The 71,223-nt window shown below is 41.3% G+C and overlaps 3 protein-coding genes across 8 annotated transcripts in view; 1 reads left to right on the top strand and 2 right to left on the bottom strand.

Moving 5' to 3' along the window:
- Batf3 (basic leucine zipper ATF-like transcription factor 3) overlaps positions 1-7,494 on the bottom strand; it is a 13,241-nt gene extending 5,747 nt beyond the window's left edge. Inside the window, exons 1-2 of the mRNA XM_070041536.1 lie at positions 7,203-7,494; positions 4,162-4,266 (exon numbers count right to left, since the gene is read on the bottom strand). Of these exons, the coding sequence (XP_069897637.1) occupies positions 4,162-4,266; positions 7,203-7,280 (183 nt within the window). The 5' untranslated portion in view covers positions 7,281-7,494. The remainder of the gene's footprint in view (positions 1-4,161; positions 4,267-7,202) is intronic.
- Positions 7,495-28,755: 21,261 nt separating this feature from the next.
- Positions 28,756-53,163, bottom strand: Nsl1 (NSL1 component of MIS12 kinetochore complex). The gene is made up of 6 exons (XM_070041535.1): positions 52,921-53,163; positions 47,403-47,481; positions 45,242-45,372; positions 42,822-42,876; positions 32,114-32,181; positions 28,756-30,319 (listed from the first exon to the last, which is right to left on the bottom strand). The coding sequence occupies exons 1-6, from the start codon at positions 53,152-53,154 to the stop codon at positions 30,041-30,043; spliced, it is 846 nt and encodes a 281-aa protein (XP_069897636.1). The 5' UTR covers positions 53,155-53,163; the 3' UTR covers positions 28,756-30,040.
- A 135-nt stretch (positions 53,164-53,298) lies between these two features.
- Positions 53,299-68,552, top strand: Tatdn3 (TatD DNase domain containing 3). Of its 6 annotated transcripts, none has more exons than XM_070041528.1 (10): positions 53,299-53,407; positions 55,287-55,319; positions 56,289-56,362; positions 57,224-57,308; positions 58,536-58,598; positions 59,907-60,016; positions 60,605-60,660; positions 62,382-62,494; positions 64,940-65,074; positions 67,795-68,552. In XM_070041528.1, exons 1-10 carry the CDS (start codon positions 53,342-53,344, stop codon positions 67,936-67,938), a joined length of 879 nt encoding a protein of 292 aa, XP_069897629.1. In that variant the 5' UTR covers positions 53,299-53,341; the 3' UTR covers positions 67,939-68,552. The 6 variants fall into 6 exon arrangements, with proteins under 6 accessions (XP_069897629.1, XP_069897631.1, XP_069897630.1 ...); XM_070041530.1 differs by having other exon boundaries at positions 64,997-65,074; positions 67,795-68,551; XM_070041529.1 differs by having other exon boundaries at positions 64,994-65,074; positions 67,795-68,551.
- Positions 68,553-71,223: the final 2,671 nt, after the last annotated feature.

Genomic DNA, 71,223 nt, shown 5'->3' with positions numbered 1-71,223 from the left:
AGCCCTCCAGGTCCCACTGGTTTTCGGTGAGAACCCACAGTGGTGTGCTAAATGCTCTACACTCAAGTCACAGAAGCAGAGTGAAAGTATTCTTTACCCCATTTCTTTGACCAGTCACTCCACTTCCAGTACAGAGTGTTAGTCATTCTGTCTTTCCACCACACCACTGCCCATGCAGAATAGAGATTTGCCCTAACTATAATGTCCTCCTGAACAAGGCCAGGAAGTAACAGAGAGGGGTTATTCTTGTGGTGCTTTTTGGTTCACAGATGACATTCATCCTCTTCTGCAGAAAGTGTGGGATGCAAGTCCATCTTCCAAAGCTAGTTGCTCCCTCCCATCTTCCTCCACTCTTTCTAACCAGTGATGCTTGTATGCAGTGAGTGAGAGAATGGTGAGGGCTACAGCTCTGGGGTCTGGAAAGAGATGTAGCCAGGGTCCTGACTTCCTTGGAACTGTGTTTTTCAACAAAGCTAGCTTTGCTGAGGTGATCTTCCAGTGGTGCATATCCTGACCCCGCTCTCCAGCCCCACAGAGAAGGAGAAAGGCTTGGATTTCAGATTTATCTGCCCCAGCTCTGGAATGGGCAACTGGTATAATTGTCTAGCAACCCAGCCACTGAACAGGATAGCCCAGGGGCTCTATGGTTCTAGGAGAGGCTAAGCAGAAACAAACACAACACCACTCCTCAATTCTATTGGTTATGCAATCTGCTCTACACCTGTATGTCCTTTGGGGACTTGGTAGTAAAGTTACATGGATACTTACATTATCATCTCTGAAAGGTAGAATCACAACCGCTCAAAGATGCCTATACCCTAGTCTCTGGAACCTGGGAAGGTGATGCCTATTTAGCAAGAGGGACTCTGCAGGTAATATTAAGAGGCATAAAATGGGGGAGATTATCCTGGATTGTCCAGGCACAATGTGATCATGACAGTGCTTGTAAGTGAGAGAAGAATCTGGTGATGATGCAGCCACTGCCAGAGTAACACAGCATGAGAAAGACTCAACTGGCCCTTGCTTCTTGACAAGATGGAAGGGGCCACAAGCCAAGGAATGTGGAGGCCTCCAGAAATGGAAAAACAACAACAAACAAACAAGGAAACAGTGCTGGCACTTTGATGATTGCTTAGTGAGAAACATTTCAGATATCTGAATCCCTAAACTGTAAGATGGTAAATTCGTTAGTTTAAAGCATCAGATTTGTAGGAATTTGTTACAGCAGCAGTAGGAAGCTAGTATACTTTCTGTGAGAAATCCTATGCCTCCCGAGGACATGAATGAGGTTGTCTCTTCTATTTGTGTCCCAACAACAAAACTCTGCCCTTAAGCAGTCTTAATGCTCATGGAACATATCTATCATATCTTATTCTAGAAATGATCTTGTCCAACACAGTCACCTCTGTACATATAATCACTCAGCATTTATAACCCTTAATGCACCTGACCTGGACTGGAAACTCCTGAGATGAAGAATCTGGGCAGCTAGCTACACCTGAAAACAGGGCCATGCACAAACCCCTCTGGGGGTTGCTGGGTGACATGAAGCTAGAATCGTAATTGCTTCAAGAGCAAGAGGGAAAGAACCAAAGAGGCAAAGGGCACAGCCAGAGACTTCTGTGGAAATTTTACAGAACTCATGAGGAAAATGGAAGGTTTTCCCTGACTCTAGAGACCCAACTATTTCTAAGCCCCAGCCCATCTACTTTCAGGAAAGAATCTGACAGTTATAAATTAAGCCATGTTGTGAATTTATACCAGAGGTTCATATCTTCCTGGACTATGTGAATTCTAAATTTTTTTGTGTGTTTTTGTCGGTCATGGGGCTTGAATTCTGGGCTTAGGCACTATCCCTGCACTCTTCAGCTCAAGGTGAGCGCTCTACCGCTTGAGCCACAGCTCTACTTCCAGTTTTCTGGTGGTTAGTTGGAGATAAGAGTCTCATGGACTTTTCTGCCCAGGCTGTCTTTGAACCATGATCCTCAGATCTCAACTTCCTCAGTAGCTAGGATTACAGGTGTGAGCCACCGGCGCCCAGCTTCTAAATGTGTTTTATGTTTGTTGTTAAAAGTTTTCAGAAAACAACTATGTCCTGCATCAAACTGCTGACTAATTTTGCTGAGATCATCTATGGCAAGAAAGCATGGCAGAGTCAGGTGCCATGCGCCTATAATCATAGGTGTTCAGGAGAATGAGATTTGAGGATCACAATTCAAATCCAGCCCAGATAGGAAGGTTGGTAAGACTCTTTCTCTACAATTAACCAGCAAAAAGCCAGAAGTGGCTTAAGTAGTAGAGTGCTAGCCTTGAGCACAAAAGCCTAGGAACAGTGCCTAGACCCTGAGTTCAAGCCCTAGGATTGTATCAAAAAAGAAAAGAAAAGAAAGGAAGAAAAGAAGGCAGGAAGGCAAGCAGACAGGAAGGGATAGAGGAAGGGAGGGAGGGAAAGAAAGTATGGCAGGAAGCTTGGCATGGTAATTTACACCTGCAATTCCAGTTTCCTGAGAGGTGAAGACAGGAGGATCATGGTCCAAGGCTGGGGAGGAAGAAAGGGAGGAAGGAAGGGAGGGAGGAAGCGAGGGAGGGAAGGCTGGTTATACAGAGATGGCAACATGGAGGTATGACTAGTACCTTAGATAGAACCTTCAATGCTTTCAAGGCCAACTGCTAACGTGGAGCAGTTCCCATATCCTTGGAGATTATGTGGATTAAGGAAAAGGGAATCACTGAGGATAAATCCCAGTGTGGTTTGAATATGTCCTTTAAAGGTCGATATACTGTAGACTTGATCCCTAATGCAGCAGTGTTGGGAAGAGGTTGTTAGATCATGAGGGCTCTACCCCTATGGTATATTAGTTTATTCATGGATTACTAATTTGTCATGGGAGTGGCTTTTCTTCTCTGCTACTGGGGTTTGAATTCAGGGCCTCTCACTAGCTCAGTGGGTACTCTCTGCCACTTGAACCATGCCTCCAGTTGTTTCTGCTGGTTAACTGGAGATGGAATCTAAACAACTTTTCTGCCAAGGCCTTAAACTGTGATCCTCCAGATCTCAGCTTCCTGAATAGCATGCATTTCAGGCATGAGCCAGGTGCCCAGCTTTCTGTTTGCTTTCTGCCTGTGTGATGTCTTCCACTACACTATGGTCCAGAGGTAGCCCTTCTCATGCTGAGCAGATGGTAGCATCATGCTCTTGGATTTTCCAGCCTCCAGAAACGTGAGCCCAATTATTCTTCATAAATGGCCCATCCTATGGTGTTTAGCGGTGGAAGCAACAAACAGATCTCATATCAAGCTCCTGATCCAGCTAGGTCCATCCACTACATTGTGAATACAGGGAGAAGAGAAATCTCAGAGCAAACAGACTTCTCATTCTCTTATGAGCCTGCAGTAGACCCATCTGGAGATATATAAGCAGCAGGTGAAGCTACAGGCCTAGGACATAGGGCCTACCTAGTAATCAATGTGGAAAGATCACATTAGAACAGATGAACAGAAAAATCAACAAGGGGGCTGGGAAGGTGGCTCAGTGGTAGAGCGCTTGCCTCACATGCATGAGGCCTTGGGTTCGATTCCTCAGCACCACATAAGCAGAAAAAAGCCAGAAGTAGTGCTATGGCTCAAGTGGTAGAGCGCTAGCCTTGAGCTGAAGAGCTGAGGGACAGCACCCAGGCCCAGAGTTCAGGCCCCACGACCAACAAAAAATAAATATAAAAAGTAAGAAGAAAAAGAAAAAGAAAAATCTTCAAGGATGAGATTTAAAAAAAATAAGCCTGGTGCCGGTGGCTCACGCTTATAATCCTGGCTACTCAGGAGGCCAAGATCTGAGGATCTCCCATCAAAGCCAGCCCAGGCAGGAAAGACCGTGAGACTCCTATCTCCAATAAACCACTAGAAAACCAGAAGTGGCGCTGTGGCTCAAGTGATAGAGCACTGCCCTTGAGGTGAAGAGCTTGGGGACAGCGCCCAGGCCCAGAGTTCAAGCCCCATGACCGGGATGGGGGGTGGGGTGGCAGTGGGAGATATGCGTAGAACTGAGAATGATAAAGACAGTGAAGTCATCACCCAGCGCCCCCACCCCATTTCACCCTCCTGTAAGAACAGACAGTGGCTTCTTCCCAAGGTGCTCACATGACTCAGCCCCAACCATACACTCACCTCATGGAGTTTGTCAGCCTTCTGGGTCTGTTTCTTTCGACTTCTTTGAGCAGCAACTCGGTTTTTTTCTCTCCTTCGAACCTTCCTGTCATCATCCTCGGGGCTCTGGGGGAATAATATTTGAGAGGTGTGATGCAGAGGCCCTTCACCTTACCCGGCTCTGACGCTCACTGTTGCTACTCCAGCTCCATTTCACTTCATTCAACAGCACCTCTTCCTTCTACACCAGCAGACTAGCACCAGCAGACAGATACCTTTTTTTTTTTTTTTTGCCAGTCCTGGGTCTTGAACTCAGGACCTGGGCACTGTCCCTGAGCTTCTTTTGCTCAAAGCCAGCACTCTACCATTTGAGCCATAGTGCCACTACTGGCTTTTTCTGTTTATGTGGTACTAAGGAACTGAAGCACTCTACCACTAAGCTACACTCCTAGCCTGCCTGCTACCTTTTAAGGGGTGCTCACTGTCTGCTGAGGAGTTAATCTTCCACCATCCTGAGGAATGTGTACTGTGACTACCATTTTAAAAATGAGAAATAAGAGTCAGGCTTGGTAGCTCAGGCCTAGAATACCATCTACTCAGGAGGCTGAAATCTGAGGGTTGCAATTCAAAGCCAACCCCAGCAGGAAAGTCCATGAGACTCCTCTCCAATTAAGCACCAAAACAGCCAGAAGTGGAAGTGTGGTTCAAGTAGTAGAGCACTAGCCTTGAGTGGAAAAAGCAGAACTCAGGGACAGAGCCCAGGCCCTGAGTTCAAGCCCCAGGACAGGCATACATACAGAGAGAGGGAGGGAGGGGAGAGAGAAAATAAGAGGGCTTGGGACTTGCTCAGTGGTGGGGCACTTGTGTTGAGACCTAAATTTGATGATCCCTAGCACCAAAAAATTAAAAATATAAATATGAGGAATAAGAAACTCAGACAGGTTAAGGAACTGACGGTAGGTATCAAATCTATAAGGGGGTGAGTGGGAAGTGGAACTCAGGTCTGTTGGCCTCCAAACCAGAGTTTTTAAACCTCCACCCCACAGGGCGTGTGCCTGGAAGAGTTGTGGTGGCAAAGTCAGGGGCATCTGCTACCTGGAACTTGTCATGTGCCAGCAGTAAACCACCATGCCCTAGGAGATGCTTCTGATACTGTGTGGAATCATGATTCTACGTTTATAACTAATTTTAACCACATAACTCTACAAGCCCACGGAATGATCTGGGACACCACTGAAGATGTGCTCGTTTGGACGTGTGGGACAACATGTCGCGGACATTTTGTTTCAGAGGTCAGCATAAATCCAAAAGCAAAGTTATGATGTGTCTGGAGAGTGCTCAGTGATATGTGAGATTTAACCAAATGTGTCAAATTCTTCAACAGGTGTAACAGGCAGGCAGGAAAAAAAGAATGTGTCTACCATAGTAAAAATGACTCACTATAGAAAACATGGGAAAGGATAGTAGTATTTGCTTTCCTGAACTTCAAGAGAAGATCTGGTGAGTGGGTACTTCTTAAAATACTTTAAAAGAAGAGGTTCGGGGCTGGCAATATAGCTCAATGGTAAAGTGCTTATCTTACATGCACAAGGCCCTGGGTTTGATCAGCAGCACCAAACAAAAAAACAAAAAACAAAAACAAACAAACAAAAAACCCAGAGGTTTGTTCAAGTATTAACTTTAATGGAAAGCAAATCTTGATACCAGAAAAAAAGTGGCAATTTCATTAATCATTTTAGGTGGTCTTATATTCCAAATAAAAAAGACACATCATCTTCCCAAGCTACTGCTAGTAAGAATTTTCAGCATATGCAACAACAAAATGGCATAAAAAGAGAACAAATAACAGCATAGCACATAGAAATGAAGACAACATTTGAGAAAAGAGGTAAGCCAGACTTTAGATGTTTGTGTATCATGTGTATCTCATTTAGTCCTTACAAAAATCCAGAGAGAGAGGTGCTGATGGCTCACGCCTGTAATCCTAGCTACTCCAGAGGCTGAGACCTGAAGATCGCAGTTCGAAGCCAGCCTAGGCAGAAAAAGTCTGAGAGACTCTTATCTCCAATAAACTACTCAGAAAAAGCCAGAAGTGGTGCTGTGGCTCAAGTGGTAGAATTCTAGCTTTGAACACAAAGAAGCTCAGAGACAGCACCTAGGCCCTGAGTTCAAGCCCCAGGACTGGCCAAAAAGAAAAGAAAAGAAAAATCCAGAGATGTGTGTTCATTTCACACATATGAAAACTGAAGGTCAGAGAGGTTGAACACATTGCTCAAGGTTATTCAACCTGTGTGGTTAAGCCAAGACTCAAACTCAGACCAGTGCTCCCATTTCTACAGCTACCATATGACATTCTGTGCTGGACACCAAATTGGGGGTGGGGATGGGAAGAAGAAGAAGAACCAAAAGATCCCCTTCTTGGTCTTAAACCAACTGGGTGAGAAGTTTCCAACAGGCCTGGTCTCTTCAGACAACCCAGTCTCAGTCTGCTATGAGTATAGTAAATGCTGTTGGGGGCAGCTCAGGGGGCTGACTCGGTGGGGGTGCACTGCGGATGACTCACCCCCCCCCCCACATCCCAGACAGACGTCCGACCTTCCCCACTCGGTTGGCAGCAAGGGGGGATGAAAGGGGGGACAGAAAGCTCTTCGGGCTGAATTTTTCCTCTCCTTCCTCCGGGTGCTCCAGCCTCGCTCGGGGTGGGGAGAGGGGGGGGGGGCGGTAGGAAAGGCCATGCACAGGGCGGCCTTCCACAGCCTAGGGATGGAGCGCCCATCCCCGCAGCTCAGGCCCACGTGCCGGGGTGCACCGCGGCGCCTGGTCCGGGTCAGCTCTGTGCGCCCCGGAGTCGGCCCCGCGGGCGCAGGGCCCACGGCGAGCCGGGGCTGCGCTGGCACCGCACGCGCGCGCTCGCGGGGCGGACCTGCCGGGGCGCACGTCCAGGCCTCCGCCCCCGCCCGGCGGGTCCCCGGATCCTCCACCCCCGCACCCGCCTCCGAGCGCGCCGGGGCGCCCACCGAGCCCGCACGTCCGCTCCCCTCCCTGCACTCGGGTCCCACTACCTGCGGCTGCGGCTGGCTCCGGGGCGCCGCGGCGCCCCTCAGCAGGACGCTGCTGGCGGCGGGGAGCCCTTGCGACATGCCGGGCGCTGGTCCAGCCGCCCCGCCCCGTGGCGCAGCCTCGGGAGGAGCGTCCGCCCGCCGGCTGCGGCGCCCTGCGCGCGGGGGGGACTCGGCCTACGGCACCCGCATCGCGGCGCCCGGCACCTGCGGGCCCCGCGGCCCTGCGCCCCGCCCCTCACGCTTCCCGCACGCTCTCCAGGCTCCCGGGGTGCGGCGTGACCGCCCCGTCTCTCACCCCGGTACTCCGCCCCCTTACACACACGCACACACACACGCGCGCACCCAGCTCCCGTCCCCAGCGCGCCGCCCCGCCTCGTTTCCTCCTCTTCCCCGCCCTCTTGCTGCACCTCGGGGTCGCAAATCCCACCCCCGGGGCGGCTTTCCGGGGCGCTGCGTGGAAGTCACGTGGTGGCGCTGAAACCCCGGCGGGAACGTGAAGCCCACCCCCAAGAGACGACGCTGCGGCGCGGGGCGCGGGGCGCGGGAGGCGCCGCCACGCTCGCCGAGCGCTCGGCCGCTCCGGGCCGCTCCCGTCCCCCGGCTCGCAGCCGCGTCACGGGCCGTGGGCGCTTCCTCCGCGCCCTCTGTCCCCTGGGTGCCCCTCGCCCTCCTTCCGCCGCCGGGGCAGCGCGCGCGGCCTGCGCCCCCGAGGACAGCCCCGGGACTTTCTGCCCCGTCCCGCTGGGCTGTGGGAGGGCGGAGGCCGCTCCGGCCCCGAGCGTGAATTCCCTGAGCTGGAGGTGGGCAGAGGTGGTTGTCCCGGGCCGGGGAGCCGAAAGCGTGGTGCCCAGGCCTCCTTGAGATCGAATCTGCCGCGTGGAGCTTCCTTCGGGGCGGATTCGGGGATTAGGTCCGCCCGCCTAGACCAGATCCTTTGCTTTTTCCCAAGAGGAAGGTGACGGGTGTGCGTGTGGGGACCACGCTCACGCTGCGGTGTGAGGTCAAGATGATGGTGCCCAGGAAAGGAAACTCAAACGAGCGGTTAGCGGTGCGCGGGGTGCGGGCTGCGGGCGTGCGGAGAGAGAGCCGCACCTCGGCGGGAGCGCTGGGACCCGGGACGGAGGTGCTCCGGGAGTTCCCGGGCCGCCGTGGAGACCGGGGACTGGCTCTTCTGATTCCCCGTCCAGCACCGACGAATCTAAACCGGCATTTAGGACCAACCCTTAGAACCGTCTCCAGAGGCGCTTTCCTGAACTCGGTCACCCGGCTGCCAGCTGGAAAGAGAGGCGATCCCGGCACTGCTGCTGCGGAGGGAAGGGGGCTGGAGACGGCCTTGGGGCAGGTTGGATGCCGGCGGGCGTGGTCACGATGCCACGGACCCTACACCCGCCAGGCTGTCAGCAGAGCCGTTCTGCAGTGGGTTTTCTGCCTACATTTCTCTTCTCATCTCTCTTAATCTCATCAGTCCGCTGCCCCACGGCTGGAACTTTTCTAATCTCACTCAGTCAACAAAATACTCATTACAGGTTGGGCGCCGGTGGCTCACGCCTGTAATCCTAGCTACTCGGAGGCTGAGATCTGAGGATCCCGGTTTGAAGCTAGTTCAGGCAGGAAAGTCCATGAGATTCTTATCTACAATTAATCACCAGAAAACCGTTAGTGGCGCTGTGGCTGTAGTGGTAGAGCTCTAGCCTTGAGCTAAAGAGCTGAGAGACAGTGCCCAGGCCCAGAGTTCAAATCCCACAACCGACCAAAAAAAAAAGTAGATGAATGGATCAAGAAAATGTGGTATGTATATACAATGGAATTCTATGCCTCCATCAGAAAGAATGACATCGCCTCATTTGTTAGGAAATGGAAAGACTTAGGAAAAAATTAAGTGAAGTAAGCCAGGCCTAAAGAAACTTAGGTCCCATGGTTTCCCTTATTTGCAATAACTAGTACATGTGTAGAACAAGTAGAAAAGGTCAAAAGCTATGTACATATGACCATATAAGATGATATTAAGCGAAATGAACCCCAAGATAGGGACACAAATATTTTTTTCTTTCTTGCTATTGTTTCTAACATATATATAATGTGCCATGTGATTTTTTGGCTGTTGTTTTGTTTGTTCCTCCCCCACGGTATTACTACTGTTTTCACTGTATTTGATGTTGGTGCCCTGCATCTTGTCTATACACTTCTCTAATTTGGGGAGGGAAAGGGGAAAAGCAAAATGCTTAAATAGGGATAAAGGTTGACCCATTGTAACAATGAGATGTACAAGACACTATGTGGAAAACGAACTTTACAACTTTGTGGGGGGGTAGTTGTGGAGGTGGGAGGGAAGGGATGGTAGGGGACAAACAAAGGAGGAGGCAACAATGCTGGATAACTTGCTCATGTAACTGTAACCCCTCTGTACAGTATTTTTACAATAAAAACATAGAAAAATTTAAAAAGAATAAAATCTGCATTTTTCACAAAAAATGCTCAATACATTTATTGCAGGACATTAGCTGAGGATCTGCATTCTTGAAAATGTTAACAGGATTCAACAAAATAAAACATCTGGAGCAAATGGTCATAATATTGAGAAGTTGTTTCCTTCCCACTGTTATTTATGAACAGAGAGGACAAGGTAAAATATCATGAGCCATTTGTCATGGGGACTCCCATGCCTCAGCCTGGGCATCACCACATTTCTGTTTTCCATGAGCCACTGGAGCTGTGCCTTCTGTGTCTTTCCCTTGCTTGCACAGAACTTTTCGTTATTAGTTAAGTCTAGTTGCTATATAAGGGGTTCTTCCAATATATTTAAAGGAATCAGTTTACTAGTTAGTTCGCATTCAGGGAAGAGATCAGTTTCACAACAAAATGAATAGATGACTAAAGTCAGAAATAAAAATCAGGGAGACTGGTGTAATAAAAATCCTTATTACAGTCTTGGGGATATGACAAAGAGAGGATTGTCTAAAAATATCTGTGATAAAATTTCTTTGGTAAGATCTGAAGTAAAGGAAGGTGTTATGTTGTTTTAAATAGTAGTGTAACTAGAAATTTAAACAGATAGGGAAAACGAAGTGCATACAAGAAAGTGAATATTCCTATTATATAGATTCCACGGCAATAAATAAGAAAAATATCGAGACAGCCTTCTCTTACCACCTCCCCAGAAAGATAAATTGCATGTGACAATAAATTGTCATTTTCCAGTAGAAGAAAGAATCAGGAAAAAAAGGATAGATAGGTAGGTAGGTAGGTAGGTAGGTAGATAGATGATAGATAGATAGATCGATAGAAACTTGAATGAAAAATCCTTTTAAAATAATAGAAAAATACCTTCTGCAAATTGGTGCTCACTGGCCTGGTGTAAATTGGTACAAATCTATTGGAAAGCAATTTTATTGTGACTCTCAAAATTTACCAGTTTCGACTTTGCTTTCCAATGCCTAGAAATTCATTCCACGAAGATAATCAAATAGATTCAGGAAGGAAAAGAATACCATATTCACTAGAAGTGTTTAATGTTTGCAAATGAAAAAAATTGAAAAAACAAACAACATAAGTATCCAATTATAGTTACTTGGCTTACCAAACTGTTATTGCTCTGGTGTAGAATATTGTATATCGTGTCACCTGGATGATTTACTTGATAAGAAGTAAAGTGAGAAAAAAATGAAGATTAAAAGGTATAAATGCATATATAAAAATGTATATTTTTAACAATTGGAAAAAGATACCATCAAGCTGGTAGGTTTTCTCTTGTATTGGAAGAATTATAGTTTCTTTGTCTTTTTAATTTTGGGGGAACCTTTGTGTCTTCAAATGTTTCATACTTATAAGTAATACACTCACATTTATATTATCCCCTCCCTAATGGTAAGCTCCTTTGAAGCACAAGGACACCAGCTCCTCTGAGTAAGAGAAGCTCTCCTCCCAGCCTACTTTCTTGCCTATTGTAACATGTTTCAGCTCATTTTATCTGAAGGGGGGAAAAGAAAATAATGGCACTTTAAATAAGAACAAACACTTCAAATGTTTCCTTTTGCTCTGTGTCTTTTTAATTTGTATTTTTTCCCTTGAACTGACACGAAAAATGGTATGATTTGGCAATTTCCTATCAATACCACAATGACCCTGGATTACATGTTTGGGGACAAGAAGAGGAGGTAGAGGGGAGGTTTATGGCTCAGTCACCCAATATTCTGGTGATTTACTTCACAAGAAGATAATGTTTTATCCAAACAAGTTGCTCACAAGCTGAAAAATATGCTGTGCCTCGTTCACTTCTGCTGTTCTCCCTTAGAGAACTTGGCCTTCCAGTAATCGCATTCTCAGGACTTTCCCAGAAAGTGGTCCTGCAGGTTTCTGATTGGGTTGGGGAACAGAAAGCTGAAGGCAGAGATCACTGGGTTTACTGGAAGCTGCTACTGTTCTAGGCACTGGGATTCAACAGGACCCAGGAGCCACACCTCAGGGAGCTCACCTTCTAGAAGACGGAGACAGAGTACAAGCAGAATGTACCATGTTAAATGGTAGTAGGTCTTATGGGGAATATAAAGAAGGGAGGAGAAATAGGGACTAATGGGAGGTAAAGCTTTAACTAGACCAAGGAAGTCCTCTCTGTGGGAGGTGAAGGAAGAAGGCCATGTGAACAACTGGAAGTGATCCAGGCTACACCAGCTGCAAATGCAAAAGCTATTGCACACTATGGAAGCAACCTGATCATTCCAGAAACTGAAGAAGGGTCATGTGATGGGAGCCAAATGAGAAATCCAGTCCAATCAGAGTTTTCCCCTGCCAGCCATGAAATCAACAATACAGCATATACAATGACAAATATTCCGTAAGGAGATTTTTATTGTTAGAAGAATGCCACATTTCATAAAGTTTGAATATAATATATTAACTGCTACCTGGAAATTGCAGTATTTCAATGAGTAAATCAGAAATTAAAGATTCCTAATTTGCATGTATGTAAAGGGCATCATCTTTTGTCTTCTCTAACTTTATGTATTAAAGAACTGAAGGAAAATGTGTGAAATTGAGAAAATGTAGAAAGGAGTTAATAAGCAAGACAGCCATAGATCAATTATAGCAATGAAGTTGAGATGATGCTGCATGCAATAAAAGCTCATGCAGAGAAGAAGGTAAATGTCCATTAGAAGCAATGGACAGGCATCTAAATTGCTTGATGATCCAACAATAAGGCAGATAAACTGTAAAAGCCTAAGAAAAAGCATTTCCTATTGCTCTTACCTGCAATCCTGACATCAGGAAGGTTTATGCCAAATAAGACTCACCCATGACAAAGCCATTGATGACTTAGGTCAGTTCTGAGAATATTGAAGATGCATCACTAGGAAAGAAACCATGAAATGCCCTGAAAAGATACAACTCACATATTTTCTTTTTAAGTAAGAGAGTTTTATCCCAATTCTGAAAAGTTTTTCTTTTTTTTTTGTCTCAGCAAGGCAAAATTTTCTTCTGTAGAAGGGTGCACCATCAGCCAAAAAAATCTGGCAAGCTGAAAACTCTTTAAAAAAAAACAACAGTGGCCTGACATTCCCAATAAACATCTTGCGAGAGGAGAAATATTATCAGAATGTGTTTTAAATCAAATTCTCATCAATGAGTTGTTTTGAGTCTTTATAGAAAATAATGACAGTTCAGAATCATTGCCTTATAAAGAAGAGAACGAAGAGCAAAACACAAGTGCCTAGAAAGTTCCCTGGAAGCTGCCCCTTCGGGGGTTAGGATGGGCAGTGAGATGGTATCTGTCAACAGGGTCATGCAGTCAAGCCACACACTCCATTAATAAGATTTCCTACCAGAAGAGACAGTACACTGGAAGCTTTGAGGTTGGCCGGGCTCCCGCCTCACTCTTCTTTGCTCCCCCAGCATGCTGAGGGAAGTAAATCAACAGATCTGATGCATCAAGGCCCACCAGACACCGTAGCAATATTAAAAATCACAGAAAGAAATTTAGATCTCAAGAAGATCCAACTTGGAGGTCCAGAATAATCATTGAGGCTGCTGTTTATCATCAAAGAATTGTCCTTGCAGTAAAGGACTTCACTTCCAAGATGACAAGTACAAAACTATATATTAAACAACCTTAATCAATATCCTGAGAAAATTAAATATAGAAAATGAAATATAGATGGATACTTGTATCTCCTAATTTACCTATCTGTCAGCTTCTCCACAAGCTTACCAAATTTTTTGTGTTTTAAACTTATTAAAGTATATGTTTTTTAAATGTTAAAGAAAGTGCCTAGAAAGTAGAAGGTGAAACATTTATAGAAGTATATCAGGAAGCTAAGAATAATGGTATTTTTCTTGGTTTCTTCATGGTGGGGGGTAGTCAGCTTTTAAATGGATAATTTGTTGGTTTTGTTTCAAGAATAAAAAACATTACTTTTTAAATTCCAGCCTCATTCAGCTTTCAGTGATATTCTGAATGATAACTAGCAACTACCAGTCAGCTAATTTTATATCCCTTGGTGTATTTGATATTTAGTCATAGGTGAAATAATATCTACAGCCCATGGAAAAACACGCAGAAGAAAAAGATTTAACATTCAGCCACTCACACAGAGATAAGTACTGAGACTTTGGCAATTATTGACTTCCCACATTTTTTTTGATGGAAGTGTATGTGTGTTTATATTCGTATAAATATACACTAACTTGCTCTTTCACTTAAGAATATTATAATTGCTGTGTGCTGGTGCCTCACACTTGTAATCCTGGTTACTCAGGAGGCTGAGATCTGAGGATCACAGTTCAAAATCAGCCTGTGCAGGAAAATCTGTGAGATTCTTTTCTCCCATTAACCATCATAAAACCAGAAGTGGTGCGGTGGCTCACAGTGGTATAGTGCTAGCTTGGAGCAAAAAGAGGTCAGGGGCAGCGCCCAAGCCCTGAGTTCAAGCCCCACAGCTGAATAATAACAATAACAATAGAGGAGGAACAAGACAGTGAAGACAGTGGAGGAAAGGGACAATTGGGGGAGTCTGATGCATCTTGATCAGTATCACCCTTCCATCATTCTCCTCATTCCCATTGATTCTATCTCACTCATCTCCAGCTACCTAGTTCCATTTTCATGTATGTGCACTGAGTATTGCGTTGTATTCTCCCCATATTCTCTCCAATCATCTGCTCCCTCCCCTAGTTCTTCCTCAAACAAGACATGTTTCAGCTTTCTGGTAGTCACTTTGTTAAACTGTTCTAACACTCTGATTCCACCAGGAACACATGTGAGGTATACAAATATTTCTCTCCCATGTCCCCTCTTCCTTTCCCTAGCAGACACCAATTTGTTCTCCACTTCAGTAATTTTGCCATCTCAGGAATAGTACATATAGACTGGATGCTAGTGGCTTACACCTGTAATCCTAGTTGTTCAGGAGGCTGAGATCTGAGGCTCATGTTTCAAAGCTAGTCCTGGCAGAAGTCTATGAGACTCCTCTTACCTCCAATTAGCCAGTCAAAAAAGCCATAACTGGAGGCATAGTTCAAGTGGTAAAGCACCAGCCTTCAACGAAAAAAAAAAAAAAAGCCAAGGGAGAGCAGGAGTTCAAACCCCAGCATTTTCTCCCCCCAAGAATAATAAACAAAAAGGTACTCATATAGTATATATGGCTGGATCATTTGCATTCGGTTAATTCAATGGAGACTCATCTAAATTGTTGCTTATATTGATAGTTTGTTCATTCATGTCACTGAGTAGTATTTTGCAGTGTCTGCAGCAAAGTTTGTTTTTTGTTGTGATTATTATTAAGAATATCCTGTCTGTTTTCTAATTCTCGGCTACTCCAAATAAAACTGTTACATTCTTTTTTTTTTTTTTTTTTTTTGGTCCGATCGTGGGGCCTGAACTCTGGGCCTGGACGCTGTCCCTCAGCTCTTCAGCTTAAGGCTAGTGCTCTGCCACTTGAGCAGTACCACTTCCGGCTATTTCTGCTTATGTGGTGCTGAGGAATCGAACCCAGGGCCTCATGCATACAAGGTAAGCGCTCTACCGCTGAGCCACCTTCTCAGCCCCCCACTCTTTTTGTTTTTAACTTAGCTGCTCTGATGCACTTGAAGCGATATCTCACATAGTTTTAATTTTCCCTAATGGCTAATCGTGTTGACTAGTTTTTCATCGTTGCTATTGATACATGCTCGTCTGTGATATTTCTTTTTTTTTTTTTCTTGAAAACAAGATCTCATTATGTAGTTCAGACTGGCTTCAATGTTGAGATCTTCCTGCCTCAGCCTACCAAGTACTGAGATTATATCCATGTTCCACTTTGCCCAGCTCATAACATGTGTCTTTGTGTCTTGCACATTTTATACTGTTTTTCTTGGTTTGCTGATTTTTAAGACTTCTCTGTATATTGTAGATACTTTGTCATATATATGGTTTGCGATTGCTTTCTCATATCTTATAAGTTGTCTTTTTACCTTTTAAATTATTTTACAAAGCAAGATTTTTAATTTTTATGAAGTCTAATTTATAATTTATCTTTTTATGAATCATCGTTTTGGCAATTTCAGCCCTTATTTATATTTAGATGTGTGACCCATGTTCAATTCACTTCACAGTAAGGTGTGATATGTGGCTTAATGTTTATTTCTTTACCTATAAATGAACAATTGCTCAAACCACATTTTTTTTGGTAGTACTTGGGTTTGAACTCAGGGCTTGGGACTTGCTGGAACTCTACCACTTGAGCCATTCTCCCAGACTGCAAGCAGTATTTTTAAAGGCTACATTTCTTTCACTGAACTGTTTTTTATACCACTGTTAAAAATTAGGTGTTCATAGTTTGTCTGAGTTTTTTGTTCCACTGATGAATGGTCTCTTACTCAAGAAGAGTCCATAAATCCAGTACTATAGCCTTGATTACTGTAGCCATATCATGTATTCAAGTAAAATACATGATATGTATTCCTTCCATTTTCCTGTCAAGATTGTTTTGTTTTTTTTTCTAGTTTATTCCCCATATAAATTTTAGAACAAAAAATGTGTTTACAAACAAAACCTTGCTGGGATTTTGATAGGAATTTCACTTAACATATATAATCCCAAACTGTTTAGTGATATTGTTGGTCAATAGTTGCATATAGTCTATTGGCCTATAGATTATAATGGAGCTGAAAACTCTTTATCACCCAGTGACACTGAACTCATATTGTAGCATATGGAAGATGAGGGATGGCGGTGCATGCCTGTAATCCTTGCATTGAGAATGTAATGTTAGCTCTACCATTTTTCTCTTTAATAAATTGAGGAAGTTCTCTATTCTTACTTTTATGGGAACTTTTAATGATGAATCATTGTTAGATTTTTATAAAGTGTTTTTTCTACATCAGTTGGTATGACTGTGATTTTTTTTCTTCTTTAGTTTATTATGGTGGATTACATTGGCTGATTTTCAAATATTGAGCCAGCTTTAAATTCTTATGTTAGTCATGATGTATACTTTTAGATATATTCTGAATGCTATTTATTGGTATTTCTTAAAGTTTTTTTTGTCTGTATTCAGAAAGGTTATTGGTGTATAAATCCTTTACTGTGCTAATCTGTTTTAGTTTTTGTTGTTGTTGTTTTGTCAGTTGTGGGGCCTGGACTCTGGGCGCAGTCCCTCAGCTCTTCAACTCAAGGCTAATGTTCTACCACTTGAGCCACAGCATCACTTCCAGCTTTTTCTGCTTATGTGGTGCTGAGGAATCGAACCCAGGGCCTCATGCATGCAAGGCAAGCACTCTACCACTGAGCCAACTTCCCAGCCCCTGTTTCAGTTTCAATATTAGAATATTACTGGCTTCATAAAGCGAATTGAGAAGTGTTTCTTCTATTCTCTTGAAGAGATTAATTTTTATAGATATTTTAATTAGCTCACATTAATTAATTCTTCTTTAAGTATTTCGTAGACTTCTCCAGTGAAATGACATGGGATATTTAAAGAAATGGCTTATTTTACTTTTTTTAATTTTTTTTTTTTTTACAGTATTGAGCTTGAACCTAGGATCTTATACTTGTCAGGAGGCATTCTACCACTTGAGTCATACACCCAACATTATTCCTAGGTTCTTTTTTGGGGGGGGGTCCAGTCGTGGGGCCTGAACTCTGGGCCTGGGCACTGTCCCTCAGCTCTTCAGCTCAAGGCTAGCACTCTACCACTTGAGCCACAGCGCCACTTCCGGCTTTTTTCTTTTTGCTTATGTGGTGCTGAGGAATCGAACCCAGGGCCTCAGGCATGCAAGGCAAGCGCTCTACCAATGAGCCACCTTCCCAGCCCCTATTCCTAGGTTCTTGAGGTAAGTGTTTAGAGACATCATAGAGCTATGAATTCTCTTGGCATTGCTTTAGCTAAATCAATCCTATTTCAATGTATTGTGTTTTCACTTCTATTCAGTACAAAATTTGCTTGACTTTTAAATTTCCCAAGGGACTTCCTCTTTGACTATAGTCTATCATGACTTCCATAGGAACTTCAAATGAGTTTGCATTCACCTATTGGGTAGAGTGCTCTATAAATACTTATTCTAGCTACTTGGGAAGTCGAGAATCTGAAGTATCACAGTTCAAAGCCAACCCAAGAAAGAAGTTAGTGAGACATCCATCTCAACCAGTAAAAGCTGGACATGGCAGTACATGCATATCATTCCAGCTACAAGGAAAGCATATATAGGATTACCATCCCACCCACCCAGGCATAAATAGGAGACCCTATTGGAAAAAAATAACTAAAGAAGAAAAGGACTAGTGACATGGCCCAAGTGGTAGAATGCTGCCTAGCAAGAGCAAAGCCCTGAGTTCAAACCCCAGTAACACAGAGCACAGTCCTGAGTTCAAACCCCAGTAACACAGAAAAGAAAGGCAGTTATTATTGAAAATTAGAAGCTACAAAAATATTCATGAAAACTGTTCTTGATCATTAATAATAATCTTCAATTAATCTTCAATTAATAAATTGTTAAAGTATGCTGTTTACATTCCTAATCTCTTTACCCAGAGACAACTATTGGTAATATGGAAAGATCTTGGAGAGATCTTGGAGATACTGTGTTTACACAAGCCTGTCGTTTTTGTTTTGTTTTGTTTCTAAAGACTTTGAGCTGCCTTTTCCAGGACTTAATAATGCTGATGGTTGGCAGTTCTCCGTGTTTATTTTTGGTTCCACATGCTGTTCTTCAAACCCATTTCCTCTTATTCTCCCCTTAGAGGCAGAGGAGCAGCAGCTTCTCACCTCTGCCTAAGATCCTTCCACAGAACTGAATCACTAATCTTACCTGTTGCTTCCCTGGATGAATTAACCAAGTGTCTCTCCTTGGCATGTCAGCCTCATTATCATATTATTTTATCTCATGAGGAGAAATGACCAAGAGGGAAGCCTATGTTTTCTCCATGGTTATGGGACCCTCCGCTGCATGAAAACAGGGAGCTGGATCTGATGACTTACAGAGCTTCCTTTCTACTGGGATTCCACACATGGCAAAGACTTACTAAGTAAGCCTTACTGGTTGTGTGACTCAAGAATGTGGCTCCTAATAAAAGCCACCATCCAGACAGTTCCAGGAATTGGCTGGCTCCTCAGTGGTGGTGGATTGAATGTCTGGGGCTGTGTGGGGGTGGGAGGGAGAGAGATGCAACTTGTTTCATGGCCATTTCTCACATTCATCTCAAATGGGTGCCAGGACTCTTGGCAAAGTGCTCCTTGGAAAAGGACGTACCCTGGGGACTTCAAAGCGCTTAAGTGCCTTAGGAGCTGCTTTAACAGAGCTTGGTAACTCTAGGGAGTTGGAGCTACTCCAGGTTGATACCTCCACATAGCCTTGATTCTTTCCAAGGAAGCCACTTTTAATGTGGTGGCAACCCAGTATCTGGGGACCTGAGATATAGCTACTTACAACCTATGTCTCCAATTCAACTCCTATAGATCTGGAAAGCAGGGGTGGAGGGAGTTCTAGCCGTGTGACAGGGTCAGGGGCGGCCTTCTGAGCACTCAGACTCAACAGAGCCCTGGGAAACACCACAAACTTTGGCAGGAAGTGCTCAAGCCCCCATTCTTTGTAAAACAAGAGGTTTATTACCCACTCTTAGTCATTTAGATACTATATCTTTTTCTTTTTTCTTTTTACAGGATGCAAATTCTGTAATTTCTTTATTAGCTTCCTATGTGTTTGGAACAGATTCTTGAAAAGGAAACAATTACAGTTGGTAGTTGATGCCTTATAAGAAGTAGCATGATGGGCTGGGATGTAGCTCAGTGGCAAAGCGCTTGCCTAGCAAGTGCAACGTCCTGGGTTCGATCCCCAGTACCCAAAAAGAAAAGACAAAAAAAAATACAGTTAAAAAAAAAAAGAAGTAGCATGATAGCTAACGAGGTGAAACCAACACATCAGAGTAGCAATTGGGGGGTTAGCAAATTGACATGAATTTGCAAGTAGTTGCTCTGATTTCTTCTTTAAAACCCGAACTTCTGCTGGGCACCAGTGGCTCAAGCCTGTAATCCTAGCTACTCAGGAAGCTAAGATCTGGGGATCACAGTTCAAAGCTAGCCCGGGCAGGAAGGTCTGTGAGACTAGAAAATCAGAAGTAGCGCTGTGGCTCAAATGGTAGAGTGCTCATCTTGAGCACAGGGACAGCGCCCAAGCCCAGAGTTCAAGCCCCACCACCGACAAAAAAAAAAAAAAAGAAAAAGAAAAAAGAAAAACCTGAACTTCTGCAATCCTTGTGGGGCTGTAGCTCGTAAGCACAGCCGCTCCACCTGTATTCATTCAACAAACATTTACTGGGAGCCCAAAAGAAGCTGAGCACTGTGCCAGGTGCTTTGGATATCGTCCCATCCAAAGTTTTTGGACTGAAGTGGTGCACCAAGAAGTTGGTGGCTGCGATGAACCAGTCCTCTAAGTGTTGGTGACCCACACAGCGCCCATCTAACTCCTTCTTGTGTCAGAGGTGCCCGAGATCTGCCTTAATAAATAAGATAGTGGCAATGATATGCTCACCCTGATCTTAGAAAGGGCTGGCAATTTTTGCTTTTGCAGTTCTGAGATCCCTGGGCTGTCATGTGTGGGTGGAATCCAGCTACTCTGCTGGAGAGGCTAGGTGGAAAGGGAGAGGCCGAGACTATGGGGAAGGGAGAGATGTCCAGCCATCCCAGAATCCCACAGAACCCAGTGATTCCACACCCTTTGTTCCAGGCAGAGCTCAAGCTCTGTTTCTGAGTTACTGAAGGGCAGTACATCTTGGGTCATTCAAGGTCAAGGGGAACAAGGTTTAACGGGAAATGCGCAGAGGTTAGATTAATTTAAAATATTCTCCTCAAAGAGATACTACATAAGATTGAAAATGGATACAATTTCTAGCAGTAGTCTACCAAAATATAATTTAATATCACCAAAGTGAAAGCACAATGACTGAAACCTGTGACACATCTTTCTCCTAAGCAGTCTATGACTTGGTTATCTGGAATTTGCTTTGAAATCTTAATGGCTCCACAGGTGACTAATTCAGAATTTCTTGTAACCATTATCTTGAGCAGTGAAGGCTGCAAGTGGCTCTTAATAAAGCCCCAAATGATAGATAGTTCCTAAGCAGTAAACAACAACAACATACAACTAACATCATTAAAATAAATGCCTCCAACAATTGTCAGTACTATTAGGTATGCATGAACTCCTGGGAAATTCAGAAATGTTTGTCAACATATGTTGGTAAATGTCAAGAACCAACTAAGTGACCCTTATATAATGGTGAAAGGAGACCAGGCCTTTACACAAACCATGGAGACTAGCTGGAGCCCAAAGGCCTTGTTTGTCTGAGTCAATACGGTGTGCAGAATGCTAGGAAGGTGGCAAGATGCTTACTCTCTTTGTCTGCATTTCTTACTCAGAGAGATGATACTGGCCTACCTATTGGTAGTTTTGACCAGCCTGGCCAATGAAATGAGACCCAATTTATAAATACGTAAACAAATAAACTAACACATGCAAAGCATGTATGCATGTGCATGTTCTTTATATAAATATCTATGTATGTAATAAATGTATGTATGATGTATACATTGCTTTAAATAATTCTATGACTCACTCTATTAGTGGACTTCCATTCAATTCATTCAATTTTGCTGTACTTAATAGCTATGGCTTTTAATTTCTTCCTTTCCTTTTCATAATCTCTTATCTTGAACTACATAAAATTGAATGCAGCATGACTCTATGTAGCTGGAACAAATCTAATATGGTGGGTTTATTTAAATAACCCAATTTATGAGATAGGAAATAGAGATGGGTATTTGTTAGGGAAAACTGTTTCTGAGAAGTTGGGGGTGTATGAGGGAGTGAAGGGGTACCGCAGCCTCCTCTGAGTATCACATATGCCATTGGCTCAGCTCTCTGGAGCTCCCTCACAGCCAACATTCGGGTACCCTGGTCATGGTTCCTCTGCTGTAACTCAGCAGGTCTCTCTGTTTTACTGACTCTAGTATAGTTAAGGTCCTGAGGGTGAAGCCTCCAGCAGGTAAAGCCCAGTGTTACACAGAGGGGTAGGGTGAGGTTAAGCCAGGTAGACAGGCTGGGTGGGTAACAGAGCACAGAGTCCATTAATCTGGGCAGAGCACTGTGTGTTGACCAGTCAGAATTTTTATTCCTTTAGAATATGAAAGAAAAAATAAACGAGGAATATTGGGGGGGGGTCATGAGGCTTGGAATCAGGGCCTAGGCATTGTCCCTGAGATTTCTCTCTCAGGACTAGTGCTCTACACTTGGAGCCACAGCACCATTTCTAGTTTTCTGGTGGTTTATTGGAGATAAGAGTCTCATGGGCTTTCCTGCACAGGCTGGCTTTGAACCCAGATCCTCAGATCTCAGCCTCTTGAGTAGCTAGGATTACAGGTGTAAGCCACCAGCTCCTGGCCTGGGAATAATCTTAATAGTGGGGATTGACTTGGACCTTACAGTGTAGTTCAGGCTGGCCTCACTCAGTGCTCCCTCAGATCGGCCTCCTCAGTGCTGGAATTACAGGTGTGAATCACCACACCCAAACTAATAAAGTTTAGTTCTTTAGAATCATTTGTCAGATCTGAAAGATTTACTTGTTCAAAGAATTATTGTTCTGGATTTAATCACAAAAAAAATGCAGTAAATACTAAAACTTGCCAGTAAATTACAGGAATTTCTTACTGCTCTGTCAGTTTCCAAAGCTGATAAAACTGTTTCTTGAAAGCAGTTCATTCCACAGAACTCTAAACCCCAAGTTTCATTCTCATGTTCTCTCTGGAACCAAAAGTGTAGGCTGCTCTGGCGCCTGTGTCTTCCCCAGCTCTTCAGCTCCCTGCCTGGTCCCCCCCCTCCTCCCCACTGCTCCGGGGTCCCCAGCTGCCACTGAGGTCTCTGTGACTGAGCCAATTGCTCATGGGCAGGGTCTGTACCTCCATTTACACATGGAGAGTGTATGCATGTATTATTTGGAGTCAAATATTTGGAACAATGAGATTATTGGATTATTGGATTATAAAAAAATGGCTTCTGAATATTGCTTGAATGTGGTTGGAAAGATCATGACGTTCTGGGTTTGGGATAGGTGGGATCTGGAATAGAAGATGTGATGTCATCATGGTAGAAGATGCAGAGTAGGTAAGGAGTCCAATGGGTGGGAAACCGGGAGGCCTTAAAATCTGCCACTGGGCCTGCGCCCAGAATATGGGCGCTGTTCTGAGGCAATCTAGGTGCTAACACAGATGCGCCATCCTTCCTGGCACAGGAATCAGCTGGAGCAGAGCACCAGTTGTTTCTTATTTGTTCTTCTTTGCCCCTTCTGTCTTCCCTTTTTCTTTCCTTACACTTCCCTCCTTCTTTTTTTTCTCTTCTTCTTTTTTAAATGAAATATTGGCTTCCTGTAGCCCAATCTGATGTCAAAGGAGTTGGGTTTTCTACCCTAGTTGGGTTTTCATAAGGCAAGGGAAAGTAGCCACAGGAAAAGAGAACCAGAAAGATACGCCTGCAAGGAGCAGGGGATCGAGCTGAGGGTGTAAATGCAAACCCTCTGCCCCGATGTCCCACATGGACAGATATAAGGACTAGACTTAGTTCTAGCTAGGAGCCAGGAGAAATGTACTTTAGGCAATTTCCCCATATTCCTTGGTATATGACCCTTTCCTCTAACCCTTGCAACAAACTCATTTTCTAAGTTCAATTAAAAATGAATATGAGCTGGGTGCTGGTGGCTCATGCCTATAATCCTAGCTACAGGAGGCTGAGATCTGAGGATCACAGTTCAATGTCAGCCCAGGCAAGAAAGTCCATGAGACTCATCTCCAATAAACCACCAGAAAATGGGACATGGTGCTGTGACTCAAGTGGTAGAGCACTAACCTTGAGCTGAAGAGCTGAGGGACAGCACCCAGGCCCAGAGTTCAAGCCCCATGACAAAAAAAAAAAAAAGAATATGAATGCCACAAGGCATATTTGCCAATATGAAATCATGCATGCATGCATTTAACATTCACTCAATATTAGTGAATACAACAGAGACAATAGTGACTAACAGCAGTTAGTCACTGAAGCTTCACATAGATATGACATTAATATCCCTAGGCCCCTTCACATAATATCCCCAAGATTGCTTTAGTAGTTCTCTTGAATTTTCCCCTTCAGTTTTGTACACAGAGGCTTGAAAATAAGAGTATTTGCAAAACAAATAGTCAGTAGGGAGAAATAAAAACCCTCACAGAAACTAAAACTAAAATTCTCCACAAAAATGCAGAATACAAAGCTTATCTGAAATACACTGTGACAATGTAACTGAAAGCCTGGTAGCCTCTGGAATTTATCTCTTTTTTTTTAATTTAATTTTATTTTATTTGTGAACATACTGTACAGAGGAGTTACAATTACATGGGCAGGATAATGCGTACATTTCCTACCAAGCATTGCAGCCTCCTCCTTTGTTTACCCTTCACATCCCTTCCCAGCCTCCCCCCCTCCCCCTGGAATTTATCTCTTAATGGTGAGGGGAAGACAGGCAGAAGATAATTCACATTCATTATATGATAGTTTTAGAATCACTTAAAAGTCAAATGTAAGTGGCGCCTGCCTGTAATCCAAGCTACTCAGGAGGCTGAGATCTAACGATCACAGTTCAAAGACAGCCTGCATAGGAAAACCTGTGAAAAACTTATCTCCAATTAACCATCAAAAAGCCAGAAGTGGAGCTGTGGAGCTATGGCTCAAGTGGTAGAGCGAAAGCTTAAACCCCGAATTCAAGCCCCAAGAGCAGCACTTAAAAAAAAAAAAAAAAGACAAATTTTAGTATTTTAGTATAATTTTCACATAATTAAAAAATCCAATCTGTAAGACAATACCAAAAAAAATCAATTAAATTCATCCAGTTAACACTTTTCACTCTTTTTTGAAGGGGGAGGGGGGTCCGGTCATGGGGCCTGAACTCTGGGCCTGAGCACTGTCCCTCAGCTCTTCAGCTCAAGGCTAGCGCTCTACAACTTGAGACACAGCACCACTTCCGGCTTTTTTCTTTTTTGCTTATGTGGTGCTGAGGAATTGAATCCAGGGCCTTGAGCATGCAAGGCAAGTGCTCTACCACTGAGCCACCTTCCCAGCCAACACTTTTCTCTCTTTATTCTGGTATTTTCTGAATAATATGCATACTTTGTGGTGTCTTGCTGGAACAACTTGAGAGACTGTGTACTGACTCAAGCCCCATCCACAACATTCCCATTCCAGGGCTGCTATTTGGATGGTCACCCTGGAACAAGCATACAAACAGTTTAAATATTGAAATATTCCCATTATTCAATGAAATATTGAAATTGAAATGTACTCAGTGTCCCTATCCCTGTATTTCTCCCCCCCCCCTCTTTTTCCTACTGGCTGCTCCAATCTGTGTCCAGGTTAGCCCAGGACCCAGCAGCCACAGGGGGCTTCCAGAAGTTTACTCCAGCCTGTCAACATCTGTCAGCTTGTTCAGTACCTGGGCTGTGCTATGTGCTCCCTCCTAACCTCTCAGCCTGCCAGTGTAGCGCTCTCAATTCTCTTGTAAGACTCAGTTTTGTTCTTAGTATGTCAATATAAATATTATTCACCATGGAGCTAACTTGTAACTATGATTTATTTAAATATTCTGGTTTTGCTGAAGTGAATAATTGCCTGATTTTTTCATTTCCTTGAGCATGAGTAATATTCTAAAATAATTTCTTTATGCTAACTTCCTGATGGTTAGTACTATATCTCCTTATATCGGCAGCTGAATTTTTTTTCTTCTGAAAAATCTCATTTGGAATCTTACATGTTCTCCCTTTAACTTCGTCTTGCTAGGCTGCTGTCCAGCTCAGCTGAGCAGCATCCTTGTGACTTGATTGTGCTGCTCTCTCTCATGGGGTGTTTCCCAGGTCTTACAGCTGATATTTTGTTAACCCTTTGTGCCACAAAGTTGCTTTCCTCCTTTGAGACTTTGCATATCTGAAAATGGCTTTTGGCTAGCCTCACAGTTGATACATTTGATTATCAATTTGGCTAGATGAAGTAAGCTAGAATGTAACTCTTTCCTGCTGAGAATTTCAAGAATATATTGCATCTAGCTTCTAAAGTTGTTTAGTATTTCCATGCCATTTAAACTCTCCTTCATTTTTTTATTTTTTTTATTTTTTTATTTTTTGGTCAGTCGTGAGGCTTGAACTCTGGGCCTTGGCGCTGTCCCTCAGCTCTTCAGCTCAAGGCGAGCGCTCTACCACTTGAGCTACAGCGCCACTTCAGGTTTTCTGGTGGTTTATTGGAGATAGGAGTCTCCCCGGGCTGGCTATGAACCACGATCCTCAGATCTCAGCCTCCTGAGTAGCTAGGATTACAGGCATGAGCCACCAGCGCCCGGCTAACTCTCCTTCTTTTATGAACTCTTCCCCTTGTGGAAGTTTTTGGAACTTTTTTTTTTTCCCCCATTGTGGGGCTTGAACTCAGGATGCTGGCTGTCTCTGAGCTCTTTTGCTCAAGGCTAGCACTCTATCACTTTGAGCCACAGTGACACTTTGGGTTTTCTGGTAGTTAATTGGAGATAAGCATGGACTTTTCTGCCAGGGCTGACTTTGAACTGAGATCCTCACTCAGATCTCAGCCTCCTGAGTAGCTAGGACTGATCACAGGCATGAGCATCAACACTTTGCTATTGCAACATCAGTAAGCCTGGGTGGGAATTTGTTTTTCCGTTTTACGCAATCAATGTTCAGTAGGTCTTTTCTATCTGGAAACTTAAGTGCTACCATACAATTCTGAGGCAGGGGACTTTATCATGAAGAGGTGTATTTAACTAGAGCATGGCACTGGTGTCTGCTCAACTTCTGCTGAGAACCACGTTTTAGTGGAAAAGCAGAAGAGCAAATGGGTTTGTGCAAAGCGATGGCATGGCAAGAGGAAGCAAGAGTGCAAGCGTAGGAAGTTGACCTGCTCTGCTCTGCTCTGCCAAGAACTACCTTTACCCCTTTATGAAGGTGGAGCCCCATGACCTAATGACCTCTTTTTAGGTCTTCCCACTTGTCAGTGCTGTTATGTTAGGACCAGCACTTCTATAGGTGTTCTGACAGACACAGCACATTCTGTGGGTGTTTCTTGTATCATTTCTATTTCTTCATTCTCCATTTTGAGATAAGATAAAGTGATATCATTATATCACTTTTGTTGTGTGTGTATGCCCAATCTAGGAGCTTGAACTCAGGATCAGGACACTGTCTCTGGGTTTTCTGCTCAAGGTTAGCGCTCTACCACTTCTGGCTTTTTGGTAGTTAACTAGAGGTGAGTCTCATTGCTGGGTGCCAGTGACTCACACCTGTAATCCTAGCTACTCAGGAGGCTGAGATCTGAGGATCAGTTTGAAGCCAGCCCAGGCAGGAAAGTCCATGAGACTCTTTTTTGGCGATCGAGGGGCCTGAACCCTGGGCCTGGGCACCGTCCTTCAACTCTTCAGCTCAAGGCTAGCGCTCTACTGCTTGAGCCATAGTGCCACTTCCGGCTTTAGTTCTGCTTATGTGGTGCTGAGGAATCAAACCCAGGGCCTCATGCATGCAAGGCAAACACTCTACCACTGAGCCACCTTTCCAGCCCCTATGAGACTCTTATCTCCAGTTAACTACCAGAAAAACAGAAGTGGCACTGTGACTCAAATGATAGAACACTTGCCTTGAGCTCAGGGCCAGCACCCAGGCAAGTTCAAGCCCCATTAACAACAGCAAAATAAGAGTCTCATGGACTTTCCTGACTGGGCTGGCTTTGAATTGAATTCCAAGATCTCTTCCAAGATCTCAAGTCTCAAGCTGGGAGTAAAGGTGAAAATAGGTACCTAGCCTTGAAAGAGAACTTTTAGACTCGGTCTCATCTGGTCTTCCTTTTCCAACACAGAAATCAAGACTGTATTTTCAGTATTTCTTTCATATTTCCAACATTTCCTAAAAATATTGTCCTTTTTGTAATCCTTAGCTTTTAAACTTTTGGTCTATGAGGAAATGTAATTTCTCTTGCTGAAATGCATACATACTGAATATTATGAATGATAGTTATGTCTTAGTTACTAATGCTAAAGTACTATCCTTCCAATAACATTTCTACTTTAAACTCTGCTATAATTGTGGAATAAAACTTTGAGTTCTCAAGGAGTTTTCAAGATTTAATTGTCTGTTTTAATTATCACACTTCTGGACACAAAAGTAGATATATCCATTACATAGTCATTAAAATTCTACATTCTCTTTATCTATTCCTTTTCTTTGCTGAAATATTTTGAGGTAAATCCAAGGTATCACACTGTAAATCTCAATATCTCAATAACATCCCTTGAAAGGGGGAGAGAACATTTCTTTAGGTAATGATAATGTAATTACCTTATATAATCTAATAGCATTAGCAGTTTTCTTTTCTTTTTTTTTTTTTTTTGGTCAGTGCTGGGGCTTGAACTCTGGGCCTGGATGCTGTCCCTCAGCTCTTCAGCTCAAGGCTAGTGCTCTACCACTTGAGCCACAGTAGCACTTCTGGTTTTCTGAGTGGTTCATTGGAGATAAGAGTCTCAGGGACTTTCCTGCCCGTGCTGGCTTTGAACTGTGCTCCTCAGCTGTCGGCCTCCTTAGTAGCTAGGATGACAGGTATGAGCCACCAGTGCCTGGCTAGCAGTTTTCTTGTTTGAAAACTTTCAAAGTAAGTCATACATAATTGTAAGATTATGAAAGAACACTGTAAGAATATCAACAATCTTTAGCTCAAAAGAACTTTAAAGCTAGGCGCCAGTAGCTCATGCCTGTAATCCTATCTACTTAGGAAGCTGAGATGTGAGGATCACAGTTCGAAGCCAGCCCAGGTAGAAAAGTCCCCATGAGACTCTTATCTCAAGTTGACGACCAGAAAACCAGCAGTGGCACTGTAGCTCAAAGTGGTAGAATATGAGCCTTGAGCACAAAAGCTCAGGAGCAGCACCCAGGCCCTGATTTCAAGTCCCAGGACCGACCAAAGCAAAAAAGAATGCCTAAGATGATGAGGGAGAATGATGAAAAGAATGACACCAGTCAAGATGCACTGTATTCAACATGCACTGTTGAATGTTAACTCCTTTATACAACTACTTAGAGGTAATAAAAATATAATTTAAAAATATGCTTCAGACAACCATTAAAAATAGTATCATATTTCAGTCCTTACACATTATTTTAATGAAAAAAAATCCACACTGATACATACAAATTTACAGATTTCAAACTGTAACATCAAACAGAATGCAATAAAGTGGCTGGCTATATGATAGAATCTTCTTCACTGATACATACTTGATTGTGATTATGTGGATACAATGAGGAAGACATCATAGGTTTCCCAGTCATGATTAATGAATTCCTCTAAAAATGGATGGAGGTATCAGTCACTTCGGGGGAAACAGCAAGTTAGATGCCCTGTCTACATTGTAGAGGGTAAGACATAAGAAGCTTTAAGAAACTGAAATTAAATGTTAGAAGAACAGTACAAAATAACTTTCTATAATGATGGTTTATCTTTGACATATAAACCTCAAGTATGCAATACTTCAGTATAATTGAATTTGCTGAAAAATGACAATGTGCCAATGTATCGACACACACACACACACACACACACACACACACACACACACACACACACACACACACACACACACACACACACACACACACACACACACACACACACACACACACACACACTGAACTTAAAGGATCTATTTAGAAGTAAATGAGGAATTCTAAAAAGAAACCATTTGTTCCAAGTCATATTAAAATTTCCATGGACAAAAGTGTGGGCAAAACACATGACTACATACCAATTTTTAAAAAATAATTCTTGCACAAACAATAGTCTTCTTAACATAACAAAATTCTAAAATTAATTCCAGAAATCCAAATTAGGTGATTCTATAACAAAGAGAAAACCAGTATAGTAACCTGCCAATTAGGGAGTCAAACTCCCTAATTGGCACTGATGTTTGTTTAAAGCACTTAAGAGAACCCCCAGGCAGACCACAGCCTTAAAGAAAGATGTACATCAAGGAAGTCCACAGAACATGTAGCTCATGAAATTCCAGAATAGGGCAAGACAGCCCAGAGTGAGTGGCTGGCATCTGAGGATAGTAAGTGCATATTATTTAAGTCCACTGGAGGCCTTATGGCAATACTACAAATGGAATGCTAAAATATGCATCGTGTCCAGAATAGCAGTTAATGTGACTATATAAATGAATTTGTTGTTCTGTTAAATGAATTTATTCTAGGTGAGAATGTGCAATTAAATGTCGATAACACCTATTTTCAACTCCCACAACAAACGAATGGTCACGTATCAAGATTAATTCTCTTAGGCCTTAGGGGATACCATTTTCTCTGTGGGCAGTCTTGAGCTTGCTTTCTTTTAAGTACCACATTAGAGGTTCCCCTGGAAGCAGTCTCTGTTGGTGTGGTTTCTACTTGTGATATGAGGCTTTCAAGCTTGGCATCTGGCTTCCTGTGACAACTGGAGAAGACTTCCTGGTGGATCCTTTGGAGCTGAATAACAGGCTGCATCTTTAAGACTTGGGAAAACCCATCTGCTTGTTCAATTAATGCAGGCAAAGCCTTAAAAAAAAAATCTAACATTTAATCTCAGGCTAAAACATAAATACAGAGATGGACACAATATACAATTCTTAGGCCAAAGTTTTTCCTGAATCCTAGCTTTTGGGGGTCATGAATATTCAACTTTATCTTTGAAATATTAGTGCAAGCTGAGGAATTTTAACCAAAAGCTAAAACCAGAAAAACGTATTCTGTTCCCACAATAAATAGGAGTAATCTCAATTATTCAGGAGGCTAAGAACAGAAAGATCACAGTCCAAAGCCAGCCTAGACAGACAGTGAGACCCATCATAAGAAATAAGCTAGATGTGGTGGCTCATGCCTGTAATCTCAGCAATGCAGGAGGCTGAAGGTAGGAGAATCATAGTCTGAGCCTGGTCCTGGGGAAAACCATGAGATCCTACATAAAGAATAACTAAAAAAGTTAAAAAAAAAAAAAAAAAAAAAAAAAGGTTTGAGACATGCCTCAAGTGGCAGAGAGCCTGCCTGGCAACGTGAGTCCTCAAGTTCAAACCCTTAGCACAAAACCAACACATGCATGTCAGCTCTGCTACTTGAAAGGCTGAGGCAAGAGGACCACAAGTTTGAGGTCAGAATGGGTAACATCGTGAGGCTTTGTCTTAAAAAACAAAAAAAGGGTGGGGGGCTGGGAATGTGGCTTAGTGGTAGAGTGCTTACCTAGCATGCATGAAGCCCTGGGTTCGATTCCTCAGTACCACATAAACAGAAAAAGCTGGAAGTGGCACTGTGGCTCAAGTGGTAGAGTGCTAGCCTTGAGCAAAAGAAGCTCAAGGACAGTGCCCAGTCTCTGAGTTTAAGCCCCAGGACTGGCAGTAAATAAATAAACAAGTAAAAAAATAAGAAAGAAGAACTTAACTGTGCTGCTATAGCGCGACAGAAACAACAGATGCCAAGTACATGAATGGACATGCTGTATTCCAGTGCAGCTTAATTTACAAAAATGGGGCTGAGAGCCTGGCTCACTAGTTTCCCAATTCTGAATCAAGAGCATGGTGAGTGGTATGATTAAGGATGATAATCAGAAAATAACCACGAAAAAATGTTACCAAAATTTAACACCAGTAGGAGTTTATAGTAACTCTCATACACTAGAAAGCACCATGTTTTCTTGCTTCTGTAAACTAAATGTCAAAATATAAACAACTTGACTGCAATGATAGGAGTCTTCCCCAGCTGCAGAAATATGTCATCTAAGGGGAAGGAGCACAGACACCAGGGTCTGACACCCAGGCCTTCAGAGCTGGCTGTCACCAGCTGGACATCTAGCCTCTGGTCACCTCAGGGTCTTCATCTATAAAATGGGGCAACAGTCTCTCTCCCAGGGTTAGGGTAAGGAATAAGTTAGGTAATAAATGTGAAGTAGGGGCTGGGATGTAGCTCAGTGGCAAAGCACTTGCCTAGCAAGTGCAACGTCCTGTTCGATTCCCAGTACCAAAAAAGAAAAGACAAAATAAAAAAATAAAAAAATAAATGTAAAGTAGTTAGATGGGGCCTGATTCACACCAAAGTTCAATATATGTCAGTGTGATTATCCAAAATTGATCAACTGCTAACACTAAGAATTCAAAATAACAACCAATCTTTTTAAGAATGCCTGGCACATAACAGGTATGTGGTAAATGGTACTCGGAATGTTGCTGTTGTTCAATAAACTCCCAAATGGTCTACTTCAAAGACTCCTAACTTCCTATAATTGTTACAGAAACACTTGGCTATTGAAGGCAGGTACTTAACCCCAGTTTTTCATTTTATACTTTAGCACACAGCTTTTACCTTCATGACTCCACTGATGTCCTTGGCTATACTTTCTCCTCTGCATTTCAGATTTTCCATACAGGAAGCTGCAAAGAAACCAACGAACAGTATTTTAGGCTTTTTTAAAATCCAATAGCCAATTATGAAAGGCATTTGTTTACATGCTACCTGGACACAAGCAATTTTCCAGGATTATTCACTTTAGGTTTTGTTTTGTCTTTTTGCTGGTCGTGGGGCTTGAACTCTGGGCCTGGGTGCTGTCTCTCAGCTATTCAGCTCAAGGCTAGTGCTCTACCACTTGAGCCACAGCGCCACTTCTGGCTTTTTCTGCTTATGTGGTGCTGAGGAATGGAACCCAGGTCCTCATGCACACACAGCAGGCACTCTACCACTGAGCCACCTTCCCAGCCCTCACTTTAGCTTTATGGGGCTTGAGGTCTTGGGTTGTTTTTTTTTTTTGGGGGGGGGTACTTAGGCAGGTACTCTACTGATGAGCCATGCTCCTAACCCTTTTTTATTCCCTTTACGTTTCCCCACCACTCCACTGAGTTTTGCCTTTTTATCCAGAGCCAGTCTCAGACTCTGATTCTTCCTATACCTCCCACATAGCTGGGTAGCCATACACCAACACATCTTGTTTCTTTATTGACATAGTTTCACTAATGTTTTTCTTGGGTTGGTCTCAAATCATGATTCTCCTGATCTCTACCTCCCATTTACCTGGGATTACAGGCATGAGCCACCATGTCTGGCTTCATCATATTTTAAAATAAATACAAAGTACTACTTAATTTCTAAATTATTATGAATTTTATAAAAGAAAAGCATTTTTTGACTTAGAATGTACAATCACACTCTATGAAGACTGTAACTCAATATAACTTTTGGGGGAAAATTTGGACTAGGTTGCCAGTAATAATGGTAATCTATTTCTTTACTTCCTTGATGTTTTCCTTCTCTGTTGCTTCTCCAAGTTTTAGTGAACTTTATTTTCTCCTATTCTTTGTTATATATGTTCTGGGCTACTCTATAACAAAACTGTGTATTCAATGGATAATTTTCTAGAAAATTGTGGTTATGTATTTTCTTTTTTTTTTAATTTTATTTTATTTGTGAACATACTGTACAGAGGGGTTACAATTACATGGGCAAGATAATGCATACATTTCTTACCAAGCATTGCAGCCTCTTCCTTTGTTTACCCTTCACCTCCCTTCCCAGCCTCCGCCCCCCCACCCAATCCTCCCCCCCCCCCCCCGTTCCCCCCCATTGACATTGTAAAGCTCCTTTTTGACATGACAATTTGTACTTCTCATTGTTGCAACAGGTCCACCTGAATCCTTAAATGACTTGTTATTCCCCATCTCCTCCATAAGTTGTACTAATAATTATAATTAAAATTATTTAAAACATCCCCCATACTATCAAAAATTTTAACAATATATATTTGTATTCTGAAAACACACACACACATACACACACAGAGTCTAGGAGTATATCTCAGTGATAAAATATTTGCCATATGCACTAGGCTCAAAGTTCAATCCCCAGCATCACAGACATAAATAAAAAGTCTAGTTTTCAATAAAGAACTATAAGTAATACAAAAACCTAAGAAAGTATGGGACATTCACAAGGGGAAAAAGTGAAAGAAACAATCTTATCACTGAGGATGTCCACATTTTGGGTCAAATATTGGGTTTGCCATACAAATTCAATCAACTCTTAAATGTCCTCAAATAACTAAAAGAAACCATGAACAAAAACCTAAAAGAAAATGGGAGAATGCACTCTCACCAAATAGAGAATGTCAGTGAGATAGATATTACAGACAGGAGCCAAATAAAAATTCTAGAAGTGAAAAGTAAAGCAACATAAGAAAATTCACTAGAGGGATTCAATAGTAGATTTGAGCAAAGAGAAGAAAAACAATCTATGAACATAAAAACAGGAAAAATGAATTATCTAATTTGAGGAACAGAAAGAAAAAGAAAGAAAAAATAAATACAGCCTATGAGAAGACACCATCAGACACACCAGTTTACATATAATGGGTGTCTTAGAGGAGGAGAAGGGAACAGAATAATTTAAAAAATAGCCACTACTTCCCTAAATTTGATCAAACACAGTAATCTATGCAAATTCTAGTACTACCAAAAAAGAGAGAAATAGGTTACATCAAGACATAGTGCATTCAAATTAGACAGTTCCAGACAGAATTTTTTTTTTGGGGGGGGTGCCAGTCCTGGGGCTTGAACTCTGGACCTGGGTGCTGTCCCTGAGCTTCTTTTGCTGAAAGCTAGTGCTCTATCATTTGAGTCACATTTCCAATTCTGGATTTTTAGTAATTTATTAGGGCTAAAAGTCTCATGGATGTTCCTATCTGGGCTGGCTTCAAATTACAATCCTGAGTAGCTAGGATTATAGGTGTGGGCCACCAGCATTTGACCAGAATCTTGAAAGCAGTGTGAGGTGACTTTGAACATACAAGGGATTCTCAGTAAGATTAACAGCCAGCATCTGGCCAACATCTGCACAGAAGGCAGAGGGATGATAGCAGTTAAAAGTGCTGAAAGATTAAAAAAAAAATGCCTACCAAGAACTGATGTCAAGCAAAAATATTCTTCAAAAATGAAGTTGAAATTAAAACCTTCCCAGACACACAAAGTTGCGAGGTTGTTAGTAGATGTTAGATCCAAAAAGGCACCAAAACTAGGTGTGGAGATGGCTAATGCTAGCACAGGTTTATCTGGGAGAAAAGCCTGCAAGGGAGGGGAGATCTCCAGCAAAGAGCTAGAGTTATAATATAAAGATACTAGAAGACTCTTCTAGAATGACATAAGATATGACATAGGTGAAGAGAATACCACGACCAGAAGTAATCACATAGAAAAATATAAAATCCAGCATACTGTAATTTCAGTTTGTAACTCCTCATTATTATCTATATGATTTTTAAAAAACTAATAGAGCAGTAATTATAAATCTATATTAATGTGTATGCAATGTCTAAAGACAACAACATTAAAAGGCAAGGGGCAGAGTGTTTCTATGACTTCAAGCCACACTATTTTAGATTTAAGACAAAACTGCAATCTCTAGGGACCCTAACAAAACACTATAAAGAAAATGTGTGGGGCTGGGAAGGTGGCTCAGTGGTAGAGCGCTTGTCTTGCATGCTTGAGGCCGTGGGTTCGATTCTTCAGCACCACATAAGCAAAAAGAAAAAAGCTGGAAATGGCGCTGTGGCTCAAGTGGTAGAGCGCTGGCCTTGAGCTGAAGAACTGAGGGACAGTGCCCAGGCCCAGAGTTCAGGCCCCATGACCGGACCCCCCCCAAAAAAAAAAAGAAAAGAAATTGAAAACTGTGCCAGGTACTGCCTATAATCCTAGCTACTCAGGAAGCTGAGATCTGAGGACTGTGGTTCAAAGCCAGCCAGAGGGGCTGGGAAGGTGGCTCAGTGGTAGATGATTGTCTTGCATGCATGAAGCCTTGGGTTCCATTCCTCAGCATCATATAAGCAGGAAAAAATAATCCCGAAGTGGCGCTGTGGCTCAAGTGGTAGAACACTAGCCTTGAGGTGAAGAGCTGAGGGACAGCGCCCAGGCCCAGAGTTCAGGCACACGACTGGACCTCCCCCCCCCAAAAAAAAAGCCAACCAGGGCAGGAAAGTCTATAGGACTCTTATCTCCAATGAACCACTAAAAAGCTAGACATGGAATTGTGGTTCAAAGTGGTACAATGCTAGCCTTGAGTGAAAAAGATCTGGGACAATGCCTAGGCCCTGAGTTCAAGCCCCATGACTGACCAAAAATTTAAAAAGTTAAGGAAATCAAAACTGTATATTACAAAAAGATCTATTAAAACAAGAGAGTACTGAAGGAACTGAGAAGTTTAATACAAAATGCAAAAAAGTTGTAATACATATAGAAAATTGATATCAAAATGGAACACAACCCCAAAATACATGACACAAAAGTTGGTAAGATGAAAGAAATTATTCACTAACAATTGGGAAGTGTGACAAAGGACATACAACAACTAGATAGAACATCAATAAGGAAACAGAAGACATAAACAAAATTTACAAAACAACTAGTGAACATACATAGAACGTTCAGCTGAAGAACAGCAGGATGTGTTAATATTAGGCAGGATAGTGCTACTGAGAGGTCTTCACATGTTACTGGGGTGTACTCTTTTTTTTTTTTTTTTTGGTCCGGTTGTGGGGCCTGAACTCTGGGCCTGAGTGCTGTCCCTCAGCTCTTCAGCTCAAGGCTAGCACTCTACCACTTGAGCCACAGCGCCACTTCCGGCTTTTTTTTTCTTTTTGCTTATGTGGTGCTGAGGAATGGAACCCAGGGCCTCAGGCATGCAAGGCAAGTGCTCTACCACTGAGCCAACTTCCCAGCCCTGGGGTGTACTCTTAAAAAGGATAGTGGAGCCCCACCCCCTTTTCCTCTCTTTTACTTCCTTTTAAGGAAAAGCCTTCTGCGTGTAAGGAAAGGAGTCCAATAGTTAATCTAGAAAAAAATTACAATAAAGATACTATTTTCCTTATGTTTCTAGATTTTTTTGGATATTCTGAATTATATTTATTGTATACACAAGAACATTTGGGCATATGCTTTGAAAATACACTTAAATAAACATACTGTAAAATATGCTTATTCTGTGCAGTTACTCCTTATCTAGAAACAGGTGGCAGTTACATACACATATATTTGTGGATAAGACCCAACAAGCTATGCTCTGTATGTTTTATAACCTATACACAGAAACACACAAAACAATGAACAAAATCTTATATTTTCTATAGCTACTTGGGAGGTTGAGATTGGGAGCATCATGTATTGAGGTCAATCCAAACCAAAAAATTCACAAGACTGCATCTCAATGAATAAAAAGCTGAGTAGAGTGATGTGCACCTGTCATTGCAGATAGCTGAGAACCATAAGTTGGAGGACTGCAGGCAGGCCTGGGGGGGGGGGAGGAACAAGACTATTTGATAAATAATGAAAGCAAAAAGAACTGAGGCTATGGCTTAAGTGGTAGACTGCCCGTACAGCAAATACAAAGACCTGAGATGAAACTGCAATGCCACTAACAAGAAAAAAATTACAAAAAGTTATCTTACTTTTATGTATGCAGCAAGCCATATGCTTGTTTCGTGATATACAAAATTATCTATCACCAATGGGATTTGCTTTAGTTTTATTTATTGGTTAATTTTTGCAATACTGGGATTTGAACCGAGTCTCACACTTGGTAGGCTGACACTCTTCCACCTGAGACACATCTCCATCTTTTCTGCCCAGTTTTGAACCATGATTCTCTGGATTTCAGCCTCCTGAGTAGTTAGGGCTGCAGATGTGAGCCATGGGCATCCAGCTGTTTAATGTTTTTATTAATAGCACTGATAACTATAGTAACTGGTTTGTGAATCCTTTCACTAAGATATTATACCAAACGCTATCAGTGACTAATATAAAATGCTTCATATTCCCTTTTTTCCTTAGGTATTTAAACTCATACTGATGAATAACTGTTTCCCATCTGTTGTTCAAGTAATGATAATGTAAAAAGTGCCAAGAGTAATTTGGGCTTGATTGTAAAATGGAATCAGAGCCTAGAATTAGATAGTCAAAAAGAGATGTTTCACACTTGAATGTCTGGTGGGACATTCTAAAACTACACCAGGCATATAAGACAGGCATATAAGTTTCCCTGGCCTAAGCACCTTCCCTACCCAAAAAATGTCCTTCAACTTTCTCAAAAGGGCCACTAGGGGGCACTACCAACTCCAGTGAGAAGCTTGGTATTGACGTGGTTTGGGAACAAGTACCTCATTCTCTTAGCACTGAATACAGTGTCTGACTCTAAAGGCAGGTGCTCTGAGTGTTATGATGGAACAAGGTATGATAGCGGTAACTATGAAGGCACACAGTAAGGTGAGGGAAGTGAAGGAAAGGAAAATCATGGGCATAAGAGAATTGAAATAGGAGTCAGTGCCAAATGGGCTAGAGAAAGAGAAGGGGTTAGGAGGGTGGCAGAGGATGTGCTGTATCAAAACAAGGGAATAAATCAAGAAAACAGGAACCAGGAAACATGACCTAAACCAGGAGAGAAATAAAGGAAATTCCCAGGATAACGATGAAAGGAACAGACAGGATGAAAGCTTTTCAGCCAGCCCAGGGAGCAGCCAGTACAGACTGAAATAGAAGACGGAAGGGTCCCCGAGGTTTATCTCCAAGAAAAAGAAAAGGGTCTAAAAATGGGTTTGATGGATAATGTGAAGTGTTTATACCACACCGAGTTCTGGTGAAGTGTTTGGGAAAGAACCAGTGACAGACTCAAAGACCACAAAGCAAACAGAAAAATAAAATAATCATCATTCCAGAAAGGGATAGGAAGCTGCTCAGGACAGAAAATAAAACCTGAGAAAAATGATGGAGAGGGTAACAAATGCAACAAGAAATTTACTCACTTCCTTACACATGTAACTGCAACCCCTCTGTACATCACCTTAACAATAAAATTAAATTAAAAAAGAAAACCTGGCTGATTGAAAAAGATTTACATGGCCATAATTATCTAAGTACTGAACATTTGATTTTTTTTACAAGAATGTCTGAGATATTAAAAGTGAGGCTGGTGGAGTATAGATGAAGTCCTTTGAAAAACTTGGCTATAAAAGGCAAGAGTCCAGCAAGGAAAAATAAGACAGCATGAGTGCTTTCTGTAGTTGTTCACTGATAACCATAACCCACTCTTACAGTACTTAGGATTACAACACCATTCCCAGTCAATCTCACACAATTTTATTTATTTATTTAATTTGTTTGTTTATTTATTTATTTTTGCCGGTTGTGGGGCCTGAACTTTGGGCCTGGGCGCTGTCCTTGAGCTCTTCTGCTCAAGGCTAGGGCTCTACCATTTGCCATTTGAGCCTTAGCTCCACGTCCAGCTTTCTTTGGTCATTAATTGGAGATAAAGAGTCTCCTGAACTTTCCTGCCTAGGCTGACTTCAAACCATGATCCTTAGATCTCAGCCTCCTGAATAGCTATGATTACTGGTGTGAGCCACTAGCACAAGCTCAGCTTCCTTTTATAAACAGAAGCTGAGCACCGAATCTTTAATTGACTAGAATTACAACTCATATCTGCTAGAATCCAGAGTGAACATGGCATGTGATATTCTTCATATTTACATCATAAATACTTGGTATCTCATTTATACTGCAGGTTAAATAGGCCTTCAGCGTAACTTGTAAGTGGGTGGCTATCTGCAAATGATGGAGCAGTGGCTTGGACAACACAGAAGTATTAGGAAAGAAGAGGAACTGCCTGAAAGTCCTCGGCTTGTAGGTCAGCAAAGAACTAGAAATATCATTGTCTACTGCAGAAACAATACAGCTCCTTGCCATTACTACATGTTTAGTGGAGAACAAAGGGGGAAACGAATCTCCTCAGTTAATTTCAAGGACTTCTAAACAAAAGACAATATATAATTATTCAGCATACTAACAGGATTACAAAAGATTAAAGACAAGTGAAAATAACATTTTATTGGCAGAAAGCTAATTAATAGATTGCTGTAAGGAGATTTAAAAAAAATTGCCTTTAAAAATGTGGAAGTTAGGTACTCTTGAGAACACTGCCTTCCCTAGTCACTTGCTTTCTAAAACACAGGGGAAGGAAAAAGTGGAAATGAAAACTTGAGTAATCAGCCTAGTTTTGCTTTCAGGTCATTGCAATGACTAAACTAGGCAACATGAACTTCCAAAGCCTGCACAAATTCAGAAATTCAGCAAAAATACATGAACAAAGTGCTTCCTTTCTACTTCCAATGTATTTTATGAGTGTGGACAAGCAAGCGTGCACAACATGGGACATGTGGCTTCTATTGGTTCCGAAAGAGGTAACTGAAGTCATGAATAGAATCACCACTAGGAAAAAGCATTCCTGGTGAAAATGGAAACAATCTCTTTTTATTTTCCAGAAAACCTTTTAAGGTCTACTGCAGCCACCTGCACTGTGCCCATTCTCATAAGCGCTTCACCACCTCCTTCAGTGTCTTGTACAGCACTTTCTATCAAACTCCTGGCCCATCTCATGCTAACTGGCCTTGGCCAGAAAACTGATTTTTGTCTCATAATGCTTTTTCCCTCCACTCTTTCCATCATATCTAAGTGGTCTTTGTTCCATGAACACTCAAACTCACTGCTGACTAACAGAACACTGTTCACATTTCCCCCCCTACGTGTAGAGAGTTCTTCCTCTAGACTACAACTGGATAAATTCCTTTCTATTACTACCACACAAAGCCTTTCTAAGAGCACTGTCCCAACGCTGAAGTCTATTATTTTTCTCTTCCCAGTAGAATGTAAGTTTTAGCAAAGCCTTCACTCTTATAGCCTCCACTTTAAGATCAGTGCTAGAAGAGAGCAGACATTGATTGACATTTATTTCAGTAAATTCCCACAAAGGTTTTCTATGCAGCTTATGTAAACCTTAAGGTCCTACAGAAATTTTTGCTATTTTAGGTCCTATAAAAACTTGCATAGGCAATCTTACTACAAGTTCTTTCTTTCAGTTATTGAGAGATTAGTTAATAACAAATGTCTGTGAAAACTGACAGTCTAGAGAGAGCTTTGGTTTTCAAAAATGCACTGCTTTCCTTAGCGCTTTATCATAATACCTGCAGTTTTTTTAGTTGTACTTGTTACAATTTATTTTCAAGCATGTGTGTTTATCTCCTTGCTTATAGCCTCTTTCTTTATAGTAAAATTAACTACCTAAAATACTTGAGTATAGGGGCTGGGAAGGTGGCTCAGTGGTAGAGTACTTGCCTTGCATTAATGAGGCCCTGAGTTCAATTCCTCTGCACACATAAACAGAAAAAGCTGGAAGTGGTACTGTGGCTCAAGTGGTAGAGCACTAGCCTTGAACTGAAGAGCTAAGGGACAGCACCCAGGCCGAGTTCAGGCCCCATGACCGATTTAAAAAACAAAAACAAAAACGGGGCTGGGAAGGTGGCTCAGTGGTAGAGTGCTTGCCTTGAATCCATGAGGCCCTGGGTTTGATTCCTCAGCATTACATAAGCAGGGGGGAAAAAAGCCAGAAGTGGTGCTGTGGCTCAAGTGGAAGAGAGCTAGCCTTGAGCTGAAGAGCTCAGGGACAGTGCCCAGGCCCAGAGTTCAGTCCCCACGACTGGGAAAAAACAAAAACTTGAGTATAATATAATGGAACAAACACAATCACCATTTTTACATAGCTCAAAACCAAAACAAACATGCTAACTACTACATTTTTGAAAACAGCCTTTTTGATAGACCATGGTAACTGATTAATCATTAGGTCTGAGGTTAATTTTTAAAGTCAAACACAATGGAGAGTATGATTTCAACCAACTTCACTGTCAGGTGTAACTCCCTCCCCAACTCAGTTTATCCCACTGACTTAGGAGACCTGAGAGGTAAGAGGTATGTTAAAAAGCAGTTGAGGGGGGAAAAAGTTCAGAATTCAACAAGGATGAGGTATTTTAAAGCTGTAAGTATAAATATTCCATGCAAATAAAAGATTTAACTGGGTTAAATCTTCCACCCTCAATAGTTTAGAAATGGTATTTTTGAATGCCAAAGGCAAAAACCCAACAAGTGTTTCAACAACATTTTAGTGAGGATAGAATCATTTTAAAATATCCACAGCCAAGCCATACACTGGTGGTGGCTCATACCTGTAATCCTAGTTACTCAGGAGGCTGAGACCTAAGGCTCATGGCTCAAAGTCAGCCCAGGCTGGAAAGCCTGTGAGATTTTTACCTCTAATAAGCTATCAGAAAAGCCAGAAGTGGAGCTGTGGCTCTAGCAGTAGGGCATTAGCCTTAAGCAAAAGACGCTCAGTGACAGCACTGAGGCAGAAACAGAAAAGAAGAAAAACAAAAAAAGAAAAGAAAGAACCCACAGTCAGGTTCTGGTGGCATGTGCCTATAATCCTGACTACTCTGAAGGCTGTTATCTAAGAATCATGGTTTGCAGCCAGCCTGGGCTAGACAAATCTACAAAACTCCTCTCTCTAACTAACCAGCCAAGAGCCATAAGTGAAGGTGTGACTTAAGTATAGAATATATGAATGAAAAAGCCAGCCCAGAGCTCAAGCCCCAGTATTAGCATAAAAGAAAAAGAAGAAAAAAAATCCACATTTTTTGACTTTGCCAATTGTTGTGGAATTGACCTTTAAATCAGTTTTATTTGTGTTTTAGAGAATGCATCTAAATGGAAATAGAACTGGATCCAAAAGTACAATTAGTATGTTTCTCTTAAGTTCAAGTTTACATTTTTTTTATTGTGTTTTACCTTGTGAACAGGAAAAACTGGTAAGGTAATTGATTGCATTGGGAAGAAATGTATGAGCAAATACTTTAATAGTATAACTTTTCCTGTAATGCATAGGACAGTAAAATGGCAGAGAATAAAGGAATACTATAATAAAAGCTAGAGATGGGTAAAGTTCAGATTCCTAAGGCCAAACCCTAGAGATTCTGTCAGTAGATTTAGAACAAGTTCTCAGAATTCTAAACAAAGAGCTAACCATGAATCACCAGCAGGAAGCTGAAGCATGAAAGGAAAGATAACCCATGATGCTATTCCTTCAGAAGAATGTCAAGAACTCATAAATATCACAAACTGGTGCTTCATTTTTACTATACTAAATAATAACTTACCTGGATCAGGCTCATATATCAGGTCCAAAGGTTGTACAACAGGTTGAAACTGCTTCTAAATAGAATATAAATTAAAACAGATTTAATGTAATCATTTAGTGCTTCATAAGCTCTTCTTTTGGCTAGTGTTGGAAAATATACTCTATAACCAACAGTACTATTCTTTTTTTTTTTTTTTGGTCTGGTTGTTGGGCCTGAACTCTGGGCCTGGGCACTGTCCCTCAGCTCTTCAGATCAAGGATAGCGCTCTACCACTTGAGCCACCTTCCCAGCCCCTTCAACAGTACTATTCTTTTGGGAAAATTTGTTCTTAGATTCTGAAATCTGTGGGAAAGGAAAGAGAAGTTAAGACCAGAAAGTCTGAATTATAGCTTTAATAGTACTGCCACCTACTGAATACGCTAAGAAATAGCACCATAGAAATTATAACCAGAAAAAACAATCAAGCACATTAAAGGTAGGGTGATGGAATTTTATGTTTAAAGTATAAGATAGTCCCCAAATTATGAGTGGACTGTCTCAAAAGTTCATTGAGGGCCAGGCACTGTGGCTCCCACCTGTAATCCTAGATACTCTGCAGCTAAAATTGTAGTTAACTGCAGGAAAGTTGCAGTTTAAGACTAGCCTATGCAAAAAGTTCATAAGACCCTCATTTCAACCAATAAAAAGTTAGTGTGGTGATGAGGGTCTGTCATCCCAAATATACAGGAAGCAAAATAGAGAGACTGTGGTCCAGGTCAGTTTAGGCATAAACGTTAGATCACATTAAAAAATAACAAAGGTAAAATGGATTGGGGGCATGGTAGAGTCCCTGCCTGGCAAGAGCCAAGGCCTGAGTTCAAACCCTACTACTGCCCCACCCCACAAAAAGTTCATTTAGGACAAGTATTAGGAACTCAAAATTCATATTTCTACAGAAACTGTTCTAAAAAGTGGTGAGGCTATATATCAGCATATTAAACTCTACACATCGTTTGACACATGGCAACTATGGTAGAATTACTGGTATATTTCTCCTATTTAGGCAAAAAGAGGAAAATGTTCTTCCTTTCTCTTCCCCGAAACCAACAGGTGTCAAAAAGGTTAAAGAAAGAAAAGAAAGTGCTTCGATATTCTCATTCTACCCATTTTCCCTCACTTCTTTAAACTAGCACAGTGGTAGTGTGGTTAACACAGATAGGGCTATAGCTTTCTTTTATGTAATACTGATTTCTAGGTTTTAGAGTTTTGAGGGGGTCTGGGAAGAGAGAAACAGTAGAAACAATTACACTTGGAATGTTTTCCCTGAAGAAAATTTAAGTGGTGGGAAGAGGGAGTTTTTCAAAGGATTAAATACTAATGAAAAAAATGAACTATTCTGCTTATTAATTTTTTCATAGAATAGTAACTGTACTATTTTAGACAAAGTATAAAGCCTTGACTTTAATGCCTTAAGTTCCCAAAAAGAAAGTAACTGGAAGATTTATATGTCTGAGTATGCTAATTAAAAAACCTAAAGACAAGCAGTATAGCATAATTTAAAAGCTGCATGTAGTTCTTACTCTAGGGGCAATGCCAGTCCTAGGAAATCTTCTCCACATCATATCCAAGGAAGACTTAGGTCTAATTTCCTTGTAAACTTGCTTATTTTGTGATTTACTCTAGTCCTAAAAAGTCTAAAAAGACAAAAGTATGGCAGGGTTGGTCTCTGATTATCTACAATAATTGTAAGAAACAAGCCGATGACACTGTCAAAAAGCCTACCCAATGGGAAGGGGAAAAAAAGGAAGAGGTTACAATGCTTGATAAGAAATGTACTCATTGGGGGGGGGGGCTGGGAAGGGATGGAAGGGTAAACAAAGGAGGAGGCTACAATGCTTGATAAGAAATGTACTCACTATCTTGCCCATGTAATTGTAACCCCTCTGTACAGTATTTTCACAATAAAAATAATAATAATAAAAAAAGAAATGTACTCATTATCTTGCCCATGTAATTGTAACCCCTCTGTACAGTATTTTCACAATAAAAAAAAGCCCACCCAAAGGAGCTGACTTCCTGTTGTAACTCACAGTTATGGTTTTTAAAGCCAAACAAATTATATACTATTTATAAGGCAAATTTCAGTATTATAAATGGGTAGGTAGATCAAACAAGTTTCTCCATCTATTTCACTAATGGGTCTGCCAAAACACAAAAACATATACAAATAATATGTCAAACACAAATGGCAACTAGAAAGAAAGGAGTGAAAAATAAATTTCCTTTCTTTTCCTGGTTGTCATCAGCATTCCATCCTCAATTTTAATTTTACTAAAAACTATAGTTCAGAACAAGAAAATCAGGAAAAGACAATATATTATCTAAATAGAAATGGCTCTTATTTTACTTCTTTACTATGGTAAAAATAAACATAAAAACTTAAAGATAGATTCTCTTACCAAAATTTCATGCTGTGCTTTCAAGGTTTTGATGACACATTCAAGGATCTTTCTGGGATACTGCTTGCGTTTAGTTGCAATATCTACTATAATTTCATCAAATTGATCTTCAAGTATTTTGATGTCAGAATCTAGTTCAGAAAAAGAAATCTAAAATATTACTTAATATTCATTGTATTAGTATGAAATGTGACACATAAAATAACTATTAAAAATAAAGAAACATACATCAGATTAAGAAATGACTGAACTTTGGTTATTTACTCATTTATTCATTGATCAATCTATTCATCTATGCAAAGTCAGGCCTACATTAGACAAATATAAATATGAGTATAATATGATCCTAAGAAACAGATAATGACAATTTGATTAATAGAGGTATCACGACACCGAACCATGAAACATATTCCTTGGAGATTTAAGACTTTAAAAAGCAATAAGCTAGGCACCAGTGACTCACAATTGTAATCCTAGCTACTCCAGAAGATGAGATCTGAGGATCATGGTTCAGAGCCATCCTGGGCAGAAAAGTCCAATTAGCTATCAAAAAGCCAGAAGTAGAGTTATGGCTTAAGTGATAGGGTGCTAGCCTTGAGCAAATCCTGGGACAGTGCACAGGCCCTGTGTTCAATAAGGAAGGAAGGAAGGGAGGGAGGGAGGGAGGTAGGGAGGGAGGGAGGGAAGGAGGGAGGGAGGGAGAGAGGGAGGGAGGGAGGGAGGAAGGGAGGGAGGAAGGAAGGAAGGAAGGGAAGGAGAGGGAGGAAGGGAGGGAGGGAGGGAAGGAGGGAGGGAGGGAGGGAGGAAATGGAGGGAGGGAGGGAGGAAATGGAGGGAGGGAGGGAATAAATAAAACTAGTTCCTAAGTGGTAAAAGATCTTTTCACCTATTTCCCAGCATTTGGCCTGGCATTTAACAGTTACCCATGGAAGAGGGTAAGAAATCTAGTATAGTATTCTTCATTTCTCTTCTCACAGTGGGGAAAGGACAGCCACTCCTTCCCTGGGTTACTGACCTATTAGATCTACGAAGTGATAAACCACATTCCAATAGGCAGTACAGGACCAAACAAAAAAGCAATTACAAAGTAATTACAAAGTAACTATGGAATAAGAACCAGATAATGACACAATGAAAAGCTATGTAGTCTGAAAGTACTCCTAGCTGATTCTATAAACTTTTTCTCCCTTATTAATTGGCAATTATTTTGTTAATATTTAGCAATACTGATGTTATTTTTATCCTTTTAATATTTAAACCAAAAAGTCAATTTGCATGATTTGAAAAGACAAGTATCTTGATCCCAAAGACTGAACAGTAAAGTTTTCTGGGTACAGTATTATCTTATTGTTGAGAAGGAAAAATGCTAACCACAGAGGGTTGGTTGGCAGGCTTGGAACTAATTCATGGGTAAGAAGGATAATGTGAACATAAAGCAGTGACAGTGAGCTATGCCAGTGCCCACTGACGCTCTTGTCAAGGTAGCCCTCTTCTGGACACTCTGGGAACTCTGCCTCTCCTCACAATGATTTACTAAACTGTTTTCTTCCTATATTGATTTACTTTCTATTCAAGCTTGATTTCTTTAGCTATGTTAACACTACTATTTAGGGTATAATCGAGTCTGCTTTAGACCAAGAATGTGTGTGTGTGTATATGTTGGTTCTAGGGTTTGAAATTGGGGCCTGGGTGCTATCCCTGGGCTTTTTTGGGTAAAATATTATCTTTTTAAGATGGTATCTACAAATACATGACTTCGTCTTAGATGGTGCTTATGGTTTAATTTTACATTTCTAAAAATACTTCACTACCCATTCTAAGAATCAGCGATAGAAAATCTAACTGGCTTTATAAGCAATTACAGGAATTCTCTGGACTGTTTCTTCATCAGGGGAGAATTCTAAAGTGTTTGCCAATAAAGTTTTAACAAAGGTAACTTTGAAGATTAATCAGATTAAAGTCTTGTTTAAAATATCAGATATTATATTTGACAGAGAAAAATATTTCTGTTGTCTTATTCACATTATAATTTCAAGTCTATTTTAGTTTTCTTTTTACTCCTCTAATATTTTTAATGATACCAATAGATTTTAAAAGAGCATTCAAAATAAAACTAGCTGTAAGAAATAACTCAGAAGTTAATGACAGGTTAGCCACATACCTACAAGACAATGATCTGAAGCCTCCTGCCACACTTGCCCATTAATGCTGACATTCTCTTGCACGGCTGATTCAAAAGTCTGCAATAAATTCGCAGCAGTTACGTCACTGAAAAGAATTTTAAATATTGAACTAAGACATTTTGGCAAAATAATTTTAGTCAGACTATTGTTCTGTGACTGAGTACTTGAGAAAACAACTTAAGGGAGGTAGAATTAATTTTGGCTCTGAGATTGCAGATCATGGGTGGCTGGCCCCATTGCTTTATTAATTTCCTCAGCGTCTCTCAATCTAATTAAGCTGACAAGATAGTTGGGCAAGGTGATTTATACCTGTAAATCCCACTTACTCAGGAGGCAGACAATAAGATCAAGGTCAGCTCAGGGCAAAAAGTTAATGAAACCCCCTTCATCTCAACTAATACCTGAGTGGTGTGTGTTTATCATCCCAGCCATGAGAGAAGCATATAGGAGGACAATGGTACAGAGTGATCCAGGCAAAAATGAAAGATCCTGTCTTCAAAAATACCTAAAGCAGGGGCTGGGAAGGTGGCTCAGTGGTAGAGTGCTTGCCTTGCTTGCATGGGGCCCTGGTTCAATTCCTCAGCACAACATAAGCAGAATAAACCAGAAGTGGCGCTGTGGCTCAAGTGGTAGAGCGCTAGCCTTGAGCTGAAGAGCTGAGGGACAGTACCCAGGCCCAGAGTTCAGGCCCCATGACCAACAACAACAAAATACCTAAAGCAAAAAGCATGGGAGGTGTGGTTTAAGTACTAAAGTGAAGTCAGTGCTTTTGACTAACAAGAGCAAGGCCTTGAGTTAACCCTCAGTACTGCCAAGAGGGAAAAAAACAATTAAAAATCACAAATAATTTCAGGTATGTGACTGAGGATACAAAGTAACAGACTAGCCCAGTAGTATATTTATTCTTTTAAGATTCTTAAATGAATTTTCTTGTTAAGACTGCATCATTGATTTTACCTACATCTTAGCTGGGAGTCATTATACTAGCCACAACAACATTTGTAACTTAATTTTAGAATATTCTTATGAACAATAAAAATGAACGTTAGCAAGGAAAAACTAAAAGCTAATAATGCCCAGTTCAGTTGAATCAGGGGTACAAGCAGTGCAGTATATATACTGCTGAGAGTCAACAAGACATGCTTAAAAGAAAGTAAAATTATTAGCTGGGTGTGGTAGTGGTGCCTGTGATCCCAGCACTCAGGAGACTGAGGGAGTAGGATCCTAAATTCAAAGCTAGACTGGGCCACACAGTATAGACTTTACTCAAGAAAAATATGCAGCACTGTGACTCAGTGGGAGAGTGTCAGCTGGGCAACCAAGCTGAGCAAGTTTAAAGTCCTAGGTTCAAACTCTAGTACTAGCCAAAAAACAAAACAGTAAAGCTAACTTCTTCCTTATAACTAACTTTATAAAGAACTACAGTTTTTAGAAAATGGAACGTCTGGCTTTGGGGCTATTATTCTTCCTGTGATAGTGACAAAAGAGTGAATTTAAAATGAGTGATGTTGAGAAAGGCAAGAAGATTTTTTTTCAGAAGTGTGCCTAGTGCAACACCGTTGAAAAGAGAGGCAAGCAAAAGACGGCCTTATCTCCATGGTCTACTTGGTCGGAAGACAGACAGTTCAAGCAGCTGGATTCACTTACACAGATGCCAACAAGAACAAAGGCATCACCTGAGAGAGGATATACTGATGGAGTATTTGGAGAATCCCAAAAAGTACATCCCTGGAACAAAAATGATCTTTAGGGCATTAAGAAGAAGGGAGAAATGGCAGCTTATCTCAAAACAACAACAAATGAGTAATAGCCACTGCCTTATTTATTGCAAATGTCTCATGGCTGTTTAATGTGTACCATAATTCAACTGATCTCTCATATCAGACTTCAGATCTCATATCAGAATGGCTGGCAGAATATTTTGGCAGTTGTGATTTAAGTAAAACTGGCTTGTGGTTGAGTATGATCATGAAAAAAATACTGTCTTTTTTTCCCCTTTCTGTCATATGATTAGACTTACTATTTTCAATTTTTTAACAAGATAGGGAATACCATCTCCAAATCTGTGAAAACACTGGTTTTATATTCAGATTTATATAGCTAATTATGAGAACATCTTTAAATACTGGGGAAATCTCTTCACTGTCTCAGATTCAAGCAAAATTAACCTGTTTGAATTTGTGATCATTATCCTGTTAAAGGCAATGGCTGAACTTGAGAAAGCAATGTCTACATTTTTGGTCTTGACTATGCCAATTTAATTAGAATTCATTGTCTCTGAAATCTGCCTTTTACTTATTGAAAGGCATTTTAGTGTGGTTTATGTATAAATGTCAAATAAAGAATATTTAACACTTGTCACATTAAAAAAAAGGGGGGGGCTGGGAAGGTGGCTCAGTGGTAGAGTGCTTGCCTTGCATGCAGGAGGCCCTGGATTCGATTCCTCAGCACCACATAAGAAAAAAGAAAAAAGCTGGAAGTGGCGCTGTGGCTCAAGTGGTAGAGTGCTAACCTTGAGCTGCAGAGCTGAGGGACAGTGCCCAGGCCCAGAGTTCAGGCCCCACGACCGGACCCAAAAACAAAACAAAACAAAACAAAAGAACTACAGTTTTTAGGGATGCATCTAAAAGTATGTAGGATGTAATAAACCAACATCTGAGACTTGCTTTAAAATATCAAGAGCGGGCTGGGAAGGTGGCTCAGTGGTAGAGTGCTTGCCTTGCATGCCTGAGGCCCTGGGTTCAATTCCTCAGCACCACATAAGCAAAAAGAAAAAAGCCGGAAGTGGCGCTGTGGCTCAAGTGGTAGAGTGCTAGCCTTGAGCTGAAGAGCTAAGGGACAACACCCAGGCCCAGAGTTCAGGCTCCACAACCGGACCCCCCCCCAAAAAAAAATATCAAGAGCAACAATTTTGATAATTGATGCATTTGGTAATGGACATACAGGCATTTACCACTCTATTTTATAGAGTTAAATTTTTTTTCAACAAAATAACTAGAAGAATTTGGCAGTATCATTACTTTTTTGTTGTTGTATTTTTTTGCTGGTGGTGGAGCTGGTGCTTTACTGCTTAAGCCATGCCTCCAGCCTTGTTAGGGTAGTTATTTTAGAGATAAGAGTTTCAAGGGTTTTTCTGCCTGGGTTGGCTTTGAGCTACAATACTCAAAATTTCAGCCTTCTGAATAGTTAGGATTATAGGCTTGAACCATCACTGCCTGGCTTTGTTACATTTTTTTTAAGTGCAGTTCTCTATTTCACTTGCAGCAGCGTGTGTGTGTGTGTGTGTGTGTGTGTGTGTGTGTGTGTGTGTGTGTGTGTGTGTGTGTGTGTGTGTGTGTGTGTGTGTGTGTGTGTGTGTGTGTGTGTGTGTGTGTGTGTGTGTGTGTGTGTGTGTGTGTGTGTGTGTGTGTGTGTGTGTGTGTGTGTGTGTGTGTGTGTGTGTGTTCCTGAGGCTTGAACTTACAGCTTTTTTCCTGTTGGGTTTTGTTTGTTTGTGCTCAAGGCTACCATTCTACCACTTGAGCCACACCTCCATTTCTGCCTTTTTGTGGTTAGAGATCAAAGTCTCATGGACTTTCCTGCTTAGGCTGGCTTTGAACCCTAATCCTTAGACCTCAGCCTCCTGAGCAGCTAGGATTACATGTGTGAGCCACTGCCTCCAGCAACAGCAATATTATTAAGGACTATTCTCATAAATCATAAGATAGATTGACTCTGAAATGTTCATGTCCACATTGTTTGCGGAAAGAAAATTTGAGAAAAAACATAAAATCCAAATTCAAAATTAGTGGAATGATTACATATCTATAACATGCAGTGCTTAAAAAAACACAATAACTGTATGTAACACTGACAAGTTAACAGCCAAAACATATTTGGAATGTTTTAAAGTTAGTAACATTTCATTAGCATATATCAGCACTCAATATAAACAAATAAGCAAACAAAAACAGGGGTAAAGGCATAAATGTCAGGTAGGCTAATTCACACCAAAGAGACCGTATTTTCCAAAGTTTCTAGGATCTACCAGTTTAGTTCTTTTAATGAGCAAGCATTTTGTACCATGTATAATTTAAAAAAACAATAAATCAAATAAAAATTATGAGGCAGATATTCTAATTCTTTTTGGTGGGAGTTCTAATACGAAGCTTGAAATCAGGGCTTTGTCTTGCTCAGCTTTGTCACTTGTGTCTACCACTTGAGTCACCTCTCAGTCCTGCATTTTGCTGGTTAACTGGAGATAAGCATTTCACAGATTGTTCTGCCAGGGCTAGCTAGGAACCTCAATCCTCATATCTCAGCATCTTGATAACTAAGAACACAAGTATGAGCCACCAGCACCTGGCTTACAAAGTAAAATTCTTAATGTTAAGAATTCTTACAAGGGGCTGGGAAGATAGCTCAGTGGTAGAGCGCTTGCCTTGCATGCAGGAGGCCCTGGGTTCGATTCCTCAGCACCACATAAGCAAAAAGAAAAAAGCCGGAAGTGGTGCTGTGGCTCAAGTGGTAGAGCGCTAGCCTTGAGCTGAAGAGCTGAGGGACAGCGCCCAGGCACAGAGTTCAAGCCCCACGACTGGACCCAAAAAAAAAAAAAAAAAAAAAGAATTCTTACAACAATACAATGGTCTTTGTAATATTTGTTGCACAGTCCTATCAATACTATCTTTTCAGCATGTATGCTACTATATTAAGCTTCTGCCTTTTAGGTACTTATACTGTGTACTTTCTGATGACCAGGAGCAAACCTTCAATTTCTTGTGTCTTTCCCCAAAACGATCATCCTGAGGGCTTCGGAAAATGTTTTAGAAGAGGAAATGTGTTATAAGAACCAAGCTGTGATCTTGGTGAAGTTTATAACCAAAGACAACTTCATTTATTTTAGACCTATTAAACTATTTTTTTTTTTTTGCTGTATTCAGATGTTCAAAATACGCAAAAGTCAGATCTCAGGCTGACTTCCAGGATTACCGTTTCCTGAAAACTTCCTCAGTCTATATGCCTGCGCTGTTCACCAGCGAAGCCACTAACCACTTCGTACTTATTGAGCACTTAGAACGACAGCCAGTCTGAAAGGAGATGCACTGTAAATAAAAGTCACCAATTAGGAAACTTAGTATCAAACGCACAAGGCACAACACCTCATTCATGTGTCCATTATCACTGTGCATGCTGGAATGAAGAACAGACTGTATTTCAATTAATTCCGCCCATTTCCTCTAACTTTTCACATTACACCCGTGTGGCTCGCACTGTATGTCTACTGGACAGCGCGGGCCTAAGTAATTAATAACACCGGGCGACACGGCCATCCATGTCCTCCTCCCCATTCGCGATTCTCGGGCTCCAGTTTACAACGCAGGGGGACCCCTGTAACTTCCCCGACGTAGGGGTTCCCTGGCGCAGGGTCCTTCCTGGGGCCTGGGGTAGAGAGGTCAAACGAGGGTCCCGGGGCGTGGGGTGGGGAGCGATCGAGCGAGGGGCGGCCGCGGCCCGTACCCACTGCATGTCCCGCAGCGCCAGCTCCCGGATCTCCTCGGGCAGCGCGTCCCCGAGCTGCTGCACAAAGCGGCCGCACAGCTCTAGCACTTCCGCCACGGCCCGCTTCGAGGTGCAGAGCACTCGGAAGTCTTCTCGGGCACGGGCCGAGGCCGAGGCCTGACGGGCCGTCCCGGCCACGGTCTCTTCGTCCTGCGGAGTAGCGGTATCCACAACCGCGGGAAAACCCGCCATCTTCCCCGTTTGAACTGTGGGCGGGGACTCCGAAAGCGGCAGGAAGAGTTCCCGGTGGTGCCAGGAGCGTGCGTCCGGCCGGAAACACCAGCTGCTACCGCCACCACGTTCCGGTGCCGTTTCCGGTTCCAGTGCTGGGTCCAGCCCGCTCTCCGGCCCGACTCGCAGGCGTGTCTCAGGAGCTGTCATGAAGGCGGTAGGCTTGGGCCTGGTGGACTGCCACTGCCATCTCTCTGCCCCGGACTTTGACAGCGTACGTGAGAGCGGGGCGAGACTCGGGGGAGTGGGGAGGTCCCGGCCCTTACCCCAGGTTATCTTCTCAGAGGCCCTGCTCTCTGCCTCTCGGCGACCTGACGGATTTCTTGTTGCACTTCAATCCTGCTTCTTCTTTCTGATCTCCACAAAGCTTGTGCTTGTGGTTTCTGGAGCCCTTTCCCCTGTCTCCCCTGTTTATTCCAGCCCTCAGTTTACCGGAATCCTCATCTGAGACACGTGAACTCCAGGTCTACTGGGGGAGAGAAGCAAACCAAAGAATAAAACACACCGAAACACACCCATATACACATTGAGTTAGCGAACAAAAGATAATTGAGAAGTGGGTATTTCAGGGGAGAAGTTTAGGAGGTGATATTTAAGGCTAGGGAGCCAGTTAGCCAAGCAAGGGGGTGACTACTGGGTGAGGAAAGCAGGCAGGTGGTAGCCCCCCCCCCAACCCCTCGCTCCCCACCCCCTGCTAGACAGGATAGAATTTGGCCTAGTTACCATAAAGCTGGATGATCCTGAAAAAGTAGAAAAATAATGGAATGAAACGGACACTGGAGAAGTTTGTAGGGGATGTATGATATAAATCTATAATAAATTTGGATCACACGAGAAGCACAATTCAAATCCATTAAGGTTTCTGTTATTAACAAAAGCTGGTGATAAAAGGGTGGGGGGGAAGCTGACAAGATCTAATATCCATTTGAAGACCATTTTGCTGCTGTGTGGGAAATGGCTGGAGAAATGAATGATAGACAATTAAGAAGCTTTGGCACCATAATGGTTAAGTACCAGGATGACAGCAGGGGAATCTGAAGGAAATAAATGTATTCAAGATACATATTCTTTTTTTAATTTAATTTAATTTAATTTTTTGTCCAATGTGAGGTTTGTACTCAGGGCCTGGGTGCTGTCTCTTGATCTTTTCTGCTCAAAGCTAGCACTGTATCACTTTGAGCCACAGCACTACTTCCAGTTTCTGATGGTTAATTGGAGGTTAGAGCATCATGGACTTTCCTGCTGGAGCTGGTTTTGAACTATAAACCTCATATCTTAGTCTCCTGAGTAGCTAGTATTACAGACATGAGCCATCAGCATCTGGCTTCAAGGTCTATTTTAGAAATGAAATCCACAGTACCTGTTGAGAAATTAGATATGGAAGCAAATATAAAGGCAGGATCTAAGATGACTCAGATGTTTAGCTTGTGCTTTAGGGAGGACCTTGGAGCTGTTTACAGAAATGAAGACCAAGAATGAATGGAAATGGGAAGGTGGGCAGGAGGGATAGTTTGTGGGGAGAGAAGATTTATATCAGGACACATTGGAAAGCCTGATCCCACCACAGTGGAGAGATTACATAACTGTTTTTAAGTGTGAATCATGACTTCGGGGGAGAATTACAAGTTAGAGATAGAAGTTGGGCATTCTACGTAATGATATTTAAAACCATGAGAATAGATGAAATCACTTCAGGCAAGTGTAGAGAGAAGAGCAGAGGGTCCAAAATCAGAAAGACAGAGGAGAGCCAGTCAATGAGACTGGAAAGTAACCACCAGGGAGAGATGAACTTGTAGAAGCCAAGAATGGGAAATAGGACAAGTAGCAAAGAGTAGACAATTGAGGGATCCAAAAGCTGCTGAAGAGTGGAGTTGAGTAAGAGAGAGACAGAGAAGTGTCCTTTATTATTAGAGGCATCTATTTAATGCATTAGGAGCAAGGGCCAGACTACTGAAAGAGTAAAGAGGAGCTAGGTCAGTGTAGTCTCTTCACTTTTACCCTCTTTTATGATGTCTCAACTACATTTATATACACAGCCAAAGGCAGGTTGCTTATTCGCCTAAAATAATTGTGATTACTTATGATTATTTTAGGATCTGGATGATGTGTTGGAGAAAGCCAAGAAAGTAAGTCAGTATCTATAAAATTGCCCTCCTTTTTTATTTTTGCTCTCTGCTACTTTCAAGTTATTTTAGCTTGATATTATGTGGTTGCATCCACACCATATGATAAACAAGTAGCATTTATAAGTGGTTACTATCTGTTCGGCATTAATCTAAGACGTCTGAGAAAGCTACTATTTTGATAGTTTGATAGATGAAACTAAGGCCTAGAAATTTGTAACTAGTCTCAAGACACAAAGTAGTGAAGAGATAGAGGACAGGTTAGTATGAGTTCAAAACATGTTCCTATGGCTACCTTGCTTACTCACACTAAAGAATGGATTGGTGTATCTATTATTTCTTAAATCCACAGCATTAGGGAGATCTGGGATATATTGTAAAAGCTATCTCAAACATTTTGATTTGTTAGAAAAAATGAGGCTTATTTTAGTTGTGTTCATGAAATTAACTGCAGCTAGCAATTTGGCTCTTCTCAGAAAATGACAGATCCTTAAAGGGGTTGCCAGTTTTTACATATAGCCAGGTTTTACTGTGGAGGTTCATTCATTAGGCACATGGGCTTTGTGCCCTAATTAATCACATAGGCCTAGTGACCTTAGGCATGTGATTTGACTCTATCCAGAACTCTGACTTTTGATTCAATTACTTGTGACTTCTGAATTCAATTCAGATTCAATGAGATAGCATTATATTCAGGGCCTGGACATAGTAAGTACTCAGTGGTAGCCATTTTTATATTATTACTAGAGCTTGGGTGAACAAGAATAATAAAATATACAGAAACTTTAAATGTTTATTTAATTTATATGAAACATAAGTATTATTTGGCTCTCTCTTCCTCTCTCTCTCTCTCTCTCTTCCGTGTGTGTGTGTGTGTGTGTGTGTGTGTGTGTGTGTGTGTGTGTGTGTGTGTGTGTGTGTGTGTGTGTGTGTGTGTGTGTGTGTGTGTGTGTCTCCATTTCTCTTTTTCAGGCCAACATTATGGCCCTTGTGGCAGTTGCTGAACATTCAGGAGAATTTGAAAAGATTATACAACTTTCAGAAAGGTGCTACTTTTAATTAAGAATTTTGTTTTGTTTGCTGTATTGCCCAAGCAGGTCTTGAATTCACAGATTCAGGCAATTTTCACCCATTAGCCTTTCAAACACTGAAACTCTATAGATGGCTGCCATCACAAGATTTTATGATTATAAAGAGCTCCTGGGGGCTGAAAAGGTGGCTCAGTGGTAGAGCGCTTGCCTTGCATGCATGAGGCCCTTGGTTCGATTCCTCAGCACCACATAAGCAAAAAGAAAAAAAGCCGAAAGTGGCGCTGTGGCTCAAGTGGTAAGAATGCCAGTTCTGAGCAAAAAAGCCAAGTGAGGACAAAAGGCTCTGAGTTCAAGCCCCAGTATGGACACAAAAATAAAATGGATTTTTGACATTGTAAATCAAACAGTAGATTTATTAGAAGTTCTTTTTCTTTCTTTCTCTTTTAGCAGTACTGGGATTTGAACTCAGGACCTTGTGCTATCACTTGAGCCATGCCTCCTGACCTATCAGGAGCTTTTTTTTGGGGGGGGGAGTCCAGTCGTGGGGCCTGAACTCTGGGCCTGGGCACTGTCCTTCAGCTCTTCAGCTCAAGGCTAGTGCTACTTCCTGCTTCTTTGTGGTTAATTGAAATCTCAGAGTCTCAGAGACTTTTCCTACCTGGGCTGACTTTGAATTGCAGTAATTATATCTCAACCTTCTGAGTAGCTATGATTACAGATATGAGCCACCAGTGCAGATATGTTTTAAAAGAGAAAGAGGATGGGAGAAGGACACAACATCATAGCCCTAAAAAGAGATTTTTTTGTATTTGTTCAAGTGACATTATAGTCTCCTAGAAAACTGTTCCTGCTTCTTAATTTGTTCTACATTTTTAGATACAAAGGGTTCATCCTGCCATGTTTGGGTGTTCACCCAGTTCAAGGACTTTCACCAGAAGACCAAAGAAGTGTCACATTAAAGGTAACCAGTCATACAAAACAAAAACTATTAAAAATAATAACTTTTGCCCTAATAACCTTCCTATTTCTAATTTATATTCTTTTTTGTTGTTGTTGTTGATTGTGGGGCTTGAACTCTGGGCTTGGGTACTGTCCCTGCACTCTTCAGCTCAAGGCGAGTACTCTACCGCTTAAGCCACAGAGCCACTTCTGGTTTTCTAGTGGTTTATTGGAGATAAGAGTCTTGCTGACTATCCTGCCCAAGCTGGTTTTGAACTGTGATCCTCAGATCTCAGCCTCCTGAATAGCTAGTATTACAGGGATGAGCCACCGGCGCCCAGCTTTCTAATTTATATTCTAAGAAAAATAATCCAAAAGAAAAGAACTCCACCATCTTTCATAAAGATGTTTGTTATGATATTGTTGGTTGTAGAGAAAAACTGAAATAATCTAGAGGTTCAGGATTATATAAATTATTAGCTAATTTGTAGAGTCTTAAAATATAATAAATATAGGAAATGAGGGCTATCTACTATATTTTTACCTCCTTCTTCTTAACTCTCTTTTGTTCTGATGATCCTCAGTAGAAGTACTTTGCAGTGCACATATTATAGAAATAAAATTTACAAAGTAGTTTTTTTTCCTTGTTTGGAAAACAATTATAACTTTTTTTCCCCCACAAAGTAATTTAAAAGTTACCCACAAGCCATTTTCCATATGACTGGCTTTTCCCTGCTTGAGAAGTGAACTGTGACTGGGTTGATACTCTTTACATGGGAGAAAAGTGGTATGAATAAAGTCCAGTGTACAAAGTTCCTTCAGTAGACCATAAAGACAAAAGAGATCAGTGAAATAAAGAACAGAGGAAGTGTGAGATTATTGCTACTATAAATTCATTACCAGTAGTACTCTAAGAGAGCAGAGCACAGGGCATTCCCCAGAGCTCAAGTGCAGTGACCACCTGGTGGCTCACTTTTCTCAGCTGTTCCAAGAAATCCAAATCATGCCTCCTGTCAGAAATGCCTCCTACACAGGAGGCAATGTGTAGTGGAAATCTTCATAAAAAGTCATAGTTTTATAACCTGGATAAATGTGTGATGTGTTTTTACTTAGATTTATAGGTAGAGCTAGTCACAATTTATTAAATGTATGTGAAGCACTAGTGTAGCATAGGCACATAATTGATGCTTATTGACTATTACATCTTTTCTCTTTGCATATTAACAAATACAATTTTTTTCTCTCCTAGGATTTGGATGTAGCTTTACCTATTATTGAGAATTATAAGGATCGGTTGTTGGCAATTGGAGAGGTAAAGACCCATCAGTTGACAAAATAACTTCTAATCTAGATCTGCATATGACATATGAGAGTAGCCCTTAGTTCAGTTTTAGTGACTGTCACTGACTTGGATAATTATGTTCACCTTGCTTCAGCTAACTAGTAACTTACTGGTATTTTGTCAGTAAGCAAGAATGTTTGGCCGGGCGCTGGTGGCTCACGCCTGTAATCCTAGCTACTCAGGAGGCTGAGATCTGAGGATCGCGGTTCAAAGCCAGCCCAGGCAGGAGAGACGAGGCCGTGAGACTCCTATCTCAAATAAACCACCAGAAAACCGGAAGTGGTGCTGTAGCTCAAGTGGTAGAGCGCTCGCCTTGAGCTGAAGAGCTGAAGGACAGCGCCCAGGCCCAGAGTTCAAGCCCCACGACCGACAAAAAAAAAAAAAAAAAAGAATGTTTGGGGATGAGGGCTGAGAAGGTGGCTCAGTGGTAGAGTGCTTGCCTTGCATGCATGAGGCCCTGGGTTCGATTCCTCAGCACCACATAAGCAGAAAAAGCCAGAAGTGGCACTGTGGCTCAAGTGGTAGAGTGCTAGCCTTGAGCTGAAGAGCTGAGGGACAGTGCCCAGGCCCAGAGCTCAGGCCCCATGACTGGCAAAAAACAAAACAAAACAAAAAACAAGAATGTTTGGGGATGAAACTATACAAAGCCTAACATAGGCTTATCTTAGAAGGAAAAATCCAAGCTAAGAGTATTTCTTTTTAAATTAAATATGGGTTATTACTCTGGTGAGTTGAAATTTTATATATATATCCGTTCACAAGTAATTTTAAAGCAAGTTTAAGTAGACTAGCATTTTCAACTAAGGACCATTTTGTTTAAATTATAATGGTAATTTTAATCATTTAGTAAAAATACCATTTCTTATTGAAGATAAAAGATAAGAATAATGATTAAATTTAGAACGTAGGTTATAGAATGCATCGAAAATTATATCAAAGAAAGTAGATACCTGAACTCTACTATCCAGTGCAGTGAACACTTGAAATATGAGTGCTCTAAATTCAGATATGCTAAAATTAGATTTCAAACTTTTAGTTCTCCCTCCCCAAAAGATGTAAAATAACTCAAATGTTTACATTGATTACAAATTAAGTAGTATTTTAGATCTAGTGGGTTAAAGGGTATTATTGAAATTAATTTCATTTTTGTTATTTTTAATGTGACTACTAGAAAGTGGAAAGCCACATGTGGCTCCCATTTGTGGCTCATGTTATATCTTTAGTAGGTGTTAGTACCTCTTTGAGGGGTGGTCTAATTCTCTTCTTTTTCTGTTATAGGTTGGACTAGATTTCTCCCCCAGATTTGCTGGCACTCAAGAACAGAAAGAAGAGCAAAGACAAGTCTTAATCAGACAGGTCCAGTTAGCCAAAAGACTAAACTTGCCTTTGTAGGTTAATTAATCATCTTTCTGTGCTAATAGCAAAAAAGCATGGTTTTTAATTCAGAGTCAGTAACTATCCTTTAGAAACTGGAGTTAGGAGGAATGAGTTTATAGCCTAGTGGTAAAGAGCTTACCTATCATGGGCCAGGTTTGTTTATGTGGTATTGAGGAGCTTGAATTGGTTTTTTGAGACCATGCTGGTAGTTCATGCCTGTAATCCTAGCTACTCAGGAGGCAGAGATCTGAGAATTGCAGTTTGAAGCTAGCCTGGGCAGGAAGGTCTCTGAAACTTTTATCTCCAATACACTACTCAGAAAAAGCCGGAAGTGGCACTGTGGCTCAAGTAGTAGAGTGCTAGGCTTGAGCACAAAGAGAGTCAGGGACAGTGCCCAAGCCCCAAAAAGTTCAGCAAAAAGTTCAAGCCCCAAGTTCAGCAAAAAAAAAAGCAAATTAAATAATAATCACAGAGTCCTCCTGAAATGGAGCCCTATGCCTTTTTCTCTGCATTATTTTAATACATTAAAATAATATTTTTGTAACACTTCAGGTTTAAGCAGTATTTTCAAAATTAAAAAGAATGTTGTTGTTAAACAGAAATGTCCACTCACGCTCAGCTGGAAGACCTACTATCAGCCTCTTACATGAACAAGGTATTTAGCGAAAATTGTGCCTAATGTTCAAGTTTCACAATTTTAGTTCAGTGTTCCATAGAGAAAACTATATTTTAATCTTAATGGGGCAAGAGTAGAGGTAGAAATCAGCTAAGGTGATCTTGCCCATCAGACTAGTGTTTATAAGGATTTTATACATTTATCAGGCCAGGAAAGAGCAAATGAAAAGTTCAATCAAGTAATTAAAAATTTTTTGTGTGTGTATGTCTGCCAGTACCTGGGCTTGAACTCAGGACCTTGCATTCTCATTTGGTTTTTATACTCAAGGCTAGTGCTCTTCTACTTGAGCCATACCTCCACTTCTAGCTTTTTTACTGATTCATTGACGATTAGAATCTCATAGATTTGTCTGCCTGGGCTGGCTTCAAACCTTGACCCTCAGATCTCTATCTCCTGAGTAGGTAGACTTACAGGCATGAGTCACCTGTTCCTGGGTTAAATTCCTTAATTTAAAAATTAGCATCTCTGATGTTTAAATCACCTTATTAATGAGAAAGCAAAAATAGGCAAGGAAGGGCGCCCACCGCAGTTACCTTGAGTCACTGTTATTATATATGTGTGTTTTCTGGCTATTGCTACAGATAATAGGTGATACAGAATGTGGCTCTTACATATAGAAGTGCAGTGGATCATCCCAAGCTGCTCCCAGTGCAAGCATACAGCTCATACATCATTATTGAGACTTCAAAACAATGCCACCCATGGCATTTTAAGACTCATCTATACATGGACAAAAATTCACAGGAGTACATGTCAGTGTATAGGTTTGTGCTTACAAGAGCACACATTGGTTGCTTGTGTCCTAAACTGATTACATGACTCACTGTGGTTTCAATCAAATAATAATGTAATTGGCTGACCCAGGAAAGTGTTGTATTCTCAGTGATGAATACTAAACTCTTCAGAAATTACTGAAAGCATGGTTTTTTATTTAGAGTGAGTAACTATCCTTTAGAAACAAGTTGGAAGGGCTAAGAGTATAGCCCAGTGGTACAGAGCTTGCTTAGGACAGGCCAGGTTTGTTAATCCCCAACATAACATAAGCAAAGGAGTTTGAATTGTTTGCTTTTTGTCGGTCGTCAGGCTTGAACTCTGGGCTTGGGCGCTGTCCCTGCACTCTTCAGCTCAAGGTGAGCACTCTCCCGTTTGAGCCACAGTGTCACTTCCAGTTTTCTAGTGGTTTTTTGGAGGTAGGAGTGTCAAGGACTTTCTTGCCCAGGCTGGCTTTGACCCTGATCCTCAGATCTCAGCCTCCTGAGAGGCTAGGATTACAGGTGTGAGCCACCGGCACCCGCTTGAATTGGTTTTTTTGAGGCCAACTCTTGACTATTTAATTTGTGAGTCATTTGACTCATTCGTCTACCATTTTTTTGTTGGAAAAATCAGCTTGACTGCCTAAAATTCTGTTAAAAACAATAATTTGACAATTCACAAACACAGAAAAAAATCTGATGGTATAGGAAGCTTAAATAATAATTTAAATTTTATGATTCAATTTCAATAGCTATATTCCGAAGGTTGAGTATATTTTTTACTCTTTGTGCACTATATACTTACCCTTTAGAAGGCATAACATCTCATCATTAGTTCCTAGGGAAAAACATCCACTTAAGGTTTCAGATCTCCTTTGGGGTTTGATTAGAGACAGACCTCTTGTTAAGGAAATGAACTAGAACTCTGGTATGTCTTTCATTTGGGAGGTGCTGACAAGGTACTGCTGCATGCATTTGATGGTCGGCCATCCATAGCCATGGAAGGAGTGAGAGCTGGGTTCTTCTTCTCAATCCCGCCTTCCATCATAAGAAGCGGACAGGTAAATTCTCCCATTAAAACCTACTCAACACTTTGTAAAATGCAACTAAAAATACAAATGTTGAGCCAGATGCCATTTTTATTATTGCCTCCCAAAGACTTCTCTTTACTGTAAAAAAATTTCATAGATGGGGCTGGGAAGGTGGCTCAGTGGTAGGGCACTTGCCTTGCATGCCTGAGGCCCTGGGTTCGATTCCTCAGCACCACATAAGCAAAAAGAAAAAAGCCGGAAGTGGTGCTGTGGCTAGGGACAGCGCCCAGGCCCAGAGTTCAGGCCCCACGACCGGACTCAAAAAAAAAAAAAATTTCATAGAAAGGATATGGTAAGCCAGGGCTGGTGTCTGATGCCTATAATACTAGCTACTCAGGAGGCTGAGATCCTGCCAGCCCAGTCAGGAAAGTCTCTGAGACTCTTATCTCTAGTTAACCACCAGAAAACTAGAAATGGAGCTGTGGCTCCAAGTGGTAGAATGTTAGCCTTTAGTGAAAGAGCTCCAGGACAGTGCCCAAGCCCTGAATTCAAGCCCCACAACCAACCCCCAAAAAGGATATAATGTCAGGTGCTGGTGGCTCACAGCTGTAATCCTAGCTACTCAGGAGGCTGAGATTTGAGGATCATAGTTCAAAACCAGCCTGGTAAGGAAAGTCTGTGAGACCCTATTTCCAATTAGTCACCAAAAAAGCCAGAAGTGGAGCTGTGGCTCAAGTGGTAGAGCCCTAGCCTTGATAAAACCAGAAAATTGTTGACAAAATTCTTGCTATACTATTCCATTTACATTTATTTTTTTTTATTGTAAAGATACTATACAGAGGGTTACAGTTACATGAGTGAGGTAATGAGTACACTTCCTCTTGAACATTGTTACCCCCTCCATTGTTTTCCCCCTACCATCCCCTCCCTCCCTCCCTTCCCCGAGGTTCTTTTTTTTTTTTGATTGTGATTAAGTGATTACATAATTTCTGGAAATTCACAGTCCAGTTACATTTACAAAGTTATTCTCAAGTCTCTACCACACATGTGCATATATAAAAATTAGCTCAATGCAGGTACTGTTATTCACGCTTGTAATCCTAGTTGCTCAGGAGGCTGAGATCTGAGGAATTGTGTTTTGAAGCCAGCTGTTAGAAAAGTTTGTGACACTTACCTCCAGTTAATCACCAGGAAACCAGAAGTAGTGCTGTGGCTCAACATGGTAGAGTATTAGCCTTGAGCACAAGAGCTCAGGGAGAGCGCCAAGGCCCCAAGTTCAAGCCCCATGACCACCACCAACAAAAAAATCCTCAACATTGGATCAAAGACCTAAATGCTCAGAGAGCTAAATTTTAAAACTCTGAGGAGAATAAAATTTTTCTGACACAAAACTTAGTTCTGAGTTCATTACAATCTTTAAAAATTCTTTTTTTTTTTTGTTGGTTGTGGGGCTTAAACTCAAGGCTAGCACTCTATCACTCGAGCCACAGTGCCACTTCCAGCTTTTTCTGTTTATGTGGTGCTGAGGAATCGAACCCAGGACCTCATGCATGCAAGGTAAGCACTCTACCACTGAGCCACCTTCCTTCCCAGCACTCTTTAAAAATTCTTATAGGGTGGGTGCTGGTGACTGGCTCACGTCTGTAATCCTAGCTGCTCAGGAAGGTGATATCTGATGATTGAGGTTCAAAGCCAACCTAGGCAGGAAAGTCTATGAGACTCTTATCTCCAATCAACCACAGAAAATCAGAAGTAGTGCTGAGGCTCCAATGATAGAGCCTAGGTTATGAGTTTAAACACCATGACTGGAAGAAGAAAAAGAGAGAGGAGAGAAGAGAGAAGAGAGAGAGAGAGAGAGAGAGAGAGAGAGAGAGAGAGAGAGAGAGAGAGAGAGAGAGAGAGAGAGAGAGAGAAATGATAAGAAAGAAACACCAAAGCTGAGCGCACATGGCCAATAATCCTAGCTACTCAGGAGGCTGAGATCTGAGGATCACAGTCTAAGCCAGCCCTCGCAAGAAAGTCCATGAGACTCTTATTTCCAATAAACTACTCAGAAAAAGCCAGAAGTAGTGCTATGATTTAAGTGGTAAAGCACTAGCTTTTAGCAAAAGACGTTCAAGGACAGTACCCAGGTTCTGAGTTCAAGGCCCAAGACCCGCAAAAAAAAAAAAAACTGAAAACAACTAGTCCTTGGATCATGCAGTGGGCATATATCAGATGTTTGAATGTCTTGCCTGGATATGCCTTATTTCTTTATTATATGTTTATTGTCTTTAAGTAGTTGTACAGAGGAGTAACCATTTAACAAATGATATATGCCTACTTGTTTTGACAACACTTTGGTTCCCTGAGAGCTTTGGGCCATATTTTGCAATGAGTGTTTATATTTTAGCATAACTATTAATAGTGAAATATTGTGATCGTAGTAAGCATGTGGTAGCATTTACCAGTTGAATAATAAAACATGATTTTTAGATTCTTGCAGACATAAGAGGCATTTCTCATGCTTTAAACTTTATTTTCTCTAAGAAGCAGAAGCTTGTGAAACAGTTGCCTTTAACTTCTATCTGCTTAGAAACAGATTCTCCTGCACTAGGACCAGAAAAACAGGTATTTTTCTAATTTCTACATTATTTAGATTGTAGCTTTCATGTGAGCTGTTTTTAGTTTGTATTTTTCATTATAGTATGAATACAATGGAATCTTACTGCTTGGTTTGAGTTCTTTTCTAAATAATTGTTGCACTCCAGAGAATAGGATTTGATAGGAGGCATAGCCTATTTATATAATAAAAATCGTAAGTGTAGTAAAAACAGTGTCTGAAATCAGAAAGATTTCAGTCCTGTTACCCACCAGCTGACTTTATACATATGACTTAATCTCTCTGAAATTTATTCATTTATAAAATAATGTCACACCGTAAAGACTATGCTATATATCACATGAAGTAATCTATATAAAAGTGTCTAGCAGTAGCTGGTCTATAGTAGGTGATCAATCAGTCTTAATTTTCCTTCTTTCAATTAGCATATTGTAGTGAGGGCTTATTTCTTTTAGTACAAGTATTGTTAAAACCATACATTTATTTATGATCTTTAATGTAGTATAACATTGTGTTATTATAGACCACAAAAAGTCAGTTTTTAAGTTTGTTACTTTTTCATATCACTGTCTTAGATTATAATTTTCTAAACTGGAGCCATAGTCTCTGCTTTATTTGCTTTAGATAGTGCCTATTACGCTTAATGTGCAATTTAACAAGACCTGGGACTGCCCACCAGATCTTTTCCTCCCTGTCTTCCAGAGAACTGTCACTTGAAATTCAGATTGTTTTTAGAAGCAGTAGAGATTAGATATGATTAGTAATAAATGATAATTATTTGTGATTGAAATGGATATTTGAGTGGCGCTGTAGCTCAAGTGGTAGAGCGCTCGCCTTGAGCTGAAGAGCTGAGGGACAGCGCCCAGGCCCAGAGTTCAAGCCCCATGACCGACAAAAAAAAAAAACAACTTTGGTTTAAGCCGGGCGCTGGTGGCTCACGCCTGTAATCCTAGCTACTCAGGAGGCTGAGATCTGAGGATCGCGGTTCAAAGCCAGCCCGGGCAGGAGAGACCGTGAGACTGCTATCTCCAATAAACCACTACAAAACCGGAAGTGGCACTGTAGCTCCAGTGGTAGAGCGCTCGCCTTGAGCTGAAGAGCTCAGGGACAGTGCCCAGTCCCAGAGTTCAAGCCCCACGACCGACAAAAAAAAAGAAAAAAGAAATGGATATTTGATTAAGTCCAACTAATTATACATTTTATAAGAATGAAAAAGATACATGAATGGGAGCATATATCTAATGCCAGTTATTTTTATTTGAGTGTATGACAGGTAGTATAGAATTGCCTTCCTGTTTAATATAAAATGGAAAGAAAAGGACCTAACAGTTTTTTTTTTTCACTAAACAGGAATAATTTTTTTTACTGTGTGTGAGCCCATCCTGGGGCTTGAACTCAGAGCCTGGGCCTTGTCCCTGAGCTTTTGTGCTCAGGGCAAGGGCTTTACCATTTGAGCCACAGTTCCACTCCCAGCTTTTTGGTAATCAATTGAAGAGTCTCACAGACTTTCCTGCCCAGGCTGGCGTTTCAAACTGCAATCCTCAGATCTCAGTCTCCTGAATAGCTATGATTACAAGCATGAGTCACCGATACCCTTCTCAGGAATAAACCTTGAATGCAATTGCAGCTCAGTTTTTTTTGGGTGCCAGTTCTTGGGCTTGAACTCAGGGCCTGGACACTTATCCACAGCTCTACTTCTGGCTTTTTAGTAGCTAATTGGAGAAAGGAGTGTCATGGACTTTCCTGCCTATGCTGGCTTCAAATCATGATCCTCACATCTCAACTTCCTGAGTAGCTAGGGTTATAGGCATGACTCCCTGGCACCAGGAACAAGTGAATTTTATGTTTGTATTTAGTCATTTTGATAAAAACCAAGTTTGTAGCAAGGTATTCAGTAAACTTTTATCATGAAACTTGTTCTGAGTGTGATAATTCATGGTTACAATTCCACCACTTGAGGGCCTTGCTATGCTATACAGCATGAGCCTTTCTCAAAACAAAAGAAAAAGCTACATAGACAAAGTTAGAAATCACAGAATAATCATAAGCATGGATATAAACTGTCACCGAAAGGTTTCCACCATAGTATAGTGGGTAGGAGCATAAACTGAAGTCTGATTGCTTGGGTCTAACTCAGATGGACTGCTTTCTAGCTGATTAGGACTCCTTCTTGTCTGTTAAAAGGAGATATTAATGCCAATGGTACTTATCTTAGAGTTATTTTTGAGGATTAAATGAAATATTCTATGAGAAACTTAGAACAAATCTTCATCAATGAAAAAAGCTACTAAATATAAGGAGCAACATAGTCTTAGCGTCTATAATCAACATAACAGCCATACTTGTCTCTCTCAGTACCTGCCCCAATTTAAAACTGCTAATAAATATAAAAAGTAAAAGCCAGGCACTAGTAGCTCATGTCTTTAATCCTATCACGATTTGAAGCCAGCCTGGGCAGGAAAGTCTGTAAGACACTAAAGTGCTAACCTTGAGCAAAAAACAAAACATAAAAAAAACTCAGACACAACTGCCCAGACTCCAAGTTCAAGCCCCAGGACCAACACAAAATAAAACAAAATTAAAAATATATGTGTGTGTGTAAAATAAATAAAAAGGGGTTCATCAGTTGTTCTTATCAACCCATTTTTTTTCTGTGTAGCTAGTCTGTAAGGATTTGCTTCCTTGAGTATGGTATTGTGATTGCAGTCTAAACTTTGCTCTGTTTCAGACAAGGAATGAGCCCTCCAACATTTCTGTTTCTGCGGAGTATATTGCCCAAGTAAAAGGGATCTCAGTGGAAGAAGTTATAGAAGTGACAACACAGAATGCATTGAAACTGTTCCCCAGACTTCGACATCTGCTCCAGAAATAGCATCAAAACCACCCATTGCAGGACAGCAGTAGGGGGCAGCATTTGCAAAAAACAAACATAGATTATGAATCTGTATTGAAGAAGCCTAAAGGGATACCAGTTATAGTTTCAGATAAATTATCTTAGAAACAGTACAACTGAAACCTTAGGTTCTGACTCTAACTTCAGCTACTTTTCACTTAGCCAAATCCTGGCAAGAGACTGGAAAAGCATTGCTTGCTTTTTCTTATCCAGCCCACTAAATGGAGCCACTGTGCACTATCTGAATCAAACAGTCAGTTCTGGAATGGGGCTTTGCCAGGTAAAACTTGGCCCTCCTGTGATAAAGGGGAGCAGGCCACACTCAGATCCTTCACTCTTGCTTGCTTTCATAGGATTTAATCAGTAAAGGAAGTGTCAGTTTCTACCAGAAATCTCTTTCCTGAGTATAAAATTGAGCCTTTAGTACTGACTTACTTCTCTTTAAAAACATTGACCTTAGATTTTTACTCCTGAGGCCAATGTTTTGTACAGTCATTATTAAATAATGAAGCCTAAAATTTGCTTAACAACCTGATTTTATGTTCTAAATTCTATCAAAAATGTAAAATATAAATGACACTATTAAAAATGAGTGTGACTTTCTTTGTATGTAGCAATATTTTATGTTTTTACATTTAAAACATCTTATGTGAAAATAGAGTTCTACAACTAGGTGCTGGTGGCTCATGCCTTAATCCTAGCTACTGAAGAAGCATAGATTTAAGGATCAAGATAGAAAACTCCATCAGCTTTTTATATCCGATTAACCATTAAAAAGCTGGAAGTGGAGCTGTGACTCAAGTTGTAAGAACACTAGCTTTGCTTGAAAATGCCAAGCAAGAGAAAGAGGACCTGAGTTCAAGCCCCAGTACTGGGGAAAAAAATCTATCTACAGATAGATGATGATAATGGTTGCCCAACAATGTGAATGTACTTAATGCCATGACTCCATACTATTGACTTTGGGCAGTCTAGAGAGTTTAGCTTGGGAAGGCTATAATGTTGCCTGCATGGTCTAGCCCCAGTGGTTAGGCTGATGGAATTTTCATGGGTCTAGTTCAGTGTCAGGAATGTGTATTTTCAACCCTCCTGCAGAGGGTTCCATTTTTCTAAAAATGGAAAGTGAAACTGTCAATCTTATTCCCTAGATTTTTTTATAACGATGACAGATTTTCAGTTAGAAGCCAGAAATGTAAAGAAAACAGCTGGATTTTGGGCTGGTGTGTGCAGGTACAACAGCCCCCATTTCCCAAGGCAGTGAATCTCAGGGACTAGCCTTGTACCTGAAATTATTGTTTATTTTTAATTTTTAACATTATTAGTAGTTGTACAAAGAGTTTCCAATTCCATAACTCAGGATTTATTAGTACAATGTATCTTGATTAGTACAATGTATCTTCTATCATTCTCCCTCATTTTCCCTCTCCTTACCCTTGTTACATAGTTCAAATTTCACCATGTCCAAATGTAACACACCCTCTTTCATTCCTGCTTTTCATATTTCTTTTGTGACTTCTTTCCATTTTGTGGAGTTTTTTGTCACTTAATTTCTTGATTTTAAATGTCAGGAAGTGGGAGAAGCACATTGAATTTGTATGAATTGCTTAGCTTCAACGCTAGAGATGGTCTTCAGCCATTAGCCCTGAGGGTAATTATGTCTTACAATTCATAAGTAGCCACAATTCATTATCTACTTTATAGTCTTTTCATTTAAAAAGATTTCTTAGTAGAGACTCAGGACAAAATATACCCCTTGGAATCAGATAAATGATCAAGTATCTCTAAAAGTATTATATAAGCCAGGTGCCGGTGGCTCACGCCTGTAATCCTAACTATTCAGGAGGCTGAAAGATTGAGGTTCAAAGCCAGCCCAGGAAGGAAAGTGAGACCCTTATCTACAATTAACCACCAGAAAAATAGAAGTGGTGCTGGGGCTCAAGTGGTAGAGCATTGACCTTGCGCTGAAGAGCTCAGGGAAAGTGCCCGGGCCCAGAGTTCAAGCCCCACAACAAACCAAAACCACCACAACAAAAAGCTATTATATAAAACAAATCTCAGGGCCAGTCATGGTGATGCATACCTATAATCCTGGCTACATAGGAAACAAAGTTATGAGGTGCACAGTCTGAGGTTAGTTTTGGCAAAAGCTCTGCAGAGGAGCCTTTAATCAACTCCAGTGCCTAAGGCCCCACAGAAATTAATTCAGAATCTCTGCAATCAGGGCATGGAGGGAGATATTTCTAAAAGCTCACTAAGTATTTCTAAGGGGTAGGAAGAGTTGAAAACCATAGAGTAGAAAATGTAGGAACTCATTCAGGAAAGGTGTTTCTAAATTGTAGTGCTTTCCAAACCTAAATGTATATAAGGTCACTGTGATCTTGTTAAAGACAGATTCTACTCTACTAGGCCTTGGGGTGAATTCTGTGCTCTGTGTTTCCAACAACTCCCAGATGCTGCTGATACTGTTGGTCCATGGACCACACTTGGAAGTAACAAGGCAAGAACTGGGACTTCAATGGGTATGGTTTTTTTTTTTCATGCTCACTAATAAGTATTTTCATGGCAGAGTTCAATCTGCTTTAGCTGTGGTCAGTGTAGATTCTAAGGAGGTAAATTCTAGTAGACACTCAGAGGGAGGGAGGGAGTCAGATCTGAGATGAATGGGAAGAAGCCTCCCAGGCAGCACAGGACCCTCCTGTAGGTATCCATCCATCCACCCATCCATCCCACATGCCCAATGCCTTTATAGAACTAGTTGTGGTTCTGTGAATTTGCCTTATTCTCTTACCTTTCTTTCATCTAACTTCAACTTATGAAAGATTTCACTTAAATACCACCTCCTGGATTTCTTCCTTTACATTACCATTTTTACCTATTTCTTCCTTACTTTCCTCTACACCTCTGTATACCCTACAGTATCCCTAAGATGAGGATCCTATGGCAGGAAAGACATAATTTTTTTAGAAACAGCATTTCATGGGGCTGGAAAGATGGCTCCGTGGTAGAGTGCTTGCCTTGCATGCATGAGGCCCTGGGTTTGATTCCTCAGCACCACATAAGCAGAAAAAACCAGAAGTGGCACTGTGGCTCAAGTGGGAGAGTGCTAGCCTTGAGCTAAAGAGCTGAGGGACAATGTCCAGGCCCAGAGTTCAGGCCCCACGACTGGCAAAAAAAAAAAAAAGGAAGAAAAAAAAAAAGAAACAGCATTTCATTATGTTGTTCCAGACTTGTTTGCTAGAGCACAGGACAGGCTTGCTTAAGTTC

This window comes from Dipodomys merriami, unplaced genomic scaffold (assembly GCF_024711535.1).
Source record: "Dipodomys merriami isolate MVZ:Mamm:240054 unplaced genomic scaffold, mDipMer1.0.p SCAF_31, whole genome shotgun sequence".
Lineage (NCBI taxonomy): Eukaryota > Metazoa > Chordata > Mammalia > Rodentia > Heteromyidae > Dipodomys > Dipodomys merriami.
The sequence above is the reverse complement of the archived record's forward strand: the minus strand, read 5'-3'. Positions and strand labels throughout refer to the sequence as shown.

Coding starts and splice junctions, on each gene's coding strand:
- Tatdn3 (XM_070041528.1), top strand. CDS start 53,342: ATGAAGGCGGTAGGCTTGGGCCTGGTGGACTGCCACTGCCATCTCTCT. Junction 58,599..59,906: donor GGTTGTTGGCAATTGGAGAG/GTAAAGACCCAT, acceptor TTTCTGTTATAG/GTTGGACTAGATTTCTCCCC. Junction 62,495..64,939: donor CCATCATAAGAAGCGGACAG/GTAAATTCTCCC, acceptor CATGATTTTTAG/ATTCTTGCAGACATAAGAGG.
- Nsl1 (XM_070041535.1), bottom strand. CDS start 53,154: ATGGCGGGTTTTCCCGCGGTTGTGGATACCGCTACTCCGCAGGACGAA. Junction 45,373..47,402: donor TTCAGATCATTGTCTTGTAG/GTATGTGGCTAA, acceptor TTTCTGAACTAG/ATTCTGACATCAAAATACTT. Junction 32,182..42,821: donor GATATATGAGCCTGATCCAG/GTAAGTTATTAT, acceptor GTTTCTTTGCAG/CTTCCTGTATGGAAAATCTG.